Raw genomic sequence first — 60,220 nt, forward strand, 5'->3', positions numbered from 1 at the left:
TACTGCTCACACCACTGCATTTTGTACCAGTGGTACCTTCCAGATAGTCTAAGGGCAGCTGCATGAGAGTGCATTGCAATATTCCAGTTGTGAGGTAACCACAGCATGAGTAACTATCTGAAAGGCCTCCTGCTTGAGGAAGGGGCACAGCTGGTGCACAAGATGATCCTATGCAAAGGCCCTCCTGGCCATAGTTGCCGCCTGCTCTTCAAGTAGTAGCTGCCAGTCCAGAAGGACCCTCAAGTTGCACATCAGTCTAGAATGGGGGAGTGCTATCTCATCTAAGACCAATGAAGAAAACATCCCTGACCCTGGGGGCCAAACAGCTACAGCCACTCAGTCTTGGCAGATTGAGCTGAAGTCTGTCCTGTCCCATCCAAACCCAAACAGCCTCCAAACATTGGGTCCGTACTTTGACAGCTTCACCTGTGCAGCCCAGGGTTGAGATATAAAGCTGGGTATCATCAGCATACTGTTGATGCCAAACCCTGAACTGAGAGATGGCTTTTCATGTAGACAGGAGAGGGGAGAGCACTGAGCCCTGAATCACCCCACAAATGAGAAGCCTCAGGTGTGACCTCTCTTCCCCCCCCCCACCAACAGTGACACCAACCACTAAGGAAGGAGTTGAACCACTGCAACATAGTGCCTCCTACTCCCAACCCCTGCAGCTGGTCCAAAGAGATGACCAGCTGAGAGATCAAGAAACACCAGGATGGATGCACCACCCCCATCCCAGCTTTGTCAAAAGTCATCAACAAGCACAACCAACACTGTGTCCATACTGTACTCCAGTCTGAAACTCAGCTGAAGCAGATCAAGATAATCTATTTCCTTCAAGATCCTTGTAACTGTTGTCTGGCCACCTTCTCTACAACTTTCCCCATGAAGGGAAAATTGGAGACTGGATGGAGAAGTTTTGATTGCTGGAATGCTTTTGGTTATATAAAGTGGTTTCGCATTGTATAAATAAGAAATATACATTGCTCTCATCCTGATGACATTAGGGAAGCTATTAAAGAACTGGGTATTTTCCCAGACTGTGGGGCAGGATGATGATTGAGCCCCTGTTGGATGAGAGTTTTTGGATGGGCTGTTTATGATTTCTTTTAATGTGTGTGCATGTTTACTTTTTTATTGTAAGCCATCCAGAGTTTTTGGGAGTTGAGGACCTATAAATCCAGTAAATAAACAAGGAAGCCAGGATAAAAATTTACCAATTAAGAATAGAGCTGTAGTATAATATTATATAGGACATATAAATAAAACTGAAGACATTCCCAAGACAAGGTAGTCTACTGTGGCTATTTTGTGTGGGTGGGTGGGGGTGTTCCTTTTCTTCATTTAAAAGGATAACATAACTGAGTAGCTCTATTCTCATCATAACAACTGCAGCTGAGCAAGATACCAGCATCCTTATCTCGTTTTTCAAAGTCTTTGAGTTGACTTGTTTTGGCATGTATTGTATTTAGCATTCCATCCCTTTATCTTCCAAGCAAAGAAATGTGTGACCCATTCCATAGCCAAAGATAGCCTGCCTTCCCTATTCTGTCATAATGTAAACCTGGATTTTGTGATGTGGTATCAACAAGGAAGTGAGATCATACATTGGACTAAGTTCTTCTTTGGCCAATAGTTAGACAGACAACTCTGTTTTTCTGTTATGTGTTTCCTCACTCTTGTCTTTGCCCAGTCTTCTTTTGCTGCATATTAGTGATTCATTCTAACTTTACCAAACATTCATATTCCTATCATTCTTTATAAATTAGCAGATGTCAAATCAATCTGAACAATATATTATATACTGTATCTGTAACTGCAGATCCCAGTAATATGAATATAACATCTGGAGTAAAACATGTTTTCAAAAATTAAGTGATTGTAACTTTGTCAAATAAAACCTTTTCTTTTTTTCCCCATTATTGCTGTAAAAATAGAAGAGAAGTTAGTACTGGAACCGTATATGATACAATTTCAGTTTTTCTTTTAAAAAAACATACAGTGGATTTTGCATATATCTTTTGTATTCAGTGTTCAAACTGCAATGCCTTATAATGATACTAAAGCCTAAATATTCTCAGACTAGATATTCTGGACAAAAGAGGATCTTTTAATTAGACTAGAAAATAATCTAAGGCCCTCTTTTGTCAGTGATTAAGTATTGAAGGAATATAACAGGAGTGGGGAAAATTGTGGCCAGAGGTCACATGCAATCCTCAGAGCCCCTTCTAACCATAATTGGTGAGCACTAGCAGCGTCATTTCTCATCATTCAGATGGAAAACAGATTAAAAGTAGGTATATCGCAGTTGAAATACAAAAGACACACCCCAAAGTTTGCCTCCAGAGTCATTCCTCCTCACATGAGTGCATGTGGTCCCCTCCGTTGTTCAGTCCATAGTTTCTCCAAAGCATCGTTACTGCTCCCTGTTTTGCTAATTTTGCATGGCTGACAAAAGTAATACCTATGTAGGGCTTTATAAAAATAGCCTTAACAGGTGCCATTAGCTAATTATTAATCTTGAGAACTTTGCTTATTGTTTCTTAAATAAGTAATTGGTTCAACCTGCATGAGCATGCCGTTCTGCGGAGATAGTCAGCAAAACAGAAGGACAGTGTTGTACTGTTGCCTAGTTGCTAATGTCTGCATTAAAAAAATGCCTGATGGAATCTCAGATTTGTCAAAATCTTAAATCCAGTTGGGTCTTCATCAACATATTTATCTAATGTTAAAAAAATGTGTGTAGCAGCATGATTTTTTAGAATTCTAGTTAATAGCTATATGGCTACCTAAGTGTTCCTATAATAAATAAAGGCTTTTAAGTTGTGAGAATTACAGTAATGTATGCTTATCTCCAAGAATCGAGACCAGCTGCTCTGTGTAACAGATTAGTAAACAGTACTTTTAAATGGGGGTTAATGAATCCTTAAAATGTTTACAGGATTTCCCAGAGCAATCCTAAATATGTATATTCAGAAGCCCCACAAAGTTCAATGGAACTTACACCCAGGTGCAAGTGCATAGGATTACAACCTAAACTGTAGTCCTAAATAATAAATATTAGGATAATAAATCCCATCAAGGAGTGTGTTTAGGATTATTTTAAAAAATTTCTTCAAATGCTACAGTTGCCATTTAATTTGTTTTCTTCCCCCAATGCTACAGCTGCTGTTGAATTTGTCCTTTCTTATTGAATTTTTCCAAATTTTTCTTAGATGACTGCAGATGCAGACCACGTAACTTCACAGATGTTGATAAAATTCTCCGAAGTGTAGAATACGATATTGTCTGATGTTTCGTTTTATTTCTGGCATCCTGTACTGTGTCCCTTTTTTAAAAAAGTCATCTAGGTCATAGTTGCATATTTTTACTGCCACATTTACAATGCAGTTATTTTAGGTATACCATAGTTTATTTGGTTTTGTTTTATGTCTGTATTTTTTTTCTCTAGAAACTTGTTGTTTATCTTAAATTGCTTTGCTAATTAAACTTTGCTACAGCTTCTCTTCCCAGTAACAAGGGGTTCATCTCTGTCTCATAAATATATTACAGTACAATATGTATAGCAGATTGCTTAATCACTGTTTGCATAACATCCCTCCCCAAAAGGGATTCAGATAAGCTCTAGTTGTTACTTTCTTTAAAGATCTACTTTCTGTATCTTTTAGCCATGTCTGATATAACTTGCTTATCTACAATAAACAGCCCATTCTCCAAATGTTGATAGTAGGTTGAAATCCAAACAACTGGAAGACAAGAACTGGGAGTTGCCACCCACACAGTCTTTAACACTTTTATTAAAAAGTTGTCAACTGCAAATAAGATGTATTACACTATGATTTTATTAAAAGCTGAAAATGTGGGTCTCCCCAAGAACATTTACTACCTATCTAATTCCAGCTAATAACAACATTCTGATCACCACCAATGAAGCTTCTTTGAAATCCTAAAAAAAAGCTCAGGCTCTAATGCAGTCAAATTAATTTGTCCAGAATTAGGACTAAATATGAAATATATTATCACTGTTGGATCTCTTAATGATAAGGGCAGAAAACATAACATCTCTTATATTCCTGCCAAGTTACTATTGAAGTTTAAATTTCTGGCAAGTACATCTTTAGATTCAAAAAATCCTCAGCAGAAGGAAAAGGAAATCTTTACCTTAGCCCTTGTCTTGGGGGTTCAGGAGGAACTTCAACATTTTTGCTTCGAAGTATTTTTAAAACTGCACTTTAACAGAGTACTATAAGATCTTGATATATAGAAAATATTAGATGCCTTTTGAAATATTCTCAGGAAATTTATTCCACCAAAACATGATATGGCATAATAATAGTGTGTACAACAAAGCCATCATTCAGTAGGTTCTACTGAACCTACATTGTAAAAAAACAAATAATGGTTTCATATGAACACTATGGAAACTAATTCACAGAGAATCAGATGAAATACAGGTCCTGACCTTGGGTCTTCAGGAGTTCAGACCTGAAGGAAAAGTCCATTGGGAACATCATGAGATTCTGAAATGTCCCAAGTGACAGTTTTTCCTTTTCCCAATACTTCCCAACCCAATTTAAATAAGCCAAATAATTATGTTAGAATCATAATCATGCCTTTATTGTTACTCAGAGAGAACTGTCAACCAACCAATCCTTGCCTTTTTTCCCCATAATGCTGGCCAGAAATGAAGTACAGAGAACCACTGGCTAATCTTTCAAGGTGACTCATAACCGAGGATCGTATCTTCTTATTTGTGACTAAATAAACATCCCCTCTCTCCATCACAAAAATAAAATAAATTGCTAGCCCCCATCCACCCCCATTCTGTGCATTTGTATATATTTGTCTGTTATTTTGCAATAAATAAATCCAACCCCAGAACCAGTTTGACGAGAAGTTGCATGAGGGAAGGTTGATTACTAAAAAAAAAATTAAGCAAATAAGGCATGCATTGAAGGCCCTCCCAGGCTTCCCAGCTGCCATGCCAGCAAACCTCTGCTGCATTCCAAATCATTGCAACTTGTAATAGGAGTGTGCCAGCAGTTCTCCTTCAGGCATCTTCTTAAACCATGCTTGCACACTGCTGCATCAGCTGAATTGGAGAAGAAGAGAGAAATTCTAGTTGTATACCTTGGAAGCTCCAGAAACAAGACACCAAAAGTCTATTGTGGTGGTGGGAGTGAAACTTTATTACAGCCGATGCTGTGTGCTGACCCCAAGAAATGGGAGAAAGGAAAATAATTATTCTCTCCAAATGGGAACACGAGTATGCTTTAAAGAATAAAACCGTTGCCTTCCTAAGGTAGCATTCAGTATGCTGCAATAGGGTTTTTCTGTCAACAGGTATGTTACTAGCACATAGATATGTTGCAACTGCAAGCCAAAAATGAATAAAATTGTAGTTTACATTATAGAAGAATGGAAAGGTTTCTAACTGAAAACTGTAGAATAAAACTATAAGACTAAAAAATGTTCCTATTGTCCTATGTTGTAATGTAATGTATATCTAAGGATGCTTTTAAAAGAGATCGATAAAACTGACTTTATTTGATCCAAATTCTCCCAAGAAGGTGACATTATGGAATAATCCAACCCTTTAGATGGATGGCAAATCATTTCTCTGGACTTTAGCACTCAACTGCTTCTCAGAAATGAATTGTCTTCAGAGCTTTCTGGAAAGCTAATAAGAGGGGTTGGAGGGAGGCAACAAAACTGTTCCATAATATCAGGGCCACCACTGAGAAGAATTGTTTATGGCCCCCACCCCCTTTAACCTCTTGTAGGGAAAGAATTCTAGTTATCACCTTCTGGGAATGCATTACCAAACAGACCAATTCCAGTTGGTAGAGAGACTCTAGCAGCTGAACATGAGCCTAACCATATAAGGCTTTATAGGTAAGTGCCAATACTTTGAATTGGACCAAGAAACATAAACCAGCCAGAACAGCATCTGCAGCTTAGGTGTTAAGCTACTGAAAATACTAGTTCCCATGGCAGCTAGGCCACTGCATTCTGGACCAATTGTGATTTCTGAACTATCTTCAAAGGTAGCCCCCTGTAGTTTGTGTTACAGTAGTCTAGATGTATGGTGATGAGGTCATGATTCATTGTCAGAAGAGGATGTGTATGTACATGCTTATGAGTGTGTGAAGGAACAATAGAATGAATTCCATGGTGCATAGGGAACCATCTACTTTTTTGCCACCATACTAGGAACTCAGTCTATCCCTTCAGCTATGGTACTCATAGAAGAAAAATTGAAGATATAAATTCACCTTTCTATTCTCTAGTAAACAGCAGTTTTGGGAGGTATCTGAGAGGCGCAAATGCTCTTCAGTGGAACCCAGCCATCAGAATAATATGTTGTCCTGGCTTTATCCAGACTGATACGCAAACTTAAAGGCTGGCAGGCAGAGATTCAAGGAACATCATTTTGATAAGCTAGTTTTTTATTATAGATACTAGAAAGACCATAATAGAGGAGAAAAATAGCAATTATCAACTATAAACCTCCCTCCCTCCCTCCCTTCTCTTACATCTCATTTTCCTTAACAGATCAAGAGTGGGTTGTTTCTCAGAAGGAAAGGGGGTTGACATCTGGGCTTTGTTATTCTAACAGATGTATCTAGTCTTAGGCTCTTGGCGTTTGACCTTCATCCCTTCAGCCCTCATACTGACTCACTTCACTCTCTTCTGTCTTTTGTTGCTGGCTATTGTTTTGTAGTACAGTAAAGAACAGGATAACAAGGCCAACATCATGGATAGATTATTTTTTAATAAAATAAAATGGGGTTGCAGTAATGACATTATAGATGACTAATAACCTTAGTGGAGCAAAGGATTAGACTATATGTGCAACCCACCTGTAGCCGGTTTTATAACAAAACAAAATTAAACAGAGGACCTAAGCAGTAAATACCCACGTCACATCTAACAATTGCATTTTCCTTATGAGCAATGGCTATATTATCTATACTCACGTATTCAGTCTATAAGAATACAGGATAACTATATATAATAACAAGTAGGATTATAGATTAACTGTATTCTATTCTGCACAATGCATAAAGAAACCCAAGCAAGAACAAGTGCTGGAATTAATGTGAGAATAAACTAATGCTATTTTGAAATGGTAGGTATGTGAACAACCCTCTCCATTGCAATCAGTGTTATGAATCATAATGCAAACAAAACATTTGCATCCCACTTAGAGCTAACACATCAGCTTTTCCCCTCTGTGATGAAGTTCTACACTGTACAGAATTAATTGCAGGAACAAGGCCTTCGCTTGTAAACATTTTTTAAATCTGAATTCTGAGAATAAACACTAGTCATATCACATCCTTAATTTATTCACAAACAACTTTAACTTTTAAGTTTAAGCAAAGATATTTTTTCAACTAAACTTTCCTAACAATTACTGAACATAGTTCTTCCCCGACTTGAGTCTGTACAACATTTTCTAATGATATTTTAATATTTGACATCAAACTCTCACTTTCTACCCTTTTGGGTGGAAAGAAATGGTAGGGAGATCCTCCTAGTAGGCTTCAGGTCTTTTATGCTACTCCATTCATTAAGGAACCATCTAAATGCACAGGAAGGATTTCTTAAAACAGAGGATAGCATTATTTATACAAACACAGGAAGGAAAAGATTATCAGGAATGATGAAAGGCAGGAACTAATTATATTAAGAGGAGCAATCCATGCACTTACAAAAAGAGAGGGTGAGAGAAAGAGTGTTAAAATATAAATCTAATTATTTGTACTCCATCAGGACAATACCATAGGGCTTCTACATGTTGTCTGCACCCCTTTCTGCACTAGCAATTTATATGGTCTTATGGAGTCACCTAACCATTATGTCAAAATAACAGTAATGTGAACAGTCTAGTCCCAACTTAGGCACGAAGCCAGCTGGGTGACCTTGGGCCAGTCACTCTCTCTCCACCCTAGTGTCAGAAAACGACAGACACGGGTTCGGTTGTCCAGTAGACAGAAGTTTTTATTGGGCACGTTTGCAAAGGTGGGTCCCTCCCGCAGCAATGGAGGAACCCCGAAGCAAGGTCTGACAGGTTTTTATACCCCCTATCTGTCCTCCCCCTCCTACGAGGGCTTGGCTCACAATCTCACCTTTTTTACCGCCCCGGAGCGCCGCTAATTAACCGCAAAACCGCAGACATTCCACTCAATCAGCGCAATACACACTGCAATACCCACTTGACCCAACAGCCGCCCCCTGCCGTTTCTCTTCACTCTGGTGCGAACGTGCCTCTTGCCTGCAGTCTTTCCTCCCTCCTGCCGTCCCTCTCCACTCTGGTGCGAGTGTGCCTTCTGCCCATCCTCCCTCCTGCCGTCCCCCCCAAGGCTGCCCCATGGTGCACAGCGCTCTCCCCTAGCAAACATGGTTCGTTTGAGGCCCTCACTTCTCCCTGCCTTCTCACAATCCCCCCTTTTTCTTTTCACGCCTCTGTTGGGCCTCAAACCTGGCTAACAGGATTGCTCCCTCGTCCCGGACCCGGGGCTTCACACACTGGGACAATTCCCACAAGCAGGGAGGCATTGCATTAAGCAACATACTAGGACCAGTAAGGCAATGAAGCCAATAGCTAGCACAGAAAGTTGTTTTAACCAAGCAAAGTTAGGTAACCAACTAGTGAGCCACGACCAATTCCATCCCTCTGGATCCTCGGATATGCGAGAGGCTAAGGTCTTCAACTTGGCTAGTTTTGCTTCAATATAATTCTCATTGTTGGTTAGGTTAAAGCAACAAAGACCTTGAAAAGATTCACAGCCTTGTCCTGCCCTTAATAGGAGATAGTCTATAGCTATCCGATTTTGAATGACCGCCCTCCTGATCTCAGTGACTTCTTCAGTGAGGGCTGCAATGAGAGAGGATGTAAGGTTGACACTTTTAGCCAGGAGGCAGGCCACCTTCCTTAGGTCCAGATAAGCTCTTCCGCTTAGTGCAGGAACCCCTACTAAGGAGAGGGCCAGAGCCATGGCTTCTGTTTCGGACAAGAGTGTCACATCACTCTCACAATCAGATGGCAGCTCCCTTTTTCTTTTTCTTTTGATGGGTGCGCTTGCATTGGAGGCAGGGCATATAGAGAGGTCAGGCGCCCTATGGCACAAGGGCCCCTGAACTATAGGCTGGAACATAGGTGTAAGCTTCATGTCCACATAACAAAAAGAAACCTTTAGGTAGGTATAGAGGGGTTGAGGTGTAAGGGATATTATAGACCCCTCCACAAGTGAAAGCAGGACCTTTTGAGGGCAACGGGGGGTACGGTTCTGGGTATTGTTGAAATATACACATTGAGTTGCATTGGTTATCCCCAAGAGATTTAGAGCCATTTGCCTTTGATTAGTCCAGGGTCTTGGTATGGGAGAAGACCCAAAATGATAGAACATCCCCCCAACGGGGATCATCCCCAGTGATCAAAGCTGTCTGTGCCAATTCTACGCCTTTATGTTGGTCATCTCCTCCCCTGCCTTAGTTCAGTTCCTTTTAAGTTTTACTTTGAGTCCGTCTCCCGGTTGGGCAGTCCACGGTCGGGGGTCGGGAGCTCGCTTAACCCGATGGTAGTGGGTCCAACCCCCCTGTCGGGTCCGAACCGCTGATTCAGTTGTCAGGAGAACTTGGTATGGTCCCTCCCAAGACGGTTTCAGCTTCTCATCCTTCCACGTCTTTATCAGGACCCAATCCTCTGGCTTGTGGGGGTGTTGGTCTTTCAGCAAGGGGGCCGTTGAGCGAGGAGTCCCTGTTTTCTTAGAGACAAGAGAGATTGTGACAGTACCAAGAGATACTTTCTTAGGAAGGCATCCTTTAGCTCGGGGATAGGCTCTCCCACTGGAGCCAGGAAAGGTCTTCCCATCATCAACTCGAACGGGGAGACCCCCACATCCTTGCGAGGGGCTGTCCGCATTCGAAGCAGGGCAACCGGAAGTGTCTTTGTCCAAGATAGCCCTGTTTCCAATCCCAGTTTGGTGAGATGTTGCTTCAACACCCCGTTGGCCCTTTCCACTTTCCCACTGGAGTCAGGATGCCAAGGGGTGTGGAGTTCCCATCGAACCCCAGGCTCCAGTACCACGGCTTTACAGTGTCTACCAAAGCCTGCACCCCCCAGTGAGACCCTTCGTGCAGTTTCTCCACCATCCCCCTCATGTCAGCACGGCTCACTACTGGGGTCCCCTCAATTGTAACCCAATGACCTGCTTCCTCCCTGCAACCTTCCCTTTCCAGCAGCTGTGAGTAAACCCCGTTCCAGCCAAATTTTCCTGAAAGTGTGCACTACTCCCCAGGCGTATCGCGAGTCTGTGTAGACGGTGAGGGACACTCCCTTTCCCAACTCTAGTGCCCGTTTCAAAGCGTGCACTTCACACAGCTGAGCCGACCAGTCCGCTGGTAGTGCCCCCTTCTCTATTGTCTCTCCCTCCGCCGTCACTATCGCATATCCTGACTTCCTTTGTCCCTGCTCTACTCGGCTAGACCCATCCACAAACCAGACCTCACCCTCCTCCAGCGGGACCTCCTGCAGGTCCTCCCGGGTCTTTGTTTGCAGCTGCAACAGGGTGGAGCACTCGTGCTCCGCCGGCTCCCATTCTTTCCGCTCCCCCGCAAGAAACTCCGCTGGGTTCAAATTCCTGTCTGTTCCTACCACCACATCAGGACTTATCCAGAGAACTGTCTCATATTTCAACATCCTCCCTTCTGTCATCCAAGCAGCCGCCTGCTGACTAAGCACACTTAAGATCTGATGGGGTGAATGGACAATCATGGGGCTCCCAAAAGTGAGTTTTTTCCCTTCTGTCACTAGCACAGCAGCGGCAGCCACTGCCTGCACACAAGTCGGCCATCCCCTCACCACCGGTTCTAGGGCTTTGCTCAGGAAGGCCACTGGTTGATATTTCCCAGCCTGTCTCTGAGTCAGCACTCCAATGGCGGTTCCCCCATGGGCTGTGACGTACAGGTGAAAGGGGAGGGCCAGGTTCGTTAGAGCCAGAGCCGGGGTCGTCACCAGGCTCCTTCGTAATTCTCCCCACTTCTCTTTGTCCCCGTCTGTCCATTCTACCCTGTCAGATGATCCTTTCAACTTCTCATACAGAAACTGAGCCTTGCTCATGTACTCATCTATCCATAGCCGGCAATATCCTACTAGACCCAGAAACCGCCGCACCTCCGTTTTAGTATGAGGGGGCTTCAACTGCATTATCCCCTGTATCCGAGAAGGATCAATCAACTTCTCGCCCTTCCGGAGTACATGTCCTAAATACTTGACCTCCCTTTCCACAAATTGGACCTTCCCTTTTGACACCTTCAATCCTTCCTCAGCCAACCAGTTCAATAAAGCCACTGAGCCTTCTCTCACCTTTACTTCCTTCTCTCCAGACACCAACAAATCATCCACATACTGCAGCACCCGAGAACCCCCAGGGGCCCGGAACCCCTGGAGTTTCTCTTCCAATGCCTGTCCAAACAAGAGGGGGCTCTCGGTGTACCCCTGGGGCAGCACCGTCCATCTCAGTTGTTGCTTCAGCCCGCGCCTCCCATCCCAGGACAGCGGGTATTGGGCTTGCCGCAAACCCGTCACCCCTGGTTTCAAGGGGATGCTAATTGGGGCTATGCAAAACCGACCCGCCCCCCCTCCCCTGCCCATACCTCAGGGTTCACTACCTCCACGTCCGCCTCCCGCAACAAACACATCCTTTCTGCCTGTTCCACATTCCACAACTCCATTCCTAGACTACCCATTAGTTCCCTTTCCAGCAGGTTCACTCTCGCCTGTGGGATCAGTAACACATCTGCAGTTACCTCCTTCCCATTCCACTCCAGTCACACTTCCTCCAGTACGTTTGCCTTGACCGGAGAGCCTCCTACCCCCATCACCGATACCGACGCGCCCCGGGATTTCGCAATCCCTGGGATCGGTTGGCACAGCGATGTTCGAGAGGCTCCGGTGTCCACGAGGAACTGCTGTTCCTCGCCGGTGGGACCCACCGTGATGTTTACCAAGGGTTCCCCGTGGGTCCCGGTTGGGGAACCATGACCCCCCTAGTCGTACAGGGGGAAACTCCTCTCATGTTCTCCCGATGTTCAGCATTATTGGGATCCCAATTTGGGTCTGCCAGAGGGAATTTAGTATTCGCGGCCGGGGCATTTGGGACATTTGCATTCCTTCGCTCCCAAGCCCCGAGCGCAGCTCGCCGAATCTGGCCCCTCTCTTCTGGCGTATAGAGGTGGGCTAAAATGTAATTCAGTTCCCCCAGGAGTATTCCACCGGGCCGAGAAAAAGTTCCAATTGTTCGGCGGCGGTATGGGCGTTCTCTTGCATACGAGGGAGGGTCTTTTTTAATTCCCTCAACTCACTGGGTTTGATGGGAACCGTTACGTAACTGGTGACGGCCACCCCCTGTGCGTTCGTTCCATTTGGGACCTCCAGGACGGGGAAGGCACTGGCCGACCTTAGAATAAAGGGCAAGTTCTGAATGTCTTGGTTCAGCTGGTCCAGCTCTTTCCGCAGCCCGGGATAGGGTGGGGGTGCCGGAGGGGGAGCGGTAGGAAGAGGAGGAGGAGGAGGAGGTGGCGGCCCCCATTGAGGTCCAGTCAGCCAGAGGTCCTCCTCATCCTCCTGTTCTTTTTGGACAAAAATTTTGGCTAACTTGGGTCGAGGCCCCTCCCAATGAACATGGAACCAGACTTCCACATAGGGTTCCTGTGTTAACATTTTATGCTCCACAATGTAGTTTTTTAGTTGGGTCACCCAGTAATTACTGGGGATTCCAAGAGTATCCCAATGGTAGGGGAATTCGGGGTCCACTAGTGGATATTTTGGCCATTCTTTAGTGCACAAAGTTATCATGGTCGGTTTTTCCAGACCCCTGGTGAATGGACACAACCAGGGTGTCTCCCATTGTTGCAACAATTGTCCTAATGGAGAATCCGTGGGGATTCCCCCTACTGCGTTTTTCCCACTGGCCCCTGGCCTTACACTCTTACTCTGCGCCTTACCCATCCTTCCTGACTACGTTTCCCACCTTACAGAAGGTCCCGGACTCTTCTGTCCCCTTGCGGCGTCCAACGCCTCGTAACCACGCTAATCTCCCCGAGATTATGGGTAGGTTGTACTCACCAGACCTCCCAGAGGTCCCCTCGTCGGCCGACTTCCTCTTTACTTCTGTCTGACTGGTGATTGGAGTCCCGTCCCGGACCCGACTCCGGGGAAAACGGGAGACACCTCAACGGGGTGTTACGGCCGATTACTCACCGGTTCCCCACAGTCCGGTCCACGTCGAGGACTCCTGGCTGGCTCGCCAATTTTGTCAGAAAACGACAGACACGGGTTCGGTTGTCCAGTAGACAGAAGTTTTTATTGGGCACGTTTGCAAAGGTGGGTCCCTCCCGCAGCAATGGAGGAACCCCGAAGCAAGGTCTGACAGGTTTTTATACCCCCTATCTGTCCTCCCCCTCCTACGAGGGCTTGGCTCACAATCTCACCTTTTTTACCGCCCCGGAGCGCCGCTAATTAACCGCAAAACCGCAGACATTCCACTCAATCAGCGCAATACACACTGCAATACCCACTTGACCCAACAGCCGCCCCCTGCCGTTTCTCTTCACTCTGGTGCGAACGTGCCTCTTGCCTGCAGTCTTTCCTCCCTCCTGCCGTCCCTCTCCACTCTGGTGCGAGTGTGCCTTCTGCCCATCCTCCCTCCTGCCGTCCCCCCCAAGGCTGCCCCATGGTGCACAGCGCTCTCCCCTAGCAAACATGGTTCGTTTGAGGCCCTCACTTCTCCCTGCCTTCTCACACTAGGAAGCAGGCAATGGCAAAACACTTCTGAAATATTGCCAAGAAAACTGCAGAGACTTGTCCAGGCAGTCACCAGGAGTCAGCACTGACTAAAAGGCACCAAAAAAAAAAAATTGCACAGAAGAAATAACATCATAAACAGTAAGAACTAAATTAACAAGTCTGTAAGTATATCATCCAAAAGTAGAATCTAACACATAATTCAGCATTCTAAGAGCCTCCATTATTTTATTGTATTGTATTCTATGTATTTTCAAACTTGCACAGTTTTATGTGCCTGGTCACATTAAAATTTGGAAACTAAAACAATATGGATATTTAAGGTATAAAGCTTTTCAAGATATGCTTTCTTGGTACACTGGACCACCACTCCAATCATTTCCAGACAATATGGTGATAGATCCAGGAATAATGGGAGCTCTGCATTCTGCATCCAAAGATATGACTGTTCTCGTATACTCAATTATTCCTAACTGATTATTTCAAATTACATTTTCTTTCTGCACTGAGGATAAAGAAAGGGATTTCACTCAAAGTAAACATGCACTTGGTGTTTAAAAAACAATAGCAGTATGAGCAATATCCCCCTGAGTGGTGAAGTGGTACTGTTCCCCATCTAGCTTCCTAATGATAAAAGGCTACGCTTGTTTATTAAAGGGTAAGTCGTGCTGTGTTTCACTTCCTAATAATTGCATTTAGGCTTATAGCCTTAGCTTAATAACTGTACAAAAATAATGCCTCAGACTCCAATTCCTATTCCAGCTGGAGCTTCTTTCTTTTGTAATAAAGAAAGAATCTATTTGTAGGGCTCATTACATTATTTTTCAAGTTGGCAAAATAATCATAAAGTGCCAATAGAAGTGAATATGTGTAGCTCAGGGTTGAACTGTGGAGTCCTTGGGGTTCTCTGAGGTTGGTTGTTTCCTTGCAAACATTTTGTTACCTGGCTAGGTAATGTCTTCAGTGCTAGAAGGGAGTGGGGTTTGCTATATACAGTGGCATGCCTTGCCAGTGTTGGTGGGGGTGGGGGTTTTGTTTTGTTTTATTTTTTTCCCTCTGGTAGTTCCTTGATTAGGGTATTGTTTACTGCTTGTTTGTATGTCTGGTGATAATCTTGGTGTTAATCTCTGCTTATCTGGGTGATGATTGCTGGTGAGGAAATGTTCTGGTCTTTTTGTTTCCTTTTTATTGCCTCTTTTGAATAGTGTGTAGATGCTGTTTGTCTCTATGTGCCTGTTGATGGCTGCCTTGTCTGAATACCAGGCTTCCAAGAATTCTCTTGCATTTTTGGATTTAGCTTGGTCTAAGATGCTGACAGTTTCCCAGTTGAAACTATGGTTACATCTGTCCATGTGTTGGGAGATTAAGGAGTTTTCATCATGTCTTCTGACTGCTAGTTGGTGTTCATGGATGCTCTCTGCAAGCCTTCTGCCTATCCTACATAGTGGTTGTTACAGTCCTTACACTGTATGTTGTAGATGACTCCTATTTTTTCTTCTTGGGCTATTGAATCTTTTGGTTTGCTTAAGATGTTTTGGAGGGCTTTAGTTGGTTTGTGTGCTACGGAGATGCCATGTGGTTGTAATAGTCTGTTGGTAGTTTCTGATACTTTTCTGATGTATGGCAGTGTTATCCTTTTCATAATCCTTTTCATTAACACCAAGATTACCACCAGACATACAATCAAGCAGTAAACAATACCCTAATCAAGGACTACCAGAGGGAAAAAATAAAACAAACAAAACCCCCACCCCCACCAACACTGGCAAGGTATGCCACAGTATATAAAGAGAAAGCAAACCCCATTCCATTCTAGCACTGAAGATGTTACATAGCTGGGTAACAAAATGTGTGCAAGAAAACAACCAAGCTCATAGAACCCCAAGGACTCCACAATCATAAAGTGATCTTTTATTTCATAGAACTTTTTCAGAATATTACATCAGAAATTACCTTTGCGATTGAGGCAAAACCATCCTTATGCATCTTTCCATGTCCCTGGTAGTAAAAAGTCAGCAACAATACAGCAAAGGTGGTGTAGTAGTCAAGGTACTGGATTAGAACTGGGGAGAGCCAGGTTCAAACCCATCCCCTCAACTACAGAAAGTAACTGGGTGACTTTGAACCAGACAGCCCCTCTCAGTCCAGCCTATCACATCTTGTATGGATAAAAGGAAGAGAGTCCTTGGACAAAAGATGGAATATATAGTACATTTAACAAACAAGAACAAATCAGTTATTAATAGTTTGCAACAACTAACAATTTGCACAATTCCAAAAATCTGCTGCCTAAAATGACTGCCTTGTTCAGCTTCATAGTAAGGAACACTTCCAGATACTGTCAACCTTACTAGATAGGCCAGTCATGGAAACATGACCAGATGAGCTAATTTTACTTTATTGTAAAGCTACATTAACAGAATCTTGCAAGTCTGAAAGTACAGATCTACACACAGAACCCCTGCCGCCATCTCCTTTACAGCCCAAGAAACTACAGAGGGTCTCTTCTGAGCCTCTTGTCCTGCCCACTATCCACCTGTGGGCTACCTGTCTCTTGTGTGATTGTTCCCTAGGCAGTGTCTCTTGGCCCCATCGCCCAAGGTCTTTCTCACATATCATTACAGATACCGATTTATTTCTTCAGTTGTGGGGGTCTGGATGCTCTCTTCCATTGTACAGCATAATCTTGCAGACCACTGATGTACAGTGTAAATTTCCAAAAAACTTTGTCAGACTCAGAAAAAGGAGTGGGATACTAGAATTTTTATGAGCACATCTTTTCGAAAAAGTAACTTGCCCTAATTTAATAAATGCAGATACAATTACTTGCTAGTGCATTCAAACAAAATGGACATACATAAAAATATTGATACAGAATTTTTCCCCATTGCTGAGCTATCCCTCCATCCCACCAATTATACCAGCATGAAATCTGCTGCCCTGGTGGCAGATTCCTATTATCCTATGTTGCCTCTGCTCTGACTCAGTGCTGAATGGTCCTGTGCTGATCTTGCCCTTAATTTGGTCAGCTAATTCCATGTAATTGATAGATAGATAGATAGATAGATAGATAGATAGATAGATAGATAGATAGATAGATAGATAGATAGGACAGCAAATTCATTTTGACAAACACAGGGAACTTAGTTTCAGATTTTCTGGTTCATTTTGATGGAGGCATACAGGTGTATATCTCCATATGCCTCTCTTCTTCAGAGATCAATTCCCTCTATTATTATTACAGGAGAAGCCCTTAAAGGCAAAAGAGCTTTAACACTTACAAAGGGGTGGGGGTTGGACTGTGCAATCATAGCCCAGAGTTGCTCTGCAGTGAGATGGGCGGTGACAAATTTGAAACATAAATAAATATAAATAAATAGCCAGCTACAGGTGGGTTGCACAGGTACAGTCTAATCCTTTGCCCCACTAAGGTTATTTGGCATCTATATTGTCGTTACTGCAACCCCATTTTATTTTATTTGTTATCCATGATGTTGGCCTTGTTATCCTGCTCTTTACTGTATACAAAACATCAGCCAGCAAAAAAAGACAGAAGGGAGTGAAGTGAGTCACTATGAAGGCTAAAGGATGAAGTCAAACGCCAAGATCCTGAGACTAGACACATCTGTTAGAGTAACAAAGCCCAGATATCAACTCCCTTTCCTTCTGAGAAACAACCCACTCTTGATCTGTTAAGGAAAATGAGATGTAAGATGGAAGGAAGGAAGGAAGGAAGGAAGGAAGGAAGGAAGGAAGGAAGGAAGGAAGGAAGGAAGGAAGGAAGGAAGGAAGGAAGGAAGGAAGGAAGGAAGGAAGGAAGGAAGGAAGGATCACAACCACTAAACTATTCTTATGAGTTGCAAAATCTTTCAAAGTCCTTGTCTTATGAACAGAGGATATACTTTATATTTCGGAAAAATTGGTAAGTTGAATCTTTTCCAAAAAATTCTAATGAACTAGAAGGATTATATAAAGTTAAATAAACTTAACATGAGCTAAACTTAGGAGGTAGATTCTCTTAAAACGTCTTCAACTCAAATGAAACATTTCTGTAGCAGGAACCAAAGGACAGGCCATATTATTATTTTTTAAAATATTTATTAAAATAATTAAATTAAGTAAACTAATAAATTATTATTATTATTATTAGTTTAATTTAATTATTTTAATAAATATTTAAAAATAACAGTTTATGATAAAACTGTTCTCAGGTGATCCAGTGGTATAAATTAAAATATCATTTTCAAATTAATCTGATGTAAACAAGAGGAGACACTAAAGGCTAATGAAGTCAATGTGATACAATACAATTATTAAGTAATAATAAAATTAATTGAAAATAATCATGTTATTTGAAATCCATCTCACACTTACTTTGACATGCTGTGTAAAGGCTGATGCAGCCTCACATTAACAAAATTTGCCCACCCATGTTTTGGATGCTACCCAGAAGTGAAAAGAGAACAGGGAAAAGCAGGAGCCATATGCCTTTTGGAATATCTAGACCTTTTCCTCCCTACTGATCCTTAGTGGGATCCATCCCCAGAGTAACTAGAGAAAACCCTGTCAACATATTGATGAGTTATTTTGCCTTTCTTCTCTACCCTGTGTGCTTTGCAGCTATCAGGTGTCTTCCAGTATGGAAATAATTTGTTGATATTGGTTTCATTTTTAAACACTTCAGAATTTGTTTTAAATAAACCTATTGGCCTTTGTATTGTTTTTAAACTTCTTTCATTTTTGCCATCATTTTGTAAATAAGATTTAGAACACATCTGCATTGCATGGTTAAGTTGCTCCTCTTCTGTGCTGATGCTGGTTTAACTAAGCCCGGTTTAAGAAAAACTTGTCTGGGCTGAGATGCTTAGGCAGTGGCTTCCTTCCTACCACAATCCCACTGGACAATTGCCCAGCTGCTCTGCCATCCCAACTTACCATACCAGAAAAAGCAATTGCCAATTTAATTTTAACAACAGATAGATTAAATTTATATATACAATGTCAAAGTACAGTGGTACCTCGGTTCACGAACACTTCTGTTCACGAACAATTCGGTTCACGAACAGCTCTGTTTGCAAAATTTTGCCTCCGTTCGCGAACGCCGGATCGGGTTACGAACAGGATCCGCAGCCATTTTCCCTCCCATGACACATGGTCGCGGCTTCCTGTAGGGAGGGGGACTCTCCCTCCAATCAATATCTGCCTCCCCACCCACCTTCCTGTCCTCCATGCCAGACGTTGCATCAAGCAAGGTTAGCTTTCTCTCTCTTCGTACTGTACTTTGTGTCATATTTTTGCGGTTTAAAAAAAAACAACATATGGTTCAGAACAGATTAACCGTAATTACATTGAACCTTATGGGGAAATTTGATTCGGGACACGATCAAAAATCGGTTGGCGACCAAATTCGGAGGGGTCAGAACGGATTAACCGTATTTACATTGAACCTTATGGGAAAATTTGATTCAGTTCACGACCAATTCGGTTCGCGACCAGAGTCGCGGAACGAATTAAGTTTGTGAACCGAGGTACCACTGTATCAGAATGCACTTACATACAGGCAAAACAATCAAATTTAAAATTAAAAAATCCTTTCTTGCGTTTTCCCAATTTGTTTCAATAAGGTCTAAGGTGGCATAGTAGTTATGCTGTAGCATCGTAGTTATAACAGTTGCCTGATATCAGTGTTGTCCAAACTTGGCCACTTTAAGATGAGTGGACTAAAATGGCTGGCTGGGGAATTCTGGGAGTTGAAGTCCACTCATCTTAAAGTGGCCAAGTTTGGACAACACTGCCTGATATGCAGAAATTCACTGGTTTAAAGACCTGCAGAAATATTTTTAATTATTATTTTTCTTTCTCTATCCCACTTACTTTTCTATTGGGCTTTTTTAAAAACTGTAATGTGAGTAGAAGATAATGTCATCCAATCCTGCTCTCCAGAAATGGTTGGTGACCTGTACTTTTAACCTAGTAGTACTGATATGTCCTTAGAGACCTTGATGACAAAGTTTAAAGTCCTTACAGGAGTCCATGGATTGCTAAGCCACAGCACTGAAGCCTGGACTGATGCTACACCTTTACATCTGCCTGCCATCCCAAGCATTTCTCCTTAGGCAGGTCACAAAGACTGTCCATTCTGCTTCATCCTCTTCTGTGCTACCCATGCAGTCCAAGGCCTACCCTTGTGTATTTGGCAGCATGCCCTATGCCCATGGGTTTTTCTAGTCCCCTCTGCTAGACTGAGGGACTGGTGATTGGTATTTGTGATGGCAGCAGCAGTAGTTCTCTTTCCCTGTCTGAAAGGAGGAGGGCAACAAAGTGGGAGGACACTACAAATATCCGAAAACTATGTGCCAACTTTCTTCTATGCTGGGAAAATCATGGTCCCCTGCAGTGGGCTTATTTGGCCAAACTGGAATAGTTGGCAAGTCACATCTGCAGAAATTGTTTGAGGACAAGGTAAGGACAGCATCAAGGACACAGGGGTGACCTTAGGGATGTCAGGTTGTTCTGGTAAAGCTGTAAATAACTGAAAACAGGTCTTACGTTCACGCCAGTCGGTGCAAAACTGGAATCACCTGAGGATTTTGCCAACCTCACTGATTCTATCAGACCCAAACGTTATTTAACAAGTCACATGAGAAAACACCTTCCAGTCAATCCATGCAAGTGTCTGTGCTTTGTTCTTTCATGACTGTATTCAATAAGCCTAATCAAGCTGATATTTTATCAGGTAACGTCACCAGTATATCTAATACCACATGGTTCCAGAACATGAGGACAGTTTGTAATGTAAATAAATGTGGGGTGTGCAGGTTATGTCAAGAATACCTTCCACAGTTATCTTCAGTACACACATACACGTGTGTGTGTGGGTGTGTGTGTGCGTGTGTATTTTGAGAAAACAGTTGGAAAAGATAAGGGTTGAGAAAACATTTTGGTTTAACCCCAAACAAAGAAGCAAAAAAAGTCTGCTGTGCTGTCAGCAGGTCAGTATTTAGATGTAAGTTCCAGGTACTGAGATTGTTGGCCAAGGGATGATAAGGAAAACCCTTGTTTTCAAGAAGGTTCACAGCTACCAGGTATTCAGGAGAAGCCTTGATGTTTGTTTTATTGGTATCTCTGCATGGCTGCCACTGTTGATAATTACTTTCTGTCTCACACCTGTGCAAAAGCCAGCAGTTTGCTCTGGTTGTTAGGAAGGAACGTAATTGCAGCACTTTCAGAGAAACCACCACCAACAAAAAAGAATCTTGATCCATATGCACATCAGACATTTTACACATGGAACTATAGGAAATACTTCATATAAAAGGAATGAAAGCCACGTCCTATATTTAGAAATACATTCCTTGTCAGCTTGTCTCTTTTGAACAAAATGCAGTCAAAAGAAAAACAGACACAAATCTCTATCCTGAAAAGCAGGCCTGGCTCTGTTTTCTTCCCAGGACTTTTTGGGCCATTAGTGCAGTTTTAGTGTCCACTTGAAGATTTTAGGCATTCAGGCACATCTGATCTCCCCACTTCACATACTCAGGAATTAACTGATCCTTTCTTCTGGCCTCATACAATGGGGGGACAATTGCCTTGAAAAATGCCAGCCCAAGTTTCTTTCCCACTTGGATCAGAAACCAGGAGAAAACTGCGTTTTATGCTTTTCTATGCCTGGATCACCTGGCATTCCCCAAGCTTTTTAAAGGGATGGGACTCAGCCAGGGAAACTAGAATGAGATGCAAATCCTATCCATAAATCATAAATTACATAATCCCAGATAAGTGTTTATAGCAGAGAACCCACAAGAACACCCCCCATCCCCATCCCTGCAACACAGACAGTGACTTCTAAAGATCAGAAGCAGAACTGTCCACCAAAATTACATTTACTTTTTAGAAGTTGTGCATTTAAAAATATAGATCTGTATCCTTTCTTTGTTTTGTCATTTTTGAAGTTGGGGTTGGAGAGGGATATTAATTTTCAAAACTATCATCTGATCTTGTCAACTTTTTTTAGTGCAGCCCCAAGTATGCTGTATAAGGGCAAAGCACGGCAAGAAAGTTATTTATGCTGGTTTATAATCTTCGGTGTTATCTTACTCATTGGAAGTAAATATCAGGGCCACTACATGTGGGGGAGAAAGCAAAAGCAGTGTAGTAGTAGGCATATTCTGCAGCCCTTGCAATATTCATATAAAGGAGAAGGCTACAGGTTTTTTGGCAAAAATAGGAAAAAAAATACAATTGTGTTCACTTACCTAAGACTAAGTCCCATTGAACCAATAGGGACTCTTTCCGAGTAGAGCTAATACAGGACTCCCCTTGCATTATATCAGCCACAGGGCAATTACTGAAATCTGCATTTGTGTTAAGAGTAATCAGATCTTGCTCTCTGGGCTGGACTGCTCTCAAATTCCTTGACTGTAATATGGCAACCCTTAATTCATCATCTGACACCAGGAAGCGATATTTAGGTCCTTCACTGCTTGTGGGAAAGTTTGAAGAACAGTAATAATAGCCTGATTAGCATGAAGGGTGAAATGATCCCACACACACTGAAAAGCAGAACAGGTTTGGGATAAGAAGAGGCAGTGTGCTTCCTTGTGTGCACGTATGACCCAGGGCAGACAAAATTAAAAATTGAGTTCTCTGCTAGCTGTGAGTCTCCCTAATAAGATTCATCATTCTTGAATGAGCAGCAGTATTATCTGGTTTACTGTCCCAGAATCATATAGAACACGTGCTGGTGAGCCAAGAAAACTTACTAGAATTCTTCACTAATTGACGGTGCTTCCAGGTAGACCAGTCCTAGCATTAACACAAAAAAAAGTGTAGCTATTTTGTCTTTCCTCATTAACATATTTTCTGTGGTTAAAAATCATACAGAATAAATGGGAGAGTTAAAAATGGGAAACGATGATACTTGACATTTTATAAAAGTCCATGAAAAAATCAGGTTGATTACCAGATAAAAGCTTCATCTGGAAATATCCATGAAATGAGAGCACTTCACCTCAAAAACCACCAACGCAAAATAGCCTTCAAAATTCCTATCTTAAAATATATTGTAACATACGATTCAAATGTTATAAAGTAGCCATAGAGAAATCACAAAAATCTAGTTTGAGCTCTAGACTGAAGTGTTATTGGCATTCTGTTCCTTCATTTAGACATTTAAAACTATCATCATAAAAGATAACATAACAGAAAAACTTTATTTAAGTAAATAGCTGCTTCTCAGAAATAATATTATACTTGTTAGGGTGGTGTAGTGTTAAGGCACCAGGCTAGGAACCGGGAAACCTTGAGGCACAAAGTCAGCTGGGTGACCTTGGGCCAGTCACTCTCTCTCAGCCCTAGAAAGCAGGCAGTGGCAAACCACTTCTGAAATCTTGCTAAGAAAACTGCAGGTACTAGTCCAGGCAGTTGCCAGGAGTCAACAATGACTTGAAGGCACTCTGTGTGTGTGTGTGTGTGTGTGTGTGTGTGTGTGTGTATCTGAAATTATTTCTCTCAGCCAGATGTATAGGAAGCATCTTTATCAGCCAAAGGGAGTTGTTATTTACTTTATTAAGATGATTCATTACATTCCGAAGGCTTTATGTTTGACTTTAGTCATTAATATTAAACATGGTTACATTGGGGCTTCTACTATAAAGTAGCAAATGTGTATTATTCATTAGACTGTGACACAGAAGATCTAAACATAAATCAAGAAACATTCTGCTTGAAGAATAATTTAGAACCTCTTAGACCATTTTTGTAGGCCCTCACAAGCAAAAGTGGCAATATCTCCTTGAAGCCAAATATATTGGAGTGTTCATGAAGTATTATTTACACACACAGTTGTAGCTTGAGACGATGTGGGTTATTGTGCTTTTGTCATTTTAGTGATTTGCTGCCCAATTGCTTTCTATGCCCATAACTGCCCATTCTCGATGTACTTTGCATCGTCTGTATTTCCAGATTGGGGTAGTGGTGGTTTTGCAATATAAAGTACTCACAGCAGAACATTTTAATGCCACTATAGCTAGAATTAGCCAGCTGTGTCATTCCTTTTATCAGGCATGTTGAAGCAGATTAGACTCTGAACATGTGAATTTTTTTAAAAGTTCCATACCAAATGGGTGTCTATATAAATTGAATAAACAAATACACATTTGATTTATTAAAATTCAGAGGGAAACCTCCTAAGGAAGCAGTAAACCCCAGTTGTCCTTCAATTGAAACATTTTCCAGAAGTTTGTAAGTTGGATTGGATAAAACGTTTTTTAAAAATTAACTACGATGTAAGGTTTATTTGTGTTCATGTTGTACAGGTTCCAAATGTTTAGGCACATATAATAGAAATAGAGAACAATTATGACAGTAGTCTGAATGGGCCATTGTTTCCTATAATGATCAGTTATGTTAATCTTTTAAATATATATTGGATGTTTAATATTTTGCTTACAGAATTTATCAGCTCCAGAAAGGAGCAAAGTGAAATTGGAGATCAAGAAAGAGTTCAGCAAGAAGGCTAGAACCAGGTAATTACAATTGATAAAGATACTACACTGTTTTGCTTTTTCTTAAGGTGAAAACTGTTTATTGTATGAAATAAATACATTAAACCCCCAGACCGTAGTTTATTAATGCATGGTAAAACGACACATTTAGTATTACAAAAATATGAAATGATTGGCAAAGCCCAGGCTTAATCATATTTAGCGCAATGGGGCTATGCTAAGTACGATGAAGTGTGCTTCCATATTTTTTTGTGTGGAGGGGTCCTATGCTAAGAATCAAAATGCATCTTGCAGCTTTTCTCCTCCGTAATGAATTGTTTACTGTATGGGAAAAAAGAGGCTACATGGAAAAACACAGGGAGGTTAATCATGAAGAGTACCCATCTTGTTCCAAAACACCATCTTTTTCAGGTAAGAAAGGAATCCACATAAGACCTGAGATGTGCTTCACAAAGGGAAATGCCGTCAGGCTTTTGTGGAGAAGGTTCCTTCTGAATGGAGACAGGCAGCCCAGCCCAGCCCAAGAACATTTACCAGTGATGGGTGGGTGGCAGCATCCAACAGAAGTGGAGGCATCGCTAAAACAAAATCAAGCACCAAAGTACTGCTTGTGCCAGCAAAAGTCACAAAAACATGTTTGATGTGGAACAAGAAAAGATGGGTGGAGGCTGTTGTTATGATGGGCTGGGAGCAGCGGAGGGACATTGATAAAGACATTGTACTATCATGTCCTCAACAAACAGCAAGGCAGCTTCATGCCAGGGCAAACAATTTATGCATAAAGTAACCAGCAGTAATTTAAAATGCACAGCAATGCATATTAAATTCATTAAAAAGCAAACCAGAAAGCCTGGCTAAATGAGTTGTGTCCTTTTGAAGGAAGTAAATATGCAGAGCCTATCTAAACAAATGCACACAGACAGACAGACAATCAGGGAACAGCAAAAGCTTGTTGGTGGCTTGGGGCCACGCTTAACAATTTGAGGAGCCTGAGGATAGGACAATGGTGAAAAATGGGTGGGACTGCTCTTTCTGTTTTCAGCAGGGTTGGGTGCATTTCTTAGCATCTGAAACTATATCAAGCCTGCATAGGAATTGCTGCAGCCACTGAACTGCTTCAGCAATTTGGCAATGCCCTTAAAATACTGCAGATAATAAAATGCTGGCAATGATAATTTTACTGGACAGATGATTTTTGTTGTGGGTGATGCATTACCAGTGTGTCACCTCCAAAGAATTTGGGTAGGGAAAGGCAGTTTACTGACTGTTAACCCATAAAAATGTTCTTGACCTTTAGTTTTTCCCAGTTCTGATTTCATAATGATCTTGAATGGGGTGAGAGAGAAGGCTCAAGACTGAGATATAAAATTCTCAGCACTCTTTCCTATTGGGAAGTACAAAAAAATGTTAAATGCAACTCTCATTTATTTCAGTGGAATATCTTCAGGAAAAACTCTAATTAAGCAGACCTTATGTATAAGAAAAATTAAATCTTTGAAATTTGAGCTGTTCCTCCATAGTACTCCATAGTACTCCATAGTAGCTCCAGTACTGTAAGATGTTGCCCCTTATTTTTCATGGTTCAGATTTTTCCTCAGGGGATGGAATCTAAATATAAATAGGGACAAAATTCCATGAATAAAGCAGAGTGATTACATAAAAGTCTTTTCTAAACACCACTTTTTTTAATAGAATGAAACCACAACTACGGTATGTATTTGCAAGGGAAGCAGGATGATTTATTTTTTGTAAAGTGTATAGCTAATTTTTTTCCCCCTGCACATCTGTAGAGCAAAGAGCACCTTTAAAGTTTCCTTTGAGCTGAGCTTCTGGTGACTTCAAAAGGATATCCATTTTTTGTTGTTGTTGGCTGTAATGAGGAAGTGGTTTGCCATTGCCTTTTTCAGCTTCCCAAACTAACATATAACCCTGACATTTCCTGGTGAATTCATACTAACCAGGTTTGACCATGCTTAGCTTTTTTGAGATCAGCCAAGTTCAACTGCACACTGTTGCCAGCTGTTGACATTTTTTTCTTATCTTTTACTTCTAAAAAGGTTTATTGGCAAAATAGAAAAAAATGATTAGGAAAGCTATCACAGATGAGTCAGTTGTCACTAAAATGAGTTCAGAAAGTACTCATAATGTTTATCTCTGTCTAGAACATTGATCCTGCCACTGATCTAAAAGTTTAGGTGGATGGTACTTGCGTTTGTCTCAGAAGGTGGTAGCACTGGGCTGATCCTGTCTGAGCTTGGAAGCTTAAGCAGGAATAAACCTAGTTAGTATAGTACTTGGATGGCAGACTATCAGGCCATGCCAGGGTTGTAAGACAGAAAAGTCAGTACAACACTCTGGACACAGGCAAGGGCAAACCACTTTGTGCAAATAGGCCACTGCTATCTTTGTTGAGCTGTGTCCTCATGACACGGCCTGAATCACAGCCCATACTTAAGCCAGCCTTAAGTTATCTTTCATGCCCCAGAGTTAGTGTTTTCCCCATTATCCCAATACAGATTCTGTATTAATATAATTGAATGCGTTTCAGAAATGTTTGTCAGTCACAGAGTCAGGTGACCCTTTAGAACTGGGGTTTAGCTTAATACCTTTTGCTACTTGAAGCTGGTGCAGGCATGTCCCTTTCCCTCCCCTCTGGCCTCTGGAGACTATCTTCCAGGGCCATTCCCTTTAGACGTGCTTATAATGCACTTGTGCGAAACTATAGCAAGGTTTAACAAAACCTATCTGAGGGGCACGAAATGGAGAAATACTGTACGTGCGATTCCTGTGGGAAAGCAAGAATCTATAGTTGATCCCTCCCAGCCTTAACCTATAATCGGTCTTTTCCAATTAACCTTAGTGGCCCTTCTTTAGGGTAAGGATGTAGTAACCCGCATCTGAAACCTCCCAAGGCACAGAGGAATTAGCCTATAATTTCCCCTTCCTTTTGGTACCCCTTCCTGATGGTAGAGATACATAAATGCAAACTAACTTAGTGACACTTCCCTGGATATTATCTCTTTATGATACCAGACTTTCTAATATTGTATACTGTCCCTTATAGGCATATTGTCTCTTTATGATAATGAGATGTCACCCGACAGTCATTCATCATAATAACCTAAGTTTGCACCGGTATGACATGCAAAGTCATAAAGAGGCTCCTAACCAATCATTATCCTTCCTTTTGACTCTGTTTTCTTGACCTTAATGTATAAAAACCCGATTTCTTTGTGTTCGGTGTGCCTCTTTTGACAGAGGTAGCCCCTTTACTGCTGCACAACAATAAAGGAAACATCTAAAGGTTTCTCGGCATCCCGCGAAGTTATTGGCAGTTGTCTCTGGGCAAGAACCCCATTTTGGGTCCAACATATCAGTCTAGCTATCTGTCGAAATGTGCCTCCTTTTCAGCTCCAATCCCAGCCCAGCTTAGAAAGCATGACTGTTGATTGTTCTTCCAGTGGCTGGTAAAGTTTGGTGGGAGGGGAGGGAAACTAAGCCAGAGGAATCCATCAATACCCATCTTTAATATGCTCTGTATACCATAAAGAAGGAGAACATCAAAAGTATGGTAATGTACAAATCAGCCCAAAGATATGTACAGTAATGCATGTAATATAGTTTATGCAATAGCAGTAAGATTAGTATTGTAAATATTGCACAATGTTGATACAATACAATCTCAAAACCATTTTCAGTTTCAAAAATTACACCACCAAGTTCTCAGTACAGTAGTGCTACTGACCTCAATAAGAATGTTTTTGGTTTGTGCAAGAGTGTGATGAAATCAACATTATTCAGTAATTATACTTAATGTGAATAATGGTTTCACCATCTGGACATAAATATGAACATTTCAGAAATACAAGACTACTAACATCTACAACAAATGTAAATACAGTACTAACATATGGTAACTGTGAAAGACATATTTCATGTGAGAAAGAGGCTGAAAACAAAACTGGCAATATTGTAGTGCTTTGATACAAATGCACAATGTGACCCACCTGGAAAAGTGAATGTTTATTGTTGTTACATTTTACAAAACCTATTAGCTTAATGTAGAGTTTCTGATTTTCCAGCTCAGACTGCTTGAAAAAGCTGCTGAAGTTTCTTCTCAGTTCATGGATGACAATGAGAACTGCACTGGAAGGAGGAAGATTATCTTAAGCATCTCTGCTGTCTTCTTACAACTTCATTATAGCTGCTTGAGGATTTCTTAGCAGAAAAGCAGGATGAATGGATGGACAGATAATACATTAAAATGAAATAAAATCTAGAATAAAAAATAAAATAATAATATAACACAACTGAAAGGAGTTTCTGTAGAACTGATAAAAGTGCAGAACAGAGTAGCCAAAATGATCAAACAACTTCCCTACGAATAAAGACTGGAATAATTAGATTTTTTTAAAAAATTTGGAAAAATTGGTGAGTAATGAAAACATACGGTAGCAATGGAGATATGTAAAACTGTGCAAGCAATGGCAAATTTAGATCATTCTTTTTCCTGTCACACAAAGTCAGAGTCATCTCTTGAAATAAATGCAGGAAGATTCAGGGCCAGTAAAAGGAAATAGATATGTATTTACAGAATACATACAGAAACTGTGGAATTTATGGCCAATAGATGTGTCATGGCAAAGGCCATCAATTTAGAAGCCTATAATAGAGAGATAGACCAATCCATGTAGGAGACTTGTCTTGATGAACATTTACTACTGATGGACATTTACGACCTGCTGAACTAAAAGGCAGCTGCTGGGGAATGGCAATAGAAGAGGGAAATCACTCTTGTGGCCAAACGTGTCATCTTCCAGTATGCACCTAGCTGGTTATTCCATGGCACGGATGGCTGCACTCCTTGGACCCTTGGCCTGATGCAACATGGCTTTCCTGGTGGTAAACATGGCAAAGCCTATGAAATAATTCACGACGTGGAGAAAGTGGGTGGTGGGTTTTTCTTCCGTAATACAAAGCGGGTGCCTTAAGTTCATATGAGACATCTCAATTTGCCCCTTATTTTGGAACATCCTGAAGCAAAAATAAAATATAATGTTGACATAAAATGCACACTTCACTTAGCAGCCTTGTCAACCATGAAAAATATACGAACAGTCTTGTATATTATAAATGGGTGTGTTTTCGGTGAGGACTATATATTGCATAACTGTTCCTAGAAACTAGCAATTAACTCTATTCATGGTTTGTCATGAACACTGCTGGATGATACACAGCACAAGGAATGTGATACTGTTTTTAAAATAGCCTATGACAGTTTTTCAAATCAATGTGGCAATACAATGCATGATATCATTCTCAGGGTGTTACACTGGATTCTTGTCAGTTGGCTAAATTTGACTGCTTCACCGCATACACGCCATAAAAAAACAGAAGAAGTAGAACATAAGTTCTCTGTGAAAAGAATGAAGATCATCTGTCAGAGAAAGCTGCTAAAGAGAACAAGTCTCATCTAGATCCAGAACTGGTGCACATTTCTTACAAAGTTATTGCAATCCTTAATATGTTTACACCTGGCAAGGATAATTTTCCCATATGACATATATTGATTGAAGCTCTAGTTCTTTACGGAATTAATAAGGCTAGATTTCTGCCTCCAAACTCTTACGATCTAAAATTGTAAGGGTAGAGAATGGAAGTAAAATCAGGAATAAATGCACCCTGGTCTTGGAGGAAACATGCACTGGAATGCATTCTGGGTCTTACTTCGATTTCCTATTAAGCATACCTAATGTGTAGGGTTGCACATTATTTGAGCTCCATGAATGTTTGAATAGTAATTTATTGGCATTTTGGGATTTTTTGTGAATATAAGTATATGGGCATATGCACACAAATATCCATAGTCACACATATACATGTATAACACTACTAAATGATAGATATTCTGAAATGATCTTTTAAATAATTAAATATAACTGTGTCCTACCTATGAACAGAGTCAATTTAATTCTGTCTTAAAAATTGAGGCCACTGTTACTTACAGTATATCAGCCTGTGTTTGTTTAGAATTCTTTGGGGTTCCAGGAAAATTTGATCAAGTGTTGTAAACAGAGTATGACCTTATGAACAATATATTAATATCAAGAAGCACTCAGAATAAGGGCTATCGTAATCTTTACAGCTGCCTAAGGCAGGTTCTGTTTGCAAAGCTTGAATCAAGTCAAAGCCTCACTGGGACTGTCCTGATTCAGAAATTTCAGAAGTAGAGCTAGAAAAATAATAAATTGGTTTCAAACTTGTAGAAGAGAAGAGAACATCTGAAGGCTAATATGTATAGTGTGAACATTCATAGCAAAACTGGCTAGCATCTCTTAATTCACACTGCAGTCAGAAAAAGTATGAGTAGATTTATTGTCTTTTGCTCAATATTCACAGCAAAAATATTTTAATGTATTTTAAAACAATTTTAAATAGAAAATATTTAAAACTAGAGAGCTTTGGCCAGAAATACATTGGAATTGCCTCCATGACATTTAGGGTGAATGTAGAAACACACATTAATTTAAGTAGGATGAGCTCATGAATTGTTTTATTTGGTTTGTTAATGGCTAATGATTGGGCTTACATATTTTTAAATAAAGGGTGAGGATGAACAATAATAAGCCCAAAGAATGATTTTTGGAAAGGTTCCTGGAACCATCTCAGCAGTGACCAAAATCCTGAACCCTACGTGCATATTTTAAAAGAAGCCCCCACAGTTCCATGTATCATTGAGTTTGATTTGGGCTGGGCAGTGAAGGATGTCATCCTGCACCTATCTTTTCAATTTAGTAGATAGTTGCCAGGAATTTGATCCAATATTCTACAAACATAGCACATCTTACTTAACTGATTTGATTTTCTGAAAATCTGAATTGTTCCCCCATAGTGTTTCCATGGTACAAAAAAGAAAATGAAAGCCAGGATTTATCATCATTGTGACTAAACTGAGCTTTGCTTGCTGGTGGTCTTACTTGGGCAAATAATAATAATAATAATAATAATAATAATAATAATAATAATAATAATCCCTACATAGCATAGGACCTGTTACTTGAGAGACTGCCTATTTCCTATCATGTCAGCCCAGCCAATTCAAACCAACAGAGTTGGTGTGCTTCAATTCCTTTGATAAAGCAGTAATATTTATTACAACCCCAGAAGCAGGCCCTCTCTGTTGCGGTGCCTGGCCTCTGGACTGAGTTTCCTCCAGAGATCCAGGTGGTTCCCACCCTGATAGTGTTCTAGAGGGCCTTAAAGAGCTGGTTATTATCCCAGGCTTTGGACTACACTTGTAGGAGCTCCTTGTTGGGTGCATAATGTATGTTGTTGACTGGATTTGCCATCATGCATGCACACACACACACACACACACACATTTTGCTTGCATTTTGTTTGTTTTTTTGTTTTCCTTTTTATGCTGTGCACTGCCCAGAGTCCATTAGGGTTGGGCAGCATCTAAGTTGAATAAATACATAAATAAAATTTCCCAATATTATTCATGCAGCCTTTTTTTTCTTTTCTGCAAATTCTAAATCTCAAAGTATTCTTATAATGCACATTTTCATAGCAGCATTATTTATCCATTTGGAAAATGTATATTCTATATTTCCTCCAGGAACTAAAAATGGTTTGTGTTACTTTCTCTTTTCCAGTTTTATGCCAACCATAATAATCATGTGAGCTTGGTTAGGCTGAAAAATAGTCAAGGATTGAAGTCATCAGCAAGCATGGGGTATGAACTTCAACCTCTTACTTGTGACTGGCAAGGAATTGCAACAAATGATTGATGTTTACTGTGCTTCTCTTCATATCCCAAGATACACTTTTTCTTGAATACCCAATTTCATTCAATTTCACATCCATTGAATGGATGTGCTACTGAATACATCTGCATTTTCCAGATTTTTGCAGCATGGACCATTTGCAACTAAAATAAAACGGGGAGGGGGGAGGTAGAGAAAATGAATACATTGGACAAATGTAAAAAAGTGTAGAAACTGTATACAAAAATGTTAGAACTGCACACAAAAATGTGCACACCATTTGGGGAAAAGAATCCCAAATTTGTGCTCAGTTGTGCTGAGGAGAACTTATAATCAGTCAAAAGAGGAATTTGTTGAAAAACGAAACTAAAAGATTTATACCATTCTAAATCTCTCCCTCACTTTTCTGCTTTGATCGCCCTGCAGTCTGTCCAACGTCTATTATACGCTGAGTTAACATTGGACTTTTGGGGGCTTTCCTTCCCCTTATTTTTACTTGTCCTAAGTACTGTTTGTATTTGCAGCGTCCTGTTGTACGCTGATAACAGGATTTTGGCAACATGAGCAACTGCATCAGAACACTGTTTCACGATTTGCATGTTGGTTCATTTTGTTATGGCAGAATGCAGTGGTGAGGGCAACGATTACTCAAGGGACAGGAGGCAGATTGACACACCCAATATACGTAGCCCTCCCCACATGCCCACAAAATCTGCTGGGGAGGTTTTTGAGGCTGCAGAGGGGATCCAGAGGGAGTAAAATGAGGAGAAATCTCATTCCACAAGGAAACATCTGCTTGCCTGAGGCTGGATTCTGCCCTCAATATATTTTTGGATCACTCAATGAACACTTGGGGGAATATGTATTGCATCCAAACAAAGAAACCCCAGAAGAGTAGCATACATAATCAGCAATACATGTATTGTATATGTCTGGAAAAGGTGTAAGGCAGTAAAACCAGGGCTTTCAAATTAAAAATCAAACAAATAAGCACACATGAACATGTAATTATGACATGTTTTACAGGCCCTCATTCATGCAAAGGTAGTGGTAATGTGTGCGTGTGTAGGTTAGGGCTAATGTACCAAATCTTTGGATAGGCTAGCAGTACCCATGATGACCCTTTTCAGTGACATCCTGCCAGAACCGTACTTGCCAAATGCTGTGCCTAGATCATTTATTTATTTAGAAGATTTAAATGGCCGCCTATCTTACATGTGAACCCTGGGCAGTTAACAGCAGAAAACAAAAACAATATAACAAAACCTCTATTACACAAACAAAAGATACAAAATTAGAATCATCATAATACAACAACCTGGGCACCATAAAACTCAGTCACACACACCACACCTATATTGGGTTCATCTGGCATTCTGGCCCAGCACCCGGGGGAAAAGCCATGGCCAGGAGGATCGGGGCCCTCCAGTTCTCAGGGGGCAGGCTGTTCCATAGGGCAGCAGTAAACACAAAGCCTCTAGACCAGTGTTTCTCAAGCTCAGCAACTTTAAGACTTCAATTCCCAGAATTCATACATATGTATATGAAAGAACCTTGTGTTTATGGATCAGCCTTATATTCTAAAACACAGTTCTTGAATTTCTGTCCACTTTTGCCCTATCATACTTTCTTCATGGATTTTTCTTTCTTTCTTTTCACCTTTGAAAGTTTAATTGCTCCTTTTGAATAATGAGGCACTAGGATCCCAAATTACAACAAGCCACAAAGATCAGATCAACAACACAAATTATTGCAAGTGGAAGGAAAAAATGCTCATACAAATTGAACCAATAAAAACATTAGAAGGAAGTGTTTTGGGGAAGCATGCAAGAAGTGTACTTAACTGCTTCCACATCCAAAGAATTTTCTGTGGTTTATAACTTCCAATTTTTTTGGGGGGGGGTTAAATCTTCAGTATTAGGAGCATATTTTATTAGTAATATTCTTAACATTTGTACAATTCATTTGAGATAGAAAGTGGTGCTTTGTAATTGATTTTATGAGCCTCTGTTGGACTGTTTTTATTATTCAGTTAAGTGTTATGCTGCCTAGTTTTACTGCATTTTAACTAATGTAAGCTACTTTAAGAGCCCTCTTGGCTAGGAAGGGGTGGGGGTATCATAATAATACTGTGACAGATTATCAGGAAGCTCAGCTCTGGGAGGCAGGCAGATTTGGAAAAAAATGAGCTGCCAGGCACCTCCATAACTCAGACATTTCTTCCTATCTCTGGAGAATGGGAAGTTTCTTGTAATTGCAACCCACAGGCAGGTGTTGCTTCATCTAATTCCCACCATGGGTTTTTGACAAAAGAAATTCTAGCCCCAAGGAGCCATTGAGGACCTATCCTTGGCCTCAGCATCTTTCGGCCCCAAAGCGGGCAGGGCTTGGACTAAATCTCCCAGGTCCTTTCCGATCCTTGTTCAGGTTGTCTGGCCCTCTTGCCCGAGGGTCAGCTTTTCTAGAAGAGAGTTGTTTTGAACTGCTGTTTCATTGCTCATTGTAAACCATCCTTTGGAGATGAGAGGAAGAAAAGATTCATAATGGTGACCTTCAGCCTTGCAGAGCAAAACAAAAGCACATATGTGAGGATTAAGAGCATCCTGGCAGTCCCTGCTAGACAGATTGTATGGTTCAAATAAAATTCAGATAATGGATCATCAAGGTTAATGTAAAGTCTTAAATATATTTACTAGGTTTTTTTTAACGCTCCAAGTAGAAGCACATGATTCTTGGAAATGCTGGGTTAGAAGCAGGGGTGAGTTAGAGAGGGAAAGAAATAAGCCACTTTGGAGGGTGTCCTGTGAAATGGGTTCATCCAGTTTCTGAAAGTACAGAAATAAACAATCAAGGACCATTCCTATTATTCTAGGTGACAGATAAAGCCTGTTGAGAAGTGAATGCAGAACATGCTGTATAAGCAGTTTTCCCATTATTCTGAATAAGCATTTGCTGGTTTCAGTCTGTCATTTTGCCCTTTAACACACCTAATAGTAAGGAAGATGACATTCTTATATATGCATACACACCCACACACACATGTTTATATATATATAAACAAAGGTAAAAACTAATACAAAGTAATATAGAGTAAGGAAGAAAAAGAAAAAGAAATCAAAAGAGAGTTAAAAGTGCAAGAAAGAAAGAAAGAAAGAAAGAAAGAAAGAAAGAAAGAAAGAAAGAAAGAAAGAAAGAAAGAAAGAAAAAGTAAAAGAAAAATAGAAAAGAAAGAAAAAAGATACAAACAAGCGGCTTCCAAACTTCTTTATAGCAGTTATAAGTACAATTATAAATTTACCTCTTTCTCTAAAGTTACATCATGACTCTCTTCTTTCGATAATCCATTCTATCTAATCATCAAAACCATAAATCATAAGTTAATTTTTTCTGCAAAAAGTTCATTAGAGGTTTCCAGTCAGCAATAAATGTAGATACTGTCTTTTCTCTAATCAAACAAGTCAACTTGGCCATCTCAGCAAGTTCTATCATCTTCCCCAACCATTTCTCCATTGTACAGTAGGTATTGCAAAATCTTTCCATCTTTGTCCATACAATAATCTCACTGCACTTATCATATACAAAAACAAAGTTCCATGACTTTTTTCCAACTGTTTGTCCATCAGTCCCCTGGGAATGTTGATAAATAATCTTGAATTTATTCTATATATTTTATCAGTTTCTGCCTCTATATCCTCCTCATCCCATTCCAAAAAAATTGGTAAAGCTTTAATAATCCTTTCTCTAATATCTTCACCAGAATCCTCTGGAATTGCTCTGAATCTCAAACAAAATTCCAGTAATGTCAGATTATCTAATTCTCTTTTCAACCCTAAATTATAAGTTATTTATAAGTTCTGTCTTACTCTCCAGAATTTCCACTTTGTCATTAATTTGTTTTACATCTCCAGACACTTGTTTTACAGAGGTTTCCAACTTCTTAACTTCTTCTGTTATCTCCTTTTTCATCTTTACAAGTCTTTGATCCATTCTTTTTTCAAAAGCTGTCCATTTAGTATCAAGTAATTCAGCTAACTTATTGCCCAATTCCTCAAACATTTTCTGAAGCAAGTCTGGTGTAATTCCTCTTTCTGCAGGTGACCCTCTCCTCCCCTCTCTTGTTTTTGCCACTTTTCTGGTGGTTGCCATTGTAATATTATAATCCAAAAGTGAAAGTGTGTCAATTACAAGAGAAAGAGTAAAAGGCAAAGGCAGGCATTCCTTTTTTCTGTTTTGTCTTCCTGTGCCCTTAATACTTTAGTCTCAAATGGTACTCCATAGTTACAGTCACCATCACAGTCTGGCTCATATTACTTTTAACTTTTGTTTTGCAAAATCCACCAATTGTCTAATCTCTTTAATAGTAAACAAATAACAGTCCCACGAAGGTCTGGTCTGTTTAATTCCAATTTATCCAAAAGCATTTTCACCAAAAATCAATCTTTCAAAATCACTGTCCCCTTTGTTTTAGTTGGGGGTTTATACACCAACATTTTATTATAAATTAAATGTTTTATGCCCCTTTTTTTCTAATATGTGTCTTTTGTAGGCAAATTATGTCTTGTTTTAATATTTTCAAATAATGATTTTTTTTTTACTCTTTTGAAAAAAGAGAATCTTGGCCGCAATGCCATTCCCAGTCCTTCAGGGACGTCTAGTCCACTATAGATCCTCACCCAGAAGCCCAAGAAGATGAAATTCTCAAAAGAAGAAAGTCTGATCCTTAAATGTTCCAAATTATCTTATAATTGCCACATACAGGTTGGGGAAACACTAATGCTGATTCTGCAGATGAGCATCTGACAAAAGTGAGGGGTTTGTTATAGCACCAGTCAGCCTTGTCTTTTTACATGATTCCCTTTCTCATATAAAGACTACGCAACAGTGTCGATCTTTCCCTGCTGCTCACTCACTCAGATGCCTCTGCTGGTGTCAGTATAAAGCACTGCCACAGTTTTCTCACCAGAAAGGTTTCACTAATACAATTTGTGTACAGATAAATACACTGGGAATGTAGCCATTATTACAACAGTTCAGAACTCACAGAAGCCAGAACATGCATCCCATAACCTTGGCCTCAGAAGTTTCCCCAAGTTTCCTCAAGCATTCTGAAGATCAAGCCACCAAATAACAACTGTGTGGGTGTTTTGCTTTTTAAAAAGCAGTAAAATCGCCTCCAACAGATTTAACATATCTGCTTTACTTGAATACATCTTAATTTCTAAAATGCTGGATGCTCTCGCTAATGAAATATCTGCAACAGTGCCTAGGAATTACATTCGCCCACTCCACCAGGTTAAGAAAGCTACAGTATTTTCTATCACCAGAGCTATCATACATGTCCTTGCAACCTCAAGGCTAGATACCTAAGATGTTCTTGACAGTGCCCCTTTGAAAGTTTCAGAGATTGTAGCTAATGCATGCAGCATGTTGTACAATAATAACATGCACTGCTTTTACCACATTAATATCCTGGATATTTCAGACAGTTTGCATTGTAAGTAAGAAGAAAACAGAGTAATATTAGCAGAACGCAGATCCTCACCCTCAGGAATTAGTTTAGCATTTATGTTAGAAGCCCAGATTCTTCCAATGAGTGAAAGCATAATCGCTCTAGTTTCCAATTGGCTCCTAATTCCACTTACATGCAAATAGTTTTGATCTGATTACTGCAGCTTACAAAACCAACATCACAGTACTTCCTTCATCTGTCATTTGACCCCTAAGCAGTAAGGATGGATTCCACAGTGCCCATTAAAACCATAATTGGAAATACTTCATTAAACAAGCAAGAGTGTCACAGACAGTTAACAACAAGCCACGCTATGCTGTTTAATTTCATTTCCTATTCTTCCTCTGACCTATTTTGCAGGAAGAATGGCAAAGTCATACTAAATCTAATGCAAATATTTGCAAAGCCAGTTTGCAACTGGTGACTAAAAAAACCATTTCTCTTTTCTTTTTGGGACAAGATCTGGTATAGAGTTCAATATTATATATTTTTTAAATCCTTTGCTGTATTTTAATGTTGCATTTCTGACAATCCTTGCCTCGGAAGGCCAAAGTAGCTCAGATCAACAGTGATGCAAAAAGACAGACAGGCTCTTGCAGAGTAAAAAGACATGACACAAGAAAGGAAGTAGAGTGAAACAATGGAGATCAGTTTTTCAAGGCCAGAACAAAGTGATGAGCTATAAGCAGCCATTTATATGCAGCTGATCTTCCTAGATTTGTGTTCTTGCTTGAATAGCAAGTGGTATCTCTTATTCCTTTAGCTAGTCTATGGCAGCAGAATGGTCTTCACACTTTTTACTGCAGTTCCACAACAATTGGCAGTTACACTTGAATGTGCATTCTACTTGATGAATGAAAGTGAGCATATACACCCTGTCTGGTTGATGGATGATATCTATGTTCCTCATCATGTTCCATTAATGTTATTGCTGGAAAGCAGGGGACGTTGTATATCAGGGGTGTTAGGTGCGCTAACTGATGACAGAAATCACAATATACCTCCTTTCAGATCTCCAGTTCCAGGGTGATAATGGATTGTTTTATTGAATTAATCCAGATGTTTGCATTATTTTTACATTATATAAATCTTAACAGTAAGTAGAGTTACTTATCTATATTAATCAACATTCATGACACAAAGCCTGGGAATATAGGTAAAATTGGAACTATGGGTAAGTGGAGCCACGGAAAGATGCAGTCACCTCTGTTCATAAATGGATGCACATCTATTGCAATATAAAAAATTAAAGCAATAATAGCTTTAATTGATCTGGGAAAAAAATCCCTCTCTATAATCCACCATTGAGCAATACCTTTAGTTTAGGATCAGCTAAAATAACACCCAAAGAAAGTGCAAACATTTGCATTCTCCAGAACCCTAAATCAGGGAATGGGAAAGAAGCCAAAACAATTAAAAATGACAAGCATTAGTCTTGATGCTAACAGCCATGTGTTGTATTCCTCAGATTCAAACTTATGCTGTGTTGTCTGACAGAATGCATAACAATTGGTGTTATGGCCATATGTTTTCAAAGTGAGTATCAAAAGGTTGACTTTATGCTGAGATCAGTGGAAGAACTGAAAGTAGCAGTTACCATTTTGGACATTGCAATTGGGCAGTAAATTAGTTAATTCATTATTACTTTATACTGTATTTGTATTATCTCAAGTGTGGAGAGGATGCATTGATTAGCTTATAAAAAGTTTTACTAGCAGAATTAATTGTTCCCCTTGGTAATTAGAGTCTTTTCCCACTAGTGATTTCAGCATCACTGGAATGGACTGGCAACCTCAATTTTACCCCATGCTCACATGAAGCTGACCTTCTCTAATCCCCAGACCATGATTTATGCAGCCGTATTTCTTATTTTCCATCCTGTAAAACAAAATATGTAAGATAGCCAAGAGAGTAAGAACTATGCATCACTACACAAGCTGCTTTTTTGAATATCACAGCAAGGACAGGATTACTCTAAAGATCAGTGCTAAATGAAAACTCAGTGTTGATGCATTCATGTTAGACACAAACTTGAATGCCATCAATTAATGAAAGTATTAGCAATCTAATTTGTAGATTTTTCTGCTTCGGGTGCCTAAGCTAAATTGACAAATCTTGGATACCATGCACATTAATTTGGTGGACAGAATTATTGTGTGAATACCACTTCTTCTGTTTCAGAAGACAAACCTTCTTCGGCTAATCCTGATAGGTTATTGAAACATAAATACTGAGTGCACCACTTTACAAAATTCTGGACATATTATGTTCCAGAATACACAATAATGTTGTTTATTGATTTGTTCAATTTGTATAGCCACCCATCTCACACTCATGACTCTGGGCACGTAATTAAAACAACCACACATACACACACACACACACACACACACACAAATACACAAAATACGGATATCAATAAAACAGCAACCCCATTAAAACCAAATTAAAACCCAGATTAAAACATGAAACATAATAAGCAGGCAAGAGCAAGTTATGCATCAATCAATATAACAATTTAGCAGGATCCAAATCATAACTGGATCCCCAGGCCCAATGACAAAGCCATGTATTCAGAGCCTTACAAAAGGCCAGAAGGGGTGGGGGAATGATGTTAAAGGGCGGGCACTGCAGCACAAAAGGCTCTCCTGCTGGGTCCCATCCACCAATTTACCAAAAGCTAACATTAAGCTAAACAACCTGTAATTTTCTGGGCCAGCCCAAATTTCTTCTTTAAAATTAGCATTATACTAGCTACTTTTCAGTCACCTGGTAGAGAGGCCAATCTTCAGCTTTCTGATCAAACCTGTGGGCCACATTAGTTGATATTTTCCATGCAAGATATTGCTAGAAGTCTATACTTAGACTTGGTTAGAGAAGCAGAATTGTGTTAATGGAAACTGATAATGACTCACAAGTAGAAGGATAATATTAATGGAACCTGAACTCATAAAATAATCGAAATGCAGTAATGAATTTCTGTAAAATAAAATCACCTATGAGAAAGTAGCATATGAGACTAGAGACTCATCAATGTGAAAAAACACAGAAGACGACAGTTTGGTGAGGAATGTCTAGAATGTAGAATTTTGCATAGTGTACTATTTACTGCACAGTAGGATTATGCCTGTGTGATCCTATTAAAACCCTGCCTTGTTTTACACTAATATTATATAATTTATAGTTATATAACAACTTCCTCCCAGCCCTATTCCTGTCAATTTTTCTGGGTGATTGTATAAAATGGACTGCCCATGCTTACATGTGGTCCATTCATTTGGTGCTCCATCAAAATACATGCCATACCACTGAATTGCATCAACCAAACAGAATCCTTCATTTTCCTTGCATGTTTATTTAATATATTTTTAATAAAATATGGAAAATAATCCCTTCCAGATCCTGCTGTGTTGCCCCACCATGATTGGGAGTGAGGGTGGGAGTAGGGGTGTTCCTGGGAGGGATGAGCAAAGAAAACCAAGACCAAAATCACCCAAGGCATGAAGGTCATCCCAGCTGCCCAGCTAAAGCAAGCAAGCTGTCAGAAGCCTCTCAATCAGTTAACCATCTTGCTAGATTGCTTGCTTCATTTCTGCCATTACAAGAGGGGGGGGGGAGAGAGAGCTAGAAGATGAACCATTAAGTGCAGATGGACTGTTATCTGTTTCTCAGGAATACCCAAGGTTGTACCAGTGTGGGAACAGGAGAGACCCAGTGGAAGGTGGAAGAAGGACTATGGGATAGAAGGGGGAAGTGAAAGGGAAAGGGGGTAAAAGTGAGTTTGGCTTTTAGTCTCAGCAATGCCCTAGAATAGTACAGCAGTCCTCAATAAATGAATTCTTCTTTGAATCTTAAATTGTTTCAATGGGAGTTGCTTTCATTGGAACTGAGTCTTGCAGCTTCTTACATATTGCTGAGACTTCCCATTCAGATTTTATCCAGAGCAAAAGCTCATGGAGGAAACTCTGGCAGATTGCTCTGACAGAAGTTGGAGTTTGTGAGGAGATGGCAGACAAAATCATTGAGGAGGAGGCCAGAGCTATGGGCAGCGTTGTGGCAGATGGACCGGATGGGGTGATGGTGAAGAAGAGAGAATGGAAGCCAGCCACGCACCGGACCTGAGCCCAGGACACCAGGGTTCAGGAAGAGGGTGTGACTGCCAAGCCCTCAAGGGAGATGTCGGTGACTAGGTATCCAGTGAGCTTTGGCGAGATACAAGCTCAAACCGGGGTGATGGAGGGTCATATAGACAAGCTGGAGGCGCAGCTGACTTCCATGGCAGACGATGTGAAGTCATTGAAGACCATGCTCGCGAGAGTGCTGGGAGCTGGGGCCAGACAACTTCAGGCCGGAGGGGCCCCAACGTCCCTGGGGCCCAGTGAGGTGGCAAGCGAGGGCTCATTGTCCAGTGACGATGAGGAGGAGTTCCCCCCTAGGAGGATCACAAGAGAGAAGAATCCACTACAGCAGCGGGGTCTGAAGGTGACATTCGGGGGGATCCCAACCAGTTGGCATGTTTCCTAATACAGGTACAGATTTACCTGGAATGGTGTGGCCACCTATTCTGAGATGATGTGGAGAAAGTAGCCTATGTCTCAGGCTATCTTGAAAGTAAAGTGGTAGATTGGGTCGTCCAAATGCACAAAGCAGGGGCTCCAAAGCTGAGAAATTTGGATGAGTTCATGACTGCTTTGCATAGACCTTTTCGCTGTCATCAAAGCAAAGAGGGCCATTAAGCAAATCAAACAAGGGAGTTGAATGGACTCGGACTACACTCTGGAATTCAAGGAGCTACCCAGGAAGCTCCGAAACTGGTCTGAGGACTTAAAAGTCGAGTATTTCCAAAAGGGGCTGCTACCTGACTTTTTGGACTGCGTGCTGGCCAGAGATAACCCTGAGCCCCTAGAGGAGTGGATATCCTCACAGGGAAAGTGGAGGCTGATTGGATGTCCATTAGCAGGAGAGGCAATCGAACCCCTGCAGATTCAAATGGGAATGGTAGCTATCACGAGGACTTGAAGTAAACAGCAAAGGGAAAAGCCAGAGGGAAAACTGTTAAGTGAACTAAACTGTAACTTGGAGAAGGATGAGTGGTTTCAGGAGAATAGAGACTCTTTGACAGACAAGAAAGGGGCATGGTGGCTAGGAGACAGATTGTATGTCCCAGCTGGCTCCAGGAAGGTGATTTTAGAGCATGGCCACGACAGCAAAACAGCAGGGCATTTTGGGTTCGTAAAAATATTGCATCTCCTTCAGAGACAATTTTGGTGGCCATCCATGAGAAAAGACATAGTAGACTACATATCCACTTGCCCCATGTGTGCAATGGCCAAAAGGGAGAGGGGCAAACTGATGGGTTTGTTACAACTGGTGGTGAACCCTGAGAAACCCTGGAAGCAGATTGCTATGGACTTTATTGTTGAATTACCCGAGAGTAAGAAGTTACCCGAGAGTAAGAAGAAAATGGTGATCTAGGTAGTTACAGATTTGTTTTTGAAACAAGCACATTTCGTGCCGTGCACGTCAATCTCCTCAGTGGGGAAGTTGGGTAAGATGTTTATACAGCATGTCTATAGACCCCATGGGGTCCCCAACTGGGTCATTAGCAATTGCGGGGTCCAGTTCACTTCAAAATTCTGGAAGGTGTTCCTGAAGTTGATTGGGTCCAGTCAGGCTGAGTTTGAGTCATCACCCCCAGAGGATGGAGCCAGTGAACGGCTGAACTCTGTGTTAGAACAATACTTAAGGTGCTTTATTAATTACCAGCAAGACAACTGGGTGGAACTCCTGCTGTTTGGCTGTGCATCAAAGCACTGGATTTACCCCGTGCAAGATAGTTACCGGGCAGGATTTTGTGCCGATCCCAGAACTTCCTCAAAAACCTACTCAGGTGACTTCAGCAGATGAATGGATTAAACAAATGATGGTTATATGGCCAATAATTAACAGGGTGTTGCAGGAGGTGAGGGAGGACTGTAAAAAATATGCTGATTGCAAGCTATCCCCTGAAAAAGACTTGAAGCTGGGGGACAAAGTATATCTACAGTACTAAACACCTCAAGTCAATGCAACCTTCAAAGAAGTTAGGACCCAAGTTTGTGGGACCATTCACAATACAGAAAGTCATCAACCCAGTCACCTTTCAGCTACATCTACCAAAAAGCCTCAAGATAATTCATCCTGTGTTTCATTGTAGCATTTTGAAGCCCTGCAAAGAATCACCAGAGCAGCACGCCACCCAACCACCTCCCAACCCCATGATGATTGAAGGGGAACAGCATTTTGAAGTAAAGGAGATTTTGGATGCCAGAAAACATAGAGGGGAAATACAGTTCTTTATTCAATGGAAACATTTTCCTAAATCTCAATGCGAATGGGTTGCAAAGAAAAATGTGAGAGCGCCGCAGTTGCTCAAAGACTTTTACAAAAAATACCCAAACAAACCAAAGTAGTTAGTGTGTACATATACATGAATGCATATATGTTTTCTCTCTCTCTTTATTCTTTTACAGGTCTTCAGTTCCAGAATGTGAACCTGATCCTTTTTTCCAGAGGGGCAGCATGTCAGAAGCCTCGCAATCAATTAACTGTCCTAGTAGTTTGCTTGCTTCATTTCTGCCATTACAAGAGAGAGGGGGAGCGGGGAGAGCTAGAAGATGAACTGTTAAGCATAGATGGACTGTTATCTATTACTCAGGAATGCCCAAGGTCATACCAGCGTGGGACCAGGAGAGACCCAGTGTAAGGCGCAAGAAGGACTATGGGATAGAAGGGGGAAGTGAAAAGGAAAGGGGATAAAACTGAGTTTGGCATGCACAGGCTTTTAGTCTCAGCAACGCCCTAGAACTGTACAGCAGTCCTCAATAAATGAATTCTTCTTTGAATCTTAAACTGTTTCAATGGGAGTTGCTTTCATTGGGAACTGAGTCTTGCAGCTTCTTACACAAGCACCTATATTAGGCAGTAGTGATATAGGAAGATGTTGGAGACAGATGATCACTTTAGTGATAACAGTGAAGACATCATTTCATCAAAAATAAGTCCAAGATTAAATATAAAAAAGACTAATGACAAGAACTACAGCAACCAGCCATAGAACTGACAATGAAGGTACTGAAGTGATGGATAGCTTCTCCCTTTAGGATCAACTATCAACAGTAAAGGAATCAGAAGTCAAGAAATATGCTGAAGATTAGCACTTGGTAGAATAGCAACAAGAGCCTTGGACAAGATATTCAGATGCGACAAAGATCAGAATGGTTCAGACAATGGTTTTCCCTCTGATACTCTATGAAAGTTAAAGCTGGGCTTTGAAGAAGCAAGATAGAAAGACTACAGGTAGTCCTTGGTTAATAACCACTCATTTAGTGACTGTTTGAAGTTATGGCGGCACTGAACAAGTGGTACATATGGCCGGTCCTCAAAGTTCCAGCCACCCCAGTACCCCTACAGTCATGTATCATGATCTGGGCACTTGGCAACCTGCTTGCTTTTATGACGGTTGCAGCATCCTGCAGTCACGTAATCGCCATTTACTAACTTTCCTGCCAGCTTCCCACGACTAAGGCCAATGGGGAAGCTGGCAGGGAAGGTTGCAAGTCACTCCAGCAACTCACAACCTTCCCTGCCCAGCAGCAGCCACCCCCGACCCTGCCATGCTTGCACTGCACCTTGCCAGCCACCTACACACCCTTCTCCGCCTGGCAGCAGTCACTTGCCTTCCTCCCAGCCAGCTTGCGAACCACTTGGGGCTTGCAACTTCCTGCCGGCTTCCCCATTGACTTTACTCATGGGAAGCTGGCAGGAAGTTGCGAAGAGGTCCTTGCTTAACAACCCATGATCCTCGCTTAACGACTGCAAAGTGTTGTGCTGGGATTGCCATCACTAAGTGATGCAGTCACATGATGTTGTGCTTTATAACTGCATCACTTAGCGGTAGAAAGTATGGTCCCAATTACCATCATTAAGTGAGGACTACCTGTATTAACACTTTTGAACTTTGGTGTTGGAGAAGATTCTTGAGAATACCATGGATAGTCAAGAAAACAAACAAATGGATCATCAAACAAATCAGCCCAGACTTCTTACTGAAGGCAGAAATAACTAGGCTCAAGTTATCATACTTTGGACACATTAGGCATAAACCTAGTTCTCTTGAGAAATCTATAATGGTAGAGAAAGGCCAGAATATGACCAGCTGCAAGGTGGATGGATTCAATTACAGTGGCAATGAATCTACTGTTGGAAGGCCTGAAGGTCCAGATTGGGTACAAATTGTCCTAGAGAAAATCTATCTATGCATTTGCTAAGAATCAACACTGACTTGATGCAATACAATAAATCAATAAAAGGAAAACAATGCATGTGAATCATCAGTGTAATGTGTTAACAAAAAACACAATTGTGTATCTTACATTGATTGGGTAAGGTCATTCCCCAATATAATCAGAGACATCAAAACTGTTAGACTAGATTGCACTGAAATCAGTGATATCATTCTAGCGCAATCAAATGTGAGAAAATGAGGTGGAGATTTAAAATGATGTTCAGTATTTTTTGGAGTCAGCTAGATAATTTTCCTTTGATATTTAATCAAACTCCCACCCCATAATAACAGTCTCCAGTTTCAAAATTAATTACAATGAACTTGTCACTCTGATTCCAGTGAGATTGTTCCAAAGCATATGGTTTTAGGAGGGCAGCCAAGATTTCAATTTATATACCGTCATTGCAATAAGTAAAAAAGTTCCAAAGGTTCTGTAACTTAGTCCTGAGAGGTTTCCACCCTAGAACTTTACTGCATGTTCAAATATATCTGACCTGATTTGTCGCTATTGAAATTGCCCAGGGACATAGATTACTCTGGTTCCCCTTACTCCAGTTCCTAGTTATGTACCAATAATAATGAGCAAGTTTGCTAAGATAGTTTGCATTTCTAAAAAAAGATATCACACATGTGCATATCTATGTGCACACATAACAAATTATATTCCAAAACTGTTGAAATACAAATTACCCAAATGCTACATGCAGCACCCAGTAAGTCACCTTAGAAAAGTGTGGTTACCTTCAATGAATGAATGAATACACATATGCATACAGTACACACAAACCAAAGGGAATGTCCTATTTATGTGCATTAACAATGTCAGCTAGGTTGCACCGTGGATATTTATTAAACTAGCAGAAACTTTTCTATAATATTTTTATGCCCTATGAACAATTTCTAAAGTTTCTGTGCAGTGATGGAACTGAGAGGAAAAAAGTAAAGACGCTGAATGAGAATTTTTTGCAGACCATGGGATACAAATACAGTAAAGCTGTGGCAGAGCAACAAATTGAAGATCCCTTGGGATGCCAAAGAGCAGATCACTGTTTTCCTTTGAGCTTGTATGCTTTTTAAAGAAATGAAGCCAGCTAAAGCCGACATAGCTGCCCATTACTCCTTAATGGACAGTATCAGAAATACAAGGCTATGTTCTGACTGTTTTTAATAACCGTAGAAAAGAGTATTGAAAGTCACGAACTGTTAATATCACTGAAGGATTTTTCTTTGGTTGCTGCAAAATTATAATTATGCTGTTTTAAAAAGCTTTTACCTGAGAGGCCAGGGATGAGGGACTTTTGGCTTACCGAATGTTAGTGACCAACACGGTCAATCCCGAAGGGTGCTGGTAGTTGTGGTTCAGCAGTGCATAGAAGAAAGCATGTTCCCTAGCCCTGGTATATTTTAATGACCTGTAATCTATCACATGGGTCCAGTGCAGATAAGTAGATAGACATTTTTCAACTTCTCAGTCTATGTCTAAGGGAGGACTGGAACCTGGCTGCCCACTCTTAGTCCAGCCCTTTTACCATTACACCACACTTGCTCTCAGATGATAGATAGATAGATGATAAATAGATAGAGATATTCACTTAGCAGATTAGTAATTTAGCAGTTTAATATTTTAGTATTTTATTCACAAATTGGTTTTATAATTTACTGAGTTCGTGTTAAATATTTATTTAGAATTCTGCCACTTGTATTTATGTATTTTAATTTGCCCATTTTATTTCTATCAATTACAGTACCTAGAATAGTAGAATAGACTATTTATTTGTCTTAAACTGAATTTTGTAACCATTTAAAAAACATTATGTGATATAATAAGGGTAATCAAATTGAACTCAAACTAAGTGTGAGAAAGGCTTTGCTTGGCATCTGAATAGATTGACCTTCCTTAAAATACAGTGAATAAAGTCGCTGCAGAAGGTCTCCCTCACAGCTTAATCAAGAATAATTGCAGTAATTCCATCTTCTATCCCCAACACTTACAAAAATATTGTCTTCACAGATTGTCTTGTTCTGGCATAACATGGAAAACACCACTCCATACCTTAAACCATTGTGGGGGCTGCCTTACCAATGAGATAACTGTAAGATAGAGGTGATGTAAGGATGTGGAAAATCTCTGCATTGGGACAAGGATATTGTACTGATAGATTTTAAGTTAGCCTTGCAAGGTATTAATGGTGTACATTAAACTAAACTCTCAGAACAGTACCACGTCTTTCTCCTTCTGCCATGTTACATCAAAACAAAATAATGACAAATAATGCTTGTCATGATTATGAAGAATTGCTTAATATGTTTAGTGTTATCTTTGGTATTTAATAGTAATAACTGACTAGTATTCTCATGTTAAAATATGACATGAATGAGGAACATCTATGCCAGAAGAGGCAAGTTGTGGCTGTCTAGATGTTGAATTACAACTTCCAGCAACTCTGACTACTGGTGAGGGATGCTGGGAGCTGTACTTCAGCAACCTCTGGAGTGCCACAGGTTGCCTAGTTCTGATCTAGACTGTTACACATTTATTTTTACTTTTGGAAGGCTAGTGGATAAAATGACTATAGTGACTGTGTCTCAGGCTAACAAAGATGTTGAAGCACAAAGACTTTGGTGTAGCCTTTTAAAATTATTTTTGTGTTTATATATTCCAATTCTAAGCCAAAGGTCTCTTGTGGCAGTTTGCAATAAGAATGTATAAAACTATTTAAAAAAACCCGATAAACATCTGACCTAATATAATAAGTAAAAGTTGGAGCATTTAACATTATGCATCAGGAGTGCACAACTTTTGCAGGCCGCAGGATTTACTTCACATTTGAGAAACATGCTGAAGGCCACAATCCAAAAAAGTAGCAGTGCCAAGATAAAGAATCAAGTGAGGCAAGTAAAAAATTGATTTGAATGTATATCTAAATATAGTCAATATAGTTATACTTACATAGTATATATACATAGGGCACTTCTGCATAGCCCCTGGCTTCATCCACTCAAACTCTCAGAAGCATTTTCATAATGTCCTGTATGTGTTTCTAACCTTGGAATGCTCAGTGCTCTCCATAAGCCAACCACACTCCCTCCAACTGGTCATGAGGAAGAGCAAAGCCACCCTCTGCTGAGGTTAAAAATCACAGTGAATGGCAATGAAGTGACAGGGAGTGGAGAAAGGTAAGGAACTGAAATGCAGGATGAGGGGAGAGTTTTCACCAAGGCACTACCTCAGAATTACATAATTAAGGCTTTTTCAGCATCTTTCAAGGCTCTTAATTACATAATTAAGACTTTTTCAGCATCTTTTTCTATTCCAGAGCTGAGCTGGAAGTTAATGAGCTCCTGAAAAGCTCTAACAACATGTGAACATGGGATAAGGTGTTGAACCCAGATTTGTGCAAACCAGAGGTTTGGAAGGATCAATAATGTTAATTAGAAAGATCAGTAGTCTGTCACATTAAAATTACCTTTAGCAGAAATTTGGGGAGAAAGTCAAGGTTTTGGGGAGGCCCCTGGAACATAGCTTGTGTAGGGTTACAATCTTGGGCTCCAAAAATCAAGATAAACACAAAATGGCATCAAAGGCTTAGAGTTTCCTGTATCTCTTGGCTGCCATCTAATTGTTGTCTGTAGCCCAGATAAGATATTTCTAGCTTATGCATCTCTATAATAAATCACCATTTTCATTAGTTAAAAATAGTTGGGACAAACTGAGACTACCACCACTGTTTTTATGCCACTACCTTGATGAATGTTTACAGTAGCCCTTCATCGCTGAGCATCCATTCCAATCTTAACAGTCTAACCCTTTTCATGTAACTTTACACTTAGACCCCCTTAAACAACTCAATCTGAAAATATTTACAGCTTTAAAGATATCTCTCAGCACTTTAAATCAGCTGTAGCAGAAATAAAATGGTAGCATGTGAGCTCCCTGCTCTGTTCTGCCTTCTTTGTCCTCAGACTAGAAATAAAATCCTGTTACATTTTCTTTTCTCTCCTCTCTATTGCTTTGACCTCAAGTTTGCTATTCTGTTGTTGATGGTAAATGGCAGGCACTAAATCAACAAAATATGGATGCAGTAAGTGTAAATCTTCTATCACAGTCTTCTCTAAGCTGGTGCCCTTTAATGTGTTGGGAGTACAACTCTTTGAATTTTCCCCAGCATAATTTGTGGAAGGCAATTCTATAAGGGCTATTTGATGGCTGAAAGAATATATGAAGTGAGGCACTGCTTTTTAATGGAAAAAGTTATGTATATATTGAGACATCTGCCTTATCAGAAAAAAATGTACTTTGTTTTTAGTAAAGAGGGGAGGGGAAAGGGTAGTTTAGAGTTATCATACATCATCCAAAAGGAAGGCTGTACACTCCTCCCACCTACTGACTGACTGCTGTGTGACTAAGCAATTCCCTTTACATTCAATTTCCTTGTGTAAAATAGAGGTCAGAATGTTCTGATGCAAGCTGAAAGCAACTTCAGATGCTAGGGTGCATAAAATCATCATGTTTGAACAGACAATGCTTTGCTTCAAAACCTAATGTTTTCTGTTTCTTTTCTATTTTTCTTACAGGAAACAAGATGTTCCAGTTAATTTGTGACTTGATGGTTTCTTTAAGCATCACGTAACCCACAACATTTTTCATATTCTATGTCATATTAAATTCTACCTCTGTGAGATATAAAATTCAGCTTGGAACTTTGGCATTATGGGTGCTCTCTTCCTCTTCCTGACTCTATCGTGTATCTGTTGATTGAGGTGGATGAATCTTCATTTTGTCTTTGTTACTCTTCTGGACATAATAAAAGCCTGACTGAATGAACAACTATCAGAAGCAGATGTGACATCACTGTTGGGAAGACAGAATCATGTACTGTGGGTGGCCAACTGAGTGCAGAGTTTAACTATGTTGCTGTCATCTCTTACTGTTTTTTAGTCATCCTATGCCCTCTTTCCAAATGTGGTGCCCTCCAAATCAACTCTCATAATCCTGTACTTAGTGGCAGCAGGTTGGCATGAACATCTACTCAGAAGTAAGCATAACTGAATTCAACAGAACCTATTCCCAGGTAAGAATGTATAGGACTGCAGTCCTTAAGAAGGATCAGGAATAGGACATATGAGATTTAGTTCATTTTTAGCTTCTCTCATGCTGTTCAAACAGCTGGGGTAAGGAAATTTCTTCTGTCCCTGAAGATTAGGTGTAACTAATGCCACAATATATCATAGTGTCTCTCCCCCCTGAGTAATATGTTCTCCACCCATCCTTGGGTCAACAGGAAACTATTTGGACCCTTGCTGCCCATTTTGCTGATCCCTATCCTGCCTCTGTTGCCTCTGTTGAGTCATTGCAATCTCCTGAATTCTCTCCAAAGTAATGGATGACAAAACTGAATGGATTTTACACAGGCTGTAAAAAGGAGGCTGTTCTTGAATAGCCCCCTTGCAATGGGGGAGCAGGGCAGGAATAGAATGCTGGTATAGCTAAGGGCAACTTAATTCTGACTCATTTATGGGCTGAGGATGAGATGAAGACAGTGTCATGGGGACATGACAGAAAAGTGATGAAGCTGACCACTGAAATGTGCATTTCAGGGTTAGGTACAAGAAGGAGAAGTCCCACATTTAGTCCCCAGTTCCATCTTAGGATTGATTTGTATTGCAGACTTCACAGCTTAAAATGTCTACCCTAAATTTTGGATTTTCTTCCTTTTCCCTATCTCATTTTTTGTAGTAACTTGGCTTGTAATAACTTGTAATAACAAGAGTTCTGCAAAGGGTTGTCTATACAGTTGTGCTATTTGGTTTATTTAATATCACTCAGTTATGAATTTTTTTTCCTCCATGGATCAACATGGCTATAATTTCTTTTTTATGTGCTCAAGAAAATAAAAAGAAATTTTTGCAGTGTAAATTAATATTCTGACAGATGTAGGTTCTGTATCTACTTTAGAAAACTAAGCAAAACCAAAGGAATTAGTCTCATGTGTAAGATCCCCTTTTGTGATCATGTAAATGTCATTGACCAAAAAATACATGATTTGAATATTATTCAACCTTTTTTTCCAAATCCATGGATATCAAAGAATGATATTGAAGTGAATTTTATCTGGTGTATGGCATAGTTGCTTAGCTTTGAAGATGCTGTGATTCATTTTCACTGAAAAGGATGTGCCTGCTTAAACTTGACACTTCCCCACTCCATATTTGAATTACTCCAAGTGAAGCATTATTAGCATGGCTATTGTTAAAAAGACACATAATGATAAATGAGAAATGTAGGGATCAAACAGCTCTGCAAATACTTCATGTGTTGCATCTGGCAGACTGGTTTCAGAAGTCATTGTAAGAGTTATCTTGTGTCAGCTCACACAGATAGTGGTGGTTTGTTTTTGGGAAATCCTAACTGAAATAGGATAAAATCGTATTTGATACCATGCTTCAGATTCACTTGAAAATCATTTGGAATCTAGTCCACAATTATAACTCAAACAACAGCCCTATATAAAGTCTTTCTATCCAGTTCACTCATTTTTCTAGATGTAGGTTGAAACCATTATATTTGCATAGTAGTAAATCATTTGTCTCTGTCGGTCGCCAACACAGATCTTGATGTTCATGGTAAAACTGTTGTATTGTTTAGTACCATATCTGGGCTGCAAAAATCTGAATGACTATTACATGACAGGATACAGAAAAAACTATCCAGATGCTTGCACTCTAGATATGGATAGTTCTAATTAAGCCCATGCCTTTTGGATTTATGAACAGTGCTAACTCACATTTCCTATTAGTGATACCTGTTCTCTAAACATTTTAGGTTGACCATGAAAATTCTGCCCAATTCCAGTGCAATCAACCCTACTGATAAGTAAATTCTGTTGAACATAATGAGATTTACAGCAGTTTATTCCTAATCCAAAACCAAGTTTTAGTATACCTCATAGATTTCATATTTTGCATCATAGCTAAACATTCCAATAGGTGCTTCTTTATCTGAAATGGAATCTATATTGAAAAATAAATCACATTTTTCCAAAATCATTTGAACTGTATTTACATACATTGGTCTGAATCTTATTTATATACATTGGTTTGATTATGTTGTTTCAGCTCACAATGCCAGAAATCACATCACTGCAACTAATCTGCAAAAGCCAGTATTTGCAACTGAGTTTTTTTTTAATTAACAGATTTTTTTTTCAGGACATAACATAGAAAACATGGGACGATTTCCTTTCTGCCAGAAACTTAAAATACCTTGTCATTTGTATTCTTGAAAAGCAAATGTATGAAACAGAATATTATTTTTCACCCATTTGTTTGCAACATCAGTATAAAGCTAATTTTCACTAGAATATTATATAGAGTGTCAGGTGAGCACCATAGAGAACGGGTAAAAATACATAAATGCATATGTGCAAACCACCCACTGTTACTAATTCACCATAGCTTCTTTTCTAAATTCTGAATCAGGGGCATATATAAAAGGAGTGTTAAACATGATACTATTTATATTAGTGCCACAAGATATGGCAGCATCTGGTTACCTTTTCAGGACATGGAAGGTAAGTGGGTAGAACATACTAGTCTTTGGGTGAGATTCTGGCATGGAATTTACAGGGCTGAAGACTAGACTGGAAATATTCTGCAAAAAGGCAGTGGCAAACCAGTTTGGCCAACAAAGTACATGTGCATATCCATGTAATCATCACTTTGACTCAAGGGCAATTTTACTTTACATGGGTCAACCCAGATGTAAGCTCCATAGAGTCCAGTAGGGCTAGCTTCCAGATATGTAAGTATAGTTGATTTTCCCTAATGTTGTGTCTTTATCTTTCAGATGTATCAAGGCTCCAGCTTTTAAAATTCCCATAACCATATTCTTCCAACAAATCTGTGAACCATCCGGTTGGGGATGCATGAAATATAAAATATTTCCTCATAGCATCAGATTTTAGCTTAAAAATGTAATTCTGTACATGTTTACAAGGGCTATGCATGCTTTGAGAATGATTCGGAAGAACTGCTTCAGCACCTCTTTGCTACTAATTAAAGCAGCCACATATTTTTTTAGACTTCCATGTAAAACTGAAAAAAGATGCTGATTTAAGTTGACTTATTAAAGCAACTGTTAAACCAGCAGCATTAGGTTAGCAGCATCAGCACAGTGACATGAAAAAAATCAAGCTACTTTAATGAACAGCAGAGAGATGTTGTGCTCACACAAGGTCCAAGTACTTCTTATGGAATATTTTCAAAATGTGGAGAGACCAGAAGTTAACTTCCTTTGTTTTCAAAGTGTTATAAGATTGCAAATTAAATCTACTGTTTGTCACAATTGCAACATCTAGAACAAGCCTCTATTTTAATAACCAATGTACACTATAAGGCATTTCTAAGCATTAGGCGGTATGCTGAATTACTCCAGTGGCCACTTCAGTCTGAGAAGTAAAATACTGCAGACTTGCTGAGGATTATGCATGGTAAGTTGCTATTGCTTCAGTAAATATCCCCCATTATCAAATATCACCTGATATCAAGTTTTTCCTCTGAGTTGTAAAAAATCAAGAAGTTGGAGATAGAACCAACCCTTCTACCTTTTTTTGTATACTTCAGTGTTGAAGTACAAGTGTTGAACCAATCACAATACACTCAGTATATTATTTAATATTTAGTCCAAATTCTCATTCTAGAACATGAAACTGCTCAGGAATGGAAAAAGGTATTCTTTCATTGATAAAACAGAAGGAAGCCAGAAATGCTCTTGCCCTTCATCCTGTCTGAGAGTCCTAAATATAAGTGCTCAAATATCTACTTATGACAGTCCCTTGTCATAATTTGGTCACATTTGTCCCAGATATGAGACTGCACTTATACCAGGATGGCTATAGTTGCAGTTCTCATAGCTGGTAATTTTGTACAGTTGGACTTCTTAAATTGCCCATCAGCTCTTCTCTCAACCTGAGAAGCAGGGGAGCCAAGTTGATACTTAGACATTTTCATATGGCTAGAGTAAGAACTGAAATCTTACAAAGACCTTCCGTAACTTGTCAGGATAAGAATGTATAGAACTGCATTCAAATATTTAATATTTCAAGATGCACTGTGCTGTGTCTAATTTGACTTTAATTGGAACATAATGAATTTTATTTCATGCAAAACTAGATTGATTTGGAAGATTACACATCCTTCAAAACAGAATATCTAGATTAAAAAGCATAGCATATATTACCATATCAAATTAATAATTAGGGAATTTTATATTGTAGATGAATAGATCAAGAGCTTTGATTCTAAAATGGGTTTTAGAAATCTTGTTATATTAAGACTCCAAATAACACAAGAGCAGAATATCTAATTAAGCTGACAAAAAAGTAATTGTTACATAGTTTAAATGTTCTATGAGACTTTATAATGTGTGTATTTATTTAAATCACTGTTGTCAGAAGAAAGAATTTTGATTTTAGGAGTATGGAAAATATTGTGTAGGACATTACCTAAAAAACCTAATGATAATTGGGTAATTTTACCAATATTTCTTAAGTACTTTACGACATTCTATATAGAGTAATTTGATACGGAGTTTGAAAAGGTTTCAAAAAAACATAAACAAAGTCAAGTAAAACCAGAGTAAGAAACATTATGGGCAAGGACCAGATCTAAACAAAGAAGTGCAAGGAATCGTCTTTAGTATGGTTCTTCCAACAAATCCCAGGTAAAAAAGAACATAACTTTTTTTATTATTGTACTCCTTGAGAGCCAGTCAACTAAGATTTCCTGTTTGTGAAGTAAGGATACAAAATCTGATATGATCGATTGCTACTGAATACAAATATAATACCACCTGTCAAATGAATGTTGAATAAACAATAAAACAATCCAGAATTTTAATTCAAAGCCACTGCTTTCTTTGGAGAGGGTGTTCTCATTCATTAGGATATTGGTACAATACTTCAACATAGCAAGATACATTTCGTACATTCATTTCATAATAGCCTTTCACTTTTTGAGATGAAAACTGTTGTAAAGCAGTATGTGAAAGCAATATGAAAAGTTTGTATCCTGGTAAACTACTTCATTTTTCCGTTTTCCTCTTTCTTCAATTTCTTCCTCCTTCTACAGCAGCATACATAATTCACCAAAGCAAGTTTGTTCTGCACTTCATTGTCTCTCAAAAGATCTACATTCAGAAGTAACTTGAAAACTTAAAACCCCCACTAATAAATAAACATACAAATAAAACAGATTGGAATAAAAAAATGACAGTGCGACTTCTGTCCTCTGAGGTCAAATATGCTTTTTGTAAGTTTAAGCAATAGCCCAAACTTAGAACAGCTGAAGTGCTTCCCTAAAGCAATCACAGATGGTGTCAAAACTGGACAAAATCCAGGGGCTGAACTGATGTTCTCCCTTGTACTCATCCTCCTTTGCCAAGCTTTGATCACCGTTCCTCTTACTTCCGGAAGCGCCTCTTGAATTCAATCTATAACAACACACACAAAAAAATACTCTGAGTAATTTAGCAGCATTCCATTTTTGCAAATTATAGACAAATCTGTTGCTTACTGTTTTAAATCCAATACTGCCGATGAAATGGAAAGGTTCTCCTTCATGATATTTTTGCCAGAGAACATAACATTAGCATACCTCTTGCAACAAATTGCATAAGCAGTCTTAAACTTCAGTTAAGACTCTCACTGCTATCAACACATCCCTATTACAGTACTGTAAAGCACACAGTTACCAACTACTTTGGGTCTCATCGCTGAGAAGTCATGATTACAAGCCAGTCACCACAAAACTCTAATCATGTGGTTACAGAGAACATATTCATGATTGCTGATTTACGTGAACAGATTGCCATTCCACCTGAGAGACCATTCATGTAAAAACCTACTGCATTAATTAACACCTAATTCTTTCTACTCATTCTTCAGCCCTAAGATTTCTGGGAGACTATTTTTAGGGAAAAAAACCCAAGTAAGGATTTGGTATTGTATGAACTGGGGGGGGGGGGGAGATCAAAAGAATCAAAACACTGATTCAGTTCTTGGGGTCCTCAGCAAAGAGTGATCAAGTCAGAGATTCTGAAGTTCACCCATAACACAGACGGCCCCTCTCTTTCCTCACTCCAGAGCCTAGTTACAAAAGACTCCATCCCACATACAGAAGCAGAGATGATAACGTGCAAAAGTGACTGAAGTATGCAAAGACTGGAATTATGCCCCTAAGTAAAGCAGACAACCCTGCACAGCACAAGAGGAACACAGGAAGCTGATTAAGAGCTGAGTTACTCCGCTTACTTTTAAACACAGGAACCTGCAAAGGAGTTATCCCAGGGGACCTTCAAGCGCACTGGACTACAAATCCAGTTTTCCAGCAGATGCAGCGTTGCCTGTTGTAACCCCACATATCTGCAGGGCCCCAGATTAGACAGAGCTTGTAGGAAAGGAGGTAAAATCCACGCATGGCCATTTCTCTCACATATTCGGCTCCACCCCACGTGCCCCTGCACGTGCACTGAGTATGTGTAAGGAAGCACATATGTGAAGATCACAGGAAAGTTGTTTCTCATGTGTGGGGGTCCCCCCTCCCCAGGTGTGGGAAAAGCTAAAGCAGCAGCTGCACAGCGAAGGTGGGCGCTTCGGCAGAACAAAGAGTCTTCAAGCGGTCGCTACGCTTTGCTTCTTTGTTTTCCACCGGCGCGGGGAGAGCTGGAAAGGGGTCGAGAGAGAGAGAGAGAGAGAGAGAGAAAGGCGGGAAAAGGACCGGCGTGCGCCGTGCGCGGCCGAGGACGATTCCGGCGCCTGCGGGCGCCAGACAGGAGGCGCATAAAGCGATTACCTGTCGGGGGCGCCCGCCTAGGCGGAGTTGGAGGCGCTCCGGAGGCGGGGCCCGTGCTGCTGGACGAGGTGCTGCTGCTTCTGCCGGGTCGACTTGACCGCCAGGATGGCCTGCCGGTTTTTGTACTGCACCAGCTGCAGCGTGATCTCGGCGTTCCAGCCTTGCTCCTGCGGGCACCGAAAGTCGATCTCCTTCCCTTCGGCCATCACCACCGTGAAATACATGTACTTGCCCTTCCGTTCCACGCAGTCCACCGTCTTCATGGTGGAGAAGGGCAACTGCTTGATCTTGGCGGCGGCCACCGCCGTCTCTCCGCTGGCGGGAGAAGCCGCCGCCGCCGGCTCCTGCTTGGGCGGGATGAGCAGAAGCCCTTCCTCGGTGAGGATGCAGCGCTTCCTCTTCCACAGCTGCAGCAAGCCATCGCTGCGTTTCTCCAGCACGCCCTCCTTCACCGGCTTGCAGCCGCTCTCCAGCATCCTCCCGGCGCCGCCAGAAACTTCCGAAAGGAGTGAAAAGAAGGCGCGCGCAAAAGAGAAGCGGCGCACGGACGAGCAGGATTTCCTGGGACGCGCCTGAAAGGCTTTACCTTCTGCCTGGCGACTTCCTGCGCTCCCGCTCGTCTTTCCCCCGAACCGCCGGAGAAAGCTCCCTGCGTCCTCCCGTTGTTTTTGAAAGCGGCTTTTTCATCTCAGCGACACCGGGTTTTCGGGGGGCGGGGCGAGGGAAAGGCGGGCGGCGCCTGCCCAAGAGGCTGGGCGAGGGAAGCCCGGCCGTTTCGTCCTATCCTCCTCGCCTGTCCGCCTTCAGGGACGGAGAAGGAGGCTGTTTGCTTGCTGTCTTCTCTCTTTTCCCCTCGGAAGCCTGCAGAGGTTCCCAGTCGCAACAGCGCCAAAGAACAAAGCCTTACTCCAGTGGCAGCCGAGCCGTTCTCACTCCCGGAACTCAAAAGGGAGTCCCCCTCCGCCCTGCTCTAGGCTGGAGGAAGACCACTTTTTAGATGTCACTGGCCGCGGCAGGATGGAGGCTTGGCGTCCCCCCGGAACGTGCCGCCTGCGGAGGCTGACTAGGGGAAAAGCCAGTCCTGTTGCTCCGCGGACGCTCGCAGACACCCCAACTTCTCCCAGAAAACAGACGCACCGATCGCAAGCCCGATTCATATGCCAGTTCTTAAGACGCCACAAAAATTCGGGGGCAGGGATGCCTTACCGAACACGGAGGCCCTTCTTCCTGGTGTGTGGTTTTTTAATTATGGAAAATGCACAATATGCCAAAACAAACGAGAACCTTGGAAATGCTTGCCTGCTCCTGGGATGCCATTCACATGGGCCAGAAAACAACTATAGGATTCAGAATTTAACAAAATGTTCATGTTTCCTTTCTATTACACACTAATAGAAAAATATTTCATGCTGGTTAACAAATGATAGCATACACATAAGCTATTTCAGGGGGAAGGGGCTTACTTACTTGTCCATTACTTTTTATAAGACAACAACTACAGAATGGTCATCACTAACTTTGGTACTAAAAAAATTCCCATTGCTGATGTGATAGACAGTGTTCCTAGTTCCATGAATATAAAATGTATTTATTTTGCCTGAATCCCGAAAGAAAAAAAGTCTGAGAAGGAAAAGTGTTTATACATCCAGTAGGCTAAAAGCCAGATTACATTTCAGAGTGCTGATCTAAGAATCCACAGGCCTAAAATCTTCCTGTTTCATCACTCTCAGCAATGCCATCTTCACATGGAAATAGGCCCATTCTAATGCACTCTGATGGGTTATTCAGTAATACTAATTGGATTGAAAAAGCCATTGCTAAACTGCCATCTAGAGGACATGCATAACAGGTCATGTCGAGAGTACCGTATTTAATCTGTGTGGATTATCTGTTCATTTCCCAACTCTAAAACAGCTCAGGACAGGTAAAAAACTTTTCTTTCTCTTCCCAACTTTTAATTCATTATCTAAAGATGTCCTCCTATCCCGAATATACGGAATAAATGTAAGAGCAGAATTTGGGGAAGGGGGTTTAAATAGCACCTGCCTGCTCTAATAGTTGTAACAATGGCCCATGGCTGAAATAGCAAAGCATCCTTCCCCATGAACCACTTCTGGAATCTCCTTGGCCTGTTACTGCAAAAATGCCTTTCAATAAAGACCCACAGTAAACCAAGTACACAAGTCATTCACTTGCTCTCTACTACCTAGAAAATAAAGATTAATGTTAGCCAGCCAAACTCTTCATGGAAAAGGTAGGCTCTGAACAGGAATTTCCAAGGAAAGAATTTCCAATAGCTAAAGATTCTAGAAATAAGGGGTAACTAGAGGAGAACACTTCTGGTGAAACTGGCAAACTGGTGCTCCATGGGAGACATTGCAGCTGAAAGGCAGCTGGATGTGGGATCTAGACTGCCAATAATTCTCTCTGGATAAAAGAGAGATCTTG

The 60,220-nt window shown here is 40.5% G+C and overlaps 1 protein-coding gene across 1 annotated transcript; it reads right to left on the minus strand.

The window, feature by feature from the left end:
- Positions 1-52,723: 52,723 nt before the first annotated feature.
- PHLDA1 (pleckstrin homology like domain family A member 1) lies at positions 52,724-60,015 on the minus strand. Its single transcript, XM_088141832.1, has 2 exons — positions 57,773-60,015; positions 52,724-56,411 (listed from the first exon to the last, which is right to left on the minus strand). Exon 1 carries the CDS (start codon positions 58,246-58,248, stop codon positions 57,790-57,792), a length of 459 nt encoding a protein of 152 aa, XP_087997958.1. The 5' UTR covers positions 58,249-60,015; the 3' UTR covers positions 52,724-56,411; positions 57,773-57,789.
- Between the last annotated feature and the right edge of the window lie 205 nt (positions 60,016-60,220).

Source organism: Python bivittatus, unplaced genomic scaffold (assembly GCF_059951505.1).
Source record: "Python bivittatus isolate LINGU-HERP-01145 unplaced genomic scaffold, Pbiv_v1 ctg000330_np1212, whole genome shotgun sequence".
Taxonomy (NCBI): Eukaryota; Metazoa; Chordata; class Lepidosauria; order Squamata; family Pythonidae; genus Python; species Python bivittatus.

Coding starts and splice junctions, on each gene's coding strand:
- PHLDA1 (XM_088141832.1), bottom strand. CDS start 58,248: ATGCTGGAGAGCGGCTGCAAGCCGGTGAAGGAGGGCGTGCTGGAGAAA.